The sequence below is a fragment of the Akebia trifoliata genome, chromosome 10, assembly GCF_017979445.1.
Source record: "Akebia trifoliata isolate Shusen 1 chromosome 10, ASM1797944v1, whole genome shotgun sequence".
Classification (NCBI taxonomy): Eukaryota; Viridiplantae; Streptophyta; class Magnoliopsida; order Ranunculales; family Lardizabalaceae; genus Akebia; species Akebia trifoliata.
This window is the reverse complement of record NC_141384.1, coordinates 29510687-29580737: the sequence shown is the minus strand read 5'-3', so window position 1 is coordinate 29580737 and position 70051 is coordinate 29510687. Positions and strand designations below refer to the sequence as shown.

Below are 70051 nucleotides of genomic sequence, written 5' to 3'. Positions count from 1 at the left end.
AAATTATTGATAGTTTCCTTGTGTATCTCGAAGAAACGATCTATGATTTTGTGCCCTTGCCACGTTAGCCAAGTATAGATCAAGTGAAAAAAAAATCGAGTTAGACAATCACGACTCTTTTCCAAACCAAAACTACACCCTTCTAAATCAATTAAATCGTTATGTTCCTTTTTTTGGGACCACAAATATGAGTCCAAAATAGCTATTAAGTTGTAAAATGGACAAAATAAAACATGTATCCATTTAAGTATTTATTTGTGTGTTATATTTCTACTTTTTTTTTTTTTTTGCCTTATAGTCTCAAATAAAATATTAAATTTTCAAAAAATTATTTAAAAAAAACCATATTTAATAAGAGTGTGAAGAGGTTGATTCCATATAGGATTCAAAATCAGAATCATTAATTTTTCTCGATTCTGGTTCCTATCGATTCCAATTCTAATTCTCAAATAAATGGAATCAAAATCAAAACTATCACAATCATTTTCTTTAAATGATTCTTGTTTATCAAATTTGATTCTCAATTTGTTTAGTTCCAAGACACTTTCATCCAATCGATTATAATAAAAAAGATCTATAACCATCTTATTTATTTCAATTCCAGCTAAATTGGTGCCCATTAACACCCCTATTTTTTTTATCTTAAAAAAAATAATTCATTTATATGAATTTGGGAAAAATGATATAAACCCATAAAGGTAATTTCAATTTAAAATCTATAAATAAAAAAAAAACAAACAAATAAATACTAAAAAGGCTAAATATTTCGAAAGCTCTTAATTGGATCAGTGAAATGTTTGGTCGTTTTGGTGAAACATCCATTTTCATTAGAAACAAAATAGTACATGTATGTCCATTTAGGACAAAAACGAACAACAGTCTTCCTCATTTCCCAGTAAACATCATCTAAATTACATATTTGTCCCTCTGTCTCTTCTCTCTCAAAACCAAAAAGTACATACGTGTCCTCTAAAGTCAGAAATCAACAAAATCCTCCCTCGTTTCCCAATAACCACCATGTATTTTACAGATTTGCCCCTCTTCCTTCCTTCTTTCCTTCCTTCCTTCCTCTCTTTAAGGTGTCCTTAGAAACTGAGAGAGCTGCTATTGGCACTCCAACTTTTATTTATCACATCCTAAATTTCTTGAATTATTTAGGACACCCTAATGAAATATTAAAACACACTATTCAAACGTTATAAAGATTCAGCAATACAAAATATCATAGAGAAATCTTTCAAAACGTGGTTAACTTTTGATGAAATTCTCATTCAACTCACTATTCATTTTAATTCCCAAAACATGAAAAGTGAGATCGTAAAATTTTCAAAGTGACGATGTCACAGGTAGATCATCACTGTATAAATCATCGAGATTGTCAGTTTAAAAGAAAAAAATATCAATGATCTTGTTATTTTATATCAAGGAGATCGTTGCTTCGAAAAATTTGCTATCTTACTCTTCATGTTTTGGGAATTAAAATGAATAGTGAGCTAGAATCAAAATTTTATCATATTCAACTCACGAAATAGTAATTTGCCCAATATTATAACGATCGTTCAAATACTTTCATTAATTGTTTACAATTATAATTAGGCTCGTATAAAATATTGAATCCAAAAAAATTAAAATAGATTTGATAAGTATCAATGATCTTGTTATTAAAAAATAATGATATTTTTCATTAAATTTATCAACGAGATCGTCACTTTAAATTAAAATATTCATCGATGAATTCGCTTGAAAATATATTTTGAGAATTAAAACGAACAATTTATTGGAATTGGAATTTTTTCAAAAGTTGTGCGCATTTGACTTTTTTTTTTATTGGGATGTAATAAGTAAAAAAATTGGGGTGCCAATAGCAGCTCTCAACACCGTAGAAAAAGTGCTCGCAACAGAGAGAGAGAGAGAGTGCGAAGATAGTTGAGATGTGGGGGTGCAAAGAGAGACCTTTCTTGAATCGAAAGCTAATGGGGTGGTGGGGGCCATAGTACTGTGGTTCTACTACCACGCAACATCACAAAAAGCATGAACACCATCTCTGCTTAGCTTTCCTTCTCTCTCACCTCCTCATCTCCATCTTCTTCTCTCCTTCCACTTTCGCCAGTCTTTAATGGCAGAAAAGTCTGAAATTTTTAACGAAAAAATACTGTATTTTGAAGCTTTGGTATGAAACTTGATAGAAAAAGGACTGAGCCACTAAGGAGAGCTTTTGGAGTTCTTGGTGTCATTTACCCAAAAAATATTGGATTTTGGAGATTTAGTATGAAACTTGATCGAAAAAAAGGACTAAAGAGACATTTTGGAGTTCTGGGTGTAAATTTTTTTACCCAAAAAATGTGGGTTTTGGAGCTCTGATAAGAAATTGGAGGGGGAAAAAAAACTGAAGGGGAGCTTTTGCAGTTCTGGGTGTAAATTTTTTTACCCAAAAAATGTTGGGTTTTAGAGCTCTGATATGAAATTGGAGGGGAAAGAAAAAAGACTAAAGGGGAGCTTTTGGAGTTCTGGGTGTAAATTTTTTAAACGAAAAAATATCGGGTTTTGGAGCTTTGGTATGAACTTAATGTAGAAAAAGTACTAAGGAGAGCTTTTGGAGTTCTGGGTTTGAATTGTGTTTGATCTTTAATGGCGGAAGCTTCTCATTGAAGGAGTTCCTGGTACGTCTCTGCTTGTTTCCTCCCTTTTTTGGGTTAATTCTTCGTAACTTAATGAAAAACAAAACCCCTTTTTGTTAAATTCTGCTCTCATTTTGCGAATTCTCTCTGTTTCTGCCTGAATTCTGTATGTGTAACTCGGTGAGTCGGGCGGGTTAACCCGGTACTGGACTCGCTTCACATGACTGCAGAAATAACAGTGGTCATTAGTTGGCTGTTAGTGAAAAAAACGTTATGTTAGTTCTGTAATCGTGGGTTTCTTCTTCTTGTTCTGTTCCTTTTGACATGAATTTTGTAACTCGAATATTAACTCAGTGATTCATACAAAACTCTGTATTTGACTCAGTTTCTGGTGGATATACTGATATTATAACAGGAAATTAGTACTAAAACTGTAAATGGAGTATTAAAAGATTGAAATTGGCTTTGCTTTGTATGAATTACAAGAACAAAAAAGCTTCTCACATTGAAAGAATCTTTTATGGGTTGGAATAATACATCCCAATGGATAGAATTTAGAGAATTGAGGGTCAAAACATTGAGATCATAAGTTTGGGAACCCATTTTACTCCACAATATATACCAAGTTTCAGGACAATTTACCAACCTGAGTCACCTCACGATGTCGATAAAACATGGAGGTGCTTGCAATGTCGACTGTCGACTGTCGACTCGCTCATTGAAATTTGTGAATCAGGGCTGAGTATACTTGTCTAGGCACCTTTTTCAGGTTTTTGAGGTTGGTAACAAAGTGCTTTTATCCGATTTTGGTGTTTCTTCTTGAGGCATTTGGGTTGTGTGTTCCCTTGTTTATGTGAAGGTTTCTAACAAAGTACTAAAAAAAACTCATTTTTATCTGTTTTTAAAAGCTGACGATTATGGGTTATGTTTTTTAATCTTCAATCTATGTTTCTCAGGGGTTCTATGGTTCACGATTTTCATGTCGTTGTTAAGGAAATTCTATACTTGCATATTATGTCTAGATTCATTTTTTTTTCTCACTAACAGTTAGCCATGCTCTTTATACTTCCATTCTTTTTTGAAACAAATTGATGTGCTCTTTATCTTCTATTTATGAAGTTTTCTCCTCTTTTTTTTTACCAGGTTTGATGTGGTCACATAAGTGAGATTGATTCTGATAAATATCACATTCTAGAGTTGAATTATCATCAAAACTTATGGCAAAGAAATCGCAAAGACGCAACATACGACATGAAAAAGATCATTCAGGCTGTATGTCGGGTTTGATTAGTATATTTGACTTCCGTCAGGGTCGTTCCACTCAAAAGTTTTTGTCAGATAAGAGGCATAGAAATGGCAGGCATGCTGTTGGTAAGAAATTGTTCTAATATTGTATAAAGCTAATGACACTCTCTATTTAAGCATTTTTAAAATTTGAGTGGTAATCTTGCTTGGAAATTTCAAAATTCACACTATCAGTCCTACTGAGTACCAAGGCGTATAAAAGTTTTATGTTTCTATACAGAAGGTGTTGCCTTCTGTTTTGTATGGGCTTGTCTTTGCTCTAAGAGTAGTACTTTAGAACTCTTTCGCCTCTCTTTAGAAGAAAGCTTGGACTTATCGTTACATGCAGTTTTATATCATGTTTATTTATATAATTTCACCAATTACAACACCAACCTAATCCCAAGGGGTTGGTCTAGTGGCAAGCTGAACCTTGATAAGCTCCTCAGGAAGGGTAGGTCAAGTGTTCAAAACCCCACGAAGCAATGATTTCCTTGGGGCCACCCTCTAGGGCCCAGATGACCCTCGACTCAATCAGTTGCATGTAGAACTAGGGTTATCCAATTCGTTGGTAGAGAACCGAACCAATTTGTGGTACGGTTCGCTCGCAGTTCTTCAAAAGAAGCAAATTAAAATGGAATGATTTACCTTTTGTTTTTTACAGCCCCTCTGAATATTTTATAATATTAGATATATCTTCCTAAAATTTCAAATTAATAGCATGTCCCTTTGAATATGGTCTTTCTCAATAGACTAATGAAAAATGACCAAATACCCTCATCTCCAACTAATAAGTAAAAAAACTTGAATTTTTGTTCTTCCAAAATACGCCATTTTCAATCTCTTTTGTACCATACTCATCACTTCAACCTTCAATGGCCCTCAACTCTGTCTACCCCTACGAACCAGGTTCATTCTTGAGTAGCGAACCACGAAACCGAATTCGAACTGAGCAAACCCACGAATCAGGTAACATCAAGGGGGTAGTGCGTGGGATTAGTCTCACTCGATGGGTGAGGATACCCACAATAAGCAAAAAAAAAACCCTGTAAGTAAGGGTAATCATCATTATCAGAGAGAAAGTTGAACTAACAACTAATCTATCATTAATGGTTAGAGTAAACTAAAGATCTCCTTATAATCCCATACTGATGGTATCTGTGCAATACATTTTGGTCCTTAAAAATAATTGTTCCAGATTTATTTATTTTTGATGATTTTTCTTCTGCAGGTGCTGGATATTCAAGGAGTAGAGTTAAGTTGAGCAATTCTGATGAAAAGCTTCGAAAGAATGATGTAAGTGTTGTTGACTTGTCTGTATGTTCATATTGAATTCATATCTTGAATCATGCATGTACTTTATTGAATGAATTATGTCAACACATGTAGGTTTTATCTTTCTTTTTCTGTCCATGAAAATTATTTTATTCACAAAAATAGGGAATATTGACTGTAAAATTACCAATTTTTATACAAGAATTCACTATTAACCTATTTTCATTGTGAAATAGTTAGTTCTTTTGTGGTTCTTAGTATCTGAATGAGCACTATATCCAATCCATGACTAACTCAATCCAGACAATGCGTTCATTTTGTATTATTTTATTTTTTTCTTAGTATTCAATCATCAAACATTGTTTCAGGGAGATTTATTTTGATATGGTTTACCTGTCTCGATAAACTGTATTCTTATCTTTCTTTCTTTTTGGTTTTTTAATAAGCTATGAAGATTATATTTCAGAGGAGCAAAGATATACAAACTAGAAGGAAATGGGATTCCCCGTGTACAAATATTTTCTATTTAGTCCACTTGCAGATAAGACCTATGTTACCCAATTCATTTGTACTAGTCCGAACCACATACCGGTACGAACCGAACTAGTTCGCGGCACGGTTCGAACTGGGTTCGTAAAATCAATCGAACCACCAACCCGTCAAATTTTGATTGGGTTTGGCGAAACAAACAATTTTTTAATTTGTTCGGTGAACCAAACTCATTTATTATATATTTTTTTCATTGTTTATATTTAGAAATTGGATTATTATATTAATGTGTTTCTATTTAACTTAGAATTTTTTAACATTATGATTGAACTTATAACTTGTGTAACCAAGCTAGCAAAGATCTAGGGAACCAAAGTAAACAACAAACCACAAACCCGAATTTGAATCAAGTGAACCGATGGACCAGGTAACATAGGATAAAACCCCTTGGTTTTTCTAAGAACACAATAAACACAAAGGAGATGTTATACTCTATTCAACTTATTTATCATACAAATAATGAAAGTTCTGAATTTCGATTATGGCCATTGGGTCACTCTATAACTTGGAAATGTGCGTAGTTTTTGTCATTCCGTATATGGAATTTTTTTTTTTTTGTTGTTGCTATTAGTACATATAAATTTGTAATTTAACCAAATATTTCAGGGTGGTGATGAAAGTAAAACGTTGGAGGTTGATATTGGTAAGACAAGCGTAAAGAAACTCATGGAAAAAGAAATGTCGAGTGAGCATCAAACAAAGAAGAATATTCCTAGCACGGTGGAAGAGATAAGATATAAGTATGGCCACGATTCCAAAGCTTCCGCGAGCTTGGAATCTCATGCAAACTCAATCGAACAATTTTCACATCTCGACTTAGCTTCACTAATGGAAGAGTTCTGCAGCCAAATACATTACCGTCAAGAAATACATCTACACCATGAGAATGGGGGAGGTTCAGATACTTGTGACATACAAAGAAGTACTAATTCTCTCAAACATAACCAACTTGATGAGCTTGACATGCAGTTAGTTCAAAAGCATTCTATTCTTCAACAAAAACTAAGCGAAGCGGCCGAGGCTTTTTTAAATCAGAAGTTCATTGATGCCAAACAACTCTCCCAAGATGAGGCAACCCATCAGTCAAAACAATTCATGGATGCATTAGAGATACTTAATTCAAACAAGGAACTTCTTTTGAAACTCTTACAAGATTCAAACTCATTGTTGGTGAAACATATCCAAGACTTACGGGACGCGCAATCAGAGAAAGTTGAATCTAATAAGTCGTCGGCCGGAGCAAAATTGTTAGAAGAGGAAATGGGTGATTGTAGTTTGGGTGAGGAGCTTATTTGTCGTAAAAAGGTTGAGAAACCAAGCATGCATAATTTTTTCAGGAGAAAGATCAAGTCTGAGAGTAGAAACCCATCGCAGGGAAGCGATACTTTGAATCCCAGCTTAAGGGGTGTCCGAAATTCTGCTACCGTGGCCAGTCCTAGCCTCTCAACTCAATCTCATTATGGAAGATTCAACTCCCAATTTTCTCTTAATGAAATTAAAAGGAAGTTGAAACATGCCATGGGAGAGAACAAAAAGGAGCGACATTGGATTTCAATGGATGGTATTCTACATAAAATCCCTTACAAGCACCAAGACTTGGGAAATGGTGGTAAAGGGATTGCGGGGAAGATTGTTGGAAGAGAGTCGCACGGTATAGCCCGTGTTGATATTAAAAGAAAAACTGAAACTTCTACTATCAGCGAGACGGATAAGAAAGGGAAGCCAACACACTATCGTCCTCGGACAACTGATGGACAACCCAAGCAGAGAGAAACCAACATCTACATTGAGGCCAAAAAACATCTCGCCAAAATGTTGAGCAATGGGGATGAAGATGGGGATTTGTTGATACCACAGGTCCGAGACAGGGATGACGGCTTTATATCTGCACAGATGAGATTTTTCCCTAATGGAAATTTCCGAATTGTCGACGAAGATATATGGTTGCCTAACCAAGGTATCAATGCCAACCATCTAAGTCCATCAGTGACTGACAATGACGATAACCCTGAAATCAAACATCAAGATTTTGACTCGAATCCAGATGCCTCTGAGGAGCTTCTTCCTGACACTAAAATTAACGTAACGATGCGGCAGAGCATAGTCGCTCCATCACAAAACAACAATGATGACAACTCTGGGACCGAACCTCAAGAAGTTGACTTGAATCAAGATACCTCTGAAATTCAGGATAACATTTGTTCTTCTAGTGGAAACTTAAGTCCAAAAGGTATTGTCTTCTTCATCCTCTAATCTATAGTGAAACATGTTATTGTGTCTGTATTTACGTCTCGAGTTACTGATTCATAAGATTTATGCAGGTGGTGTGGAGATTCAAGAAATAATTGGGGAGGAAGAAGGATCTTTTGAATCCTTGAAACTGGTAAAGAATTGTTCGTTAAGGAAAACATTTAGAAGCACTTCATTTTATTTTGTTTTTTCAGCTTTTTTTTTTTTTTGGGGGGGGGGGGGGGGGTTGGTGTTAACCAACCAACTACTCCAAAAGACCAATCTGTTGGAGAGGGGGAGAACTATGAATATAAGAGGGTCACGGGGCTTAACTGGGGGTATGACACACCCGAGAGTGGAGAAAAATATACACTCAACAAGGGTGGAAAGAATCAAACTCATGACCTATACGAAACTAGCACTCTGATACCATGTTAACCAACTAATTACTCCAAATGACCTATCTCTTGGAGAGGGGGAGAACTATGAATATAATAGAGTCACGGGGCTTAACTGGTATAACACCCCCGAGAGTGGAGGAAAATATACACTCAACACTCACTCCCCCTCACCCATAAGGGTGGAAAGAATCAAACCCGTGACCTATACGAACCTAGTGCTCTGGTACTATGTTAACCAACCAACCACTGCAAAAGACCGACCTGTTAGATAGGGGGAGCATTATGAATATAAGAGGGTCACAGGGCTTAACTGGGGTATGACACACCCAAGAGTGTAGGAAAATGTACATTCAAAACTAATGAACCTTTTGTTTCTATCATTTTGTCTTCTTGTGTCCCACCATCCTTTTGGTTCTTTTCCAGGACTCACCCACAGAGGATCAACCACCATCATCTTCATTACGTTCTTTCTCACCGAGCACTTTACTTGTCCCAAAAGTCAAAACTCTGGAGAGCATCAACGATGGGCTAGAACGACCAAGTCCAGTATCTGTTCTTGACCCATTCTTCTTAGAAGAAGTTATCAGCCCTGCAAGCACGGCTTCCCAACTTGGTAACCTTTCCCATGTCAACCATAGACAGTATCACATATTTTTTTAAATATTATTATTCTTTAACTTATAGAAAATCCGATCAAACATATGCAGCTGAACTGCCAATGCAACCGCGACGAATTCATTTTGAAGAACATGAGTACTCTACTTTAGTGGTAACCCCTTCATATTCAAGAACTTGCATGGAGGACAAGAAACCTACATTTGAGTATGTAAGAGCAGTGATGCAAGCCTCGGGCTTTAACTGGGACGAGTTCTTGGGGAAGTCTCATTCTTCAGACCAACCACTTGATCCATCCTTGTTTGATGAAGTAGATATCTTGTCCAGCCAACATTGCGATGATCGGAAGCCCATTTTCGATAGTATCAATGAAGTTCTTCTCGAATTATACGTACATTATTTTGGTTGCTCGCCATGGGTTGTATCTGTCAACCCCAATATTCGACCAATCCCAACAGGGAAAAAACTCGTCCGTGAGGTATGGGAAGGCATCGATTGGCATCTCAACCAAAAGTTTGTGCCACGTACATTAGACGAGATCGTTGGAAAGGACATGGAGAAAGCAAGAGCATGGATGGACCTACGATTCGATGTAGAAGGTATTTGTAGTGAGATAGAAGAAGACATTCTAGAAGAATTGATGGACGACGCTATACTTGACTTGTGTGGTTAAAGTTCAATACAAGTATGGGTCATGCTTTCGTTACAAGATGGAAACAGAAAGTGAGGATTCAGAATCTTGTGAAACGCTACAAAGATTCTGAATTCTTTTTCAAAGAAAAATCATAGTTATTTATTCATCTAATACGTGTTCATTGGGCACTCGGTGGTAACCACTAAAAGAACGACGTGGGTGACTTTTCCCTTGTAAGCGTTCCTCACAGATGCATCGAGCCATCTGTTCTTGATCTGTTTATTATGTACCAAGACAGGTATCACACTTGAATTTTACTGTAATTTGAGAGGGTGGAGGTTGACTAATTCTTATCATTATTGTAGGATTTGAGTGTTTCTTTCTATGAGTGTTGGTTGACTATGGATTGATGTAACTGGCTCTGTAATGGACAAATTTGTGTGGTAGTGTGTACTTGTGATTAGAAAACAAAGAAAAGAAATATTTCCCAAATTGGAGTTCAGCTGAACAAATCTTATTTCTTCATTCGATTCTATATATAGCCACATCTTTGGCTAATTCAGGTCTTGTTCTTCAATCTACGTTCTTTTTGGTCTTCCTTCCATTCTGATAGAACTTTCAACTTGCATATTCCTTCTAATTGGGGTCACAATCAATACCAAATTAATTTTGTTATTTTAAATTGGGATAACTAAGATTGGCATTTATGCCCCACCATTCATAAAAAAGTGCTAAGAAAATCTTAATTTCTTCTGCTTGTGATTTTAGTGAGGGCTATTATAACACCATTTTAACATTATTGTAACAGTTTTTAATCATAAAGGTTGTGTTATATCCACCGATGTATCATTACGGAATCAATAAGCACAAATTTTTCATCAGCTCAAATTTCAGTTGAACGTAAGGTAATGTTTGCACCACATTCGGAGGGCGCTTTTCACACTTCTGGCACTTGAAGCTTTTATAGGAAACGGAAAATGGGCAGAAATGGCTCGCACCCGCTTCTCGCTCCAATGTTTGTGAGAATCTAACGAAGCTTAAATGTTTTGAACAAAAATTTAATTTCTTTATCCTTAAAAATTGTTCATGATACGAATCCAATGACCAAAAATCCAAAACTTTTAATGTATATTTGTATAAACATCCCAAATACCAATGGCTCATAAGTGCTTCCACCGAATATGCATCAACTGGGCATGTGAGGGAAGAGGACAGAGGACTCCATGTGCCTGATGATTAGTGCTAGGGTGCTCTAGGAGGCCCGGATTCCTTAGTTTCCCAAAAAGAAAGTCATTATAGTTTAAACGATGAATATAGTGGCCATTGTACGGTAAATATGAGATTGAGTACAAAAGATATTAGCAGTCTTAAAATCACCCAAGATGCAGTTATGGCTCGAGACATAGTGGAATAGAATAACGTGATTCATTAGCCGACCCCAAATCTTTGGGATAAGGCTTTGATGATCATGATGGTCACCGAATGTGTTGTATCAGTTTCGAACCAAAATAACTCAACCACTTCCATGTCTTTTCTTCAAAGAATATCCTTTTAAACTCTTTGAAATCCTTACGCCACAAGAACAAAAACCCAAGGAAAACCATGCAAGTTCTCGGGTATGCCCTTCTCCAACATTGACAAACTATGATTTGCACCATATATGGTTTGGATCAAAACCTTACATTTTTTTTCTTCTTCTTAAGGATAGACTAGAAGGTAGCATGTGCAAATGCATATGTATAAGAAGGGCTTATTTATAAGTTAAATTATTAATTAAAGTTTTTTTTTAATATTATTTAGTAAATGGATCTTTTTTTCTTTTTTTTTTTGTAATTTTAAAACTAATCGACGTGATTATAAGGGTTGTGAACTTGTAATTTTCTTGATTTTTTAATCAAAATTACCATGATAATAATAGGTTCAAATGTAAAAGTGGGGGCATTTGTGAGATCTAAATTTTCGTGTCGAACCACTTCTACAATTCCTTCTCTCGTTATAATAGTAAAGATAAGGATTTATTATTAGAGAGATTTACCTGGAAGATCTATCTGCTGCAATTTTATAACAAAAACTCACTTACTTTATCAAGTTTGGTACTTGAGCAAACTTTAATTTATGAATTAGGCTAGCATGACTAACTTAGTAAGATTTCAAATTTTCTTAAGGATCTTTGGATCCTCATGGTTTATTAAATTAGCAATCTAATACCACAATCTTTTAGATTTCATGGAAAAACTCATATTCAAAAGAAGAAGAAAGAAAGAACCTGATCATAATGTTGAAAATGGATGGCTACGAAACTCCCAAATGTAAAACTAAAATTCAATTGTGAAAATTAACTTTTTTTTTCAGAGTTCTTAGAATTTAATCCTTTATGGCCTTGTGGCATCAGATCATGGTTTTGGATTCCACAAATTGAATTTGAATTTTATGACATGGATCCCGACAACAGAGTTTGCTCAATAACAAACTTGATAAAGTGAGATTTGCTGGGTAACAAACTTAATAAAGTAAAGTTCCCTTGGCCGGGTAAATCTCTCTTATCATTAAGAGAAAAGAAAATCAAGAGATCTACCTGAAATAGAGAAGCAAACTACAAAGCAAAAAGGACTCTCACCAACCTCTAGAGATCCCAACATTCGGATTCTCTTTACAAATGAGGTCCCAACTACCAAGAAAAATAAAAAATAAAAAACTTCAAATAAAACCTCCATATAGCTTAATAATTCGCAAAGGGAGTCAAGCTCCATAAAATCCTTTCTTTTAAGAAGGCGGCCAAGGATTGTGAAGTTTGAAATGCCAACGAATGTAGAATAGGAAAAGCACAAAGTCATTTTGAAGAGCGATGTATAATGGTACCAAATTGTACAAGAAAAATTATAATTGTTCTCGAGCTCCATAAAATTGTACAAGAAAAATTATAATTCGCAAAGGGAGTCAAGCTCCATAAAATCCTTTCTTTTAAGAAGGCGGCCAAAGATTGTGAAGTTTGAAATGCCAACGAATGTAGAATAGGAAAAGCACAAAGTCATTTTGAAGAGCGATGTATAATGGTACCAAATTGTACAAGAAAAATTATAATTGTTCTCGAGTGACCTCAAGATTGTACCTCATATCCTATGGTTCCTATAAACTTTCACATCACAATCTTTGGAGGTCACTTCAGCATTATTCAAAATTATAATAGAGTAGGTGAAAAACACTTTCCCTTTGACGTTACACAAGGAACAAAAGTTCGCATAAATGCTCCCCAAGAAATAAAGCAAGAGCCCAAATGAAAATATATTATATATATAATAATAAATAAATAAAAAAGATGCTTTTGAAAGTGCCTTTGCACTCCACACGAAAATTGGAATGATGGGTGGGGTAACAGGACTGATAGTATGCCTTAATAGAGAAAAGTCTATTCCATCTTTGTTCCATACCCTTCGATTCTCCACCACATGAGAGATAGAAGAAAGAGAGAGAGAGACGCGCGCGCACACACACACAAGCTTCCAAATCATTAAAAGTCCTACTCAAGGCAATTTAGAAGATTCAAGCAAGTCAAAAAAACCAATGATCTTTGAAAATTTATCCTAAAAAATAATTTAAAAAAAAAACACATAAACTTTAACCTTTAAAATGTTCATTAATCTATATAATAAAACACGACGGTGGATCTCATTCCACTAACAATTGTGGGATATAAACGTCACACTCAAACTACAGTGAAGTGGAATCCACACTATTTGACTTTATTGTCTTTTCTCTCCCCAGTCTCCTATTATTTCAATAATATCCCTCCAATTTTACTATTTTTCTAATTTTACCTTTAAACCACAAAGAAGATGTCTGTGCATATATGATTAAAGATATCATGCTTATTTGTGACAAATTTATGTTCTTACCATCTATCTCATCTTTATGTACTTGATACATAAAAAAGGAGGTCGACGACATTTTTCTGAAAATTTTCAATGTCATGGCACTACTTTCGAATAAATCTTGATTTATTCAAATATCTTGGTTTTAGCTCCCCATTGTATATTTCATAAAATAAAATATGTTAACAAAAATTATATCTCCCAACATAATTCAATAAAATGCAGACATCTCAAGTGTGCATTTAACATCGGAAGGAAAATATGATTTGCCAATTCGAAAACACTTACTAATTTCAGACCCTTCTCTAATTTCACGAATTTAGGGTACAACTTTCAATTTTGGTGGCGTCTCCATACCCATCGATAGCAATATCAACTTGTAAACTTACGTTCAAGGCAAACTATTATAACTCCAATAATCATAATAAAATAAACTAAATGGAAAACAAAAGCTGAAGCAGAAAACTACTTATCATACAAATGTTTAAAATTGCACTAAAAACATGAAAATGAAGAAGTGCCTTTGAAGAAAATGTTTCAATCTTCATGTACATGTGCTTACACACTAATTAGACTAGAAGGTGGCATGTGCAAAAGAAAATGTATCAAAAGGGGTTATCTACAATTTCAAACATTGATGAAAGGGTTTTTGAACAAAAAATAAAATAAAATACCATAATCCAGTCATCCCTAATGTGGATCTTCTGGAAAGTTAGGATGTTTAGATGTACCCATAATAAGCATATATGACATGGTGGTCAAACCGTACCATAGCGATCAGTAGTTTCAGTACAGCTCCAAGGATTCAAGCACCCTACGAGCTTGGATATGCAGAGCCATCTGCCTCTGATCTGGGTCAAGTGTGGAGCCAAACTGACTTGCTGCCCATATCAGCGAAGCAGATTTCTCGCCGAGAAGTCGCCTTGTGTCATCATGTATTCTCGCCAAGGGAGGCCTTTCCCTACCATTTAAATGACCAATGAATAGCAGCAAGAACTCTCCACATTTTAACCTAAATCAAGGAGGATTCTTTCCATATCAGTAAATTTGAAATGGTGGTACAAAAAGTAGCACAACTTAAATCACTAAACTAATGGAGGCAAAGCAAAATTCAGTAAATTATAAAGAAATCCAGGACAATTTTCCCAGCTAAGCTACCAAATAAATTAGGAAGTAAAAGATATGGTCCTTTCAACCTATTCTGGTTTGAAGAACAGAAGCTCAATACTATAGAAAAATAAATCCAATATCAACCAAAAGTTCATTTGTATTTTGTTGTACCATTATAAAAAATATAATTCAGCTTCAATGTGACTCCACCTGAACATAATACTATTCCTTTTTGTCTGGTGGGACGTTTGCCCCTATTATTTCTTTTTTATCATGAGGAGAGATCAACCTTAGGGCTATAGTCAAAGACACATAATTCTATTAAACCTTTGGAATTGTTGGCTGCGGATAAGTTGCTACATTAAAAGGAAGGAAGCAGTGGGATCGTCCAACAGAATGCAGTAACTGCGTCGATATTTATATTTTATTCTTTTATCAAGCAGAAGAAAGTTTTGATTATTTATGGTCAGTAATTAGACCTGATTATTTTATGGTCGGTAATATGCAATTGATATTTTTTACTATATTTCATAATTTACTATATCAAGCAACAAGATGTTTAAATCTTAAAAGTATATTTTGGCACACTGCCAACCAAGTAGATAACAATTTTGAAAAGTTTGCACATGGGGATAAATTGCAATAGAAACAAATCAAAGTTGACCTTTTCAGCCCACAAGAGAAACAAAAAAATGTTTTTAAATAGCTATAAAAAACATTTGCAAAACAAACAACAAAGATAACCACTTCACTCCTGAGGGGTTTCACCACCAATGAAGTAAGCATCATGCCTCACAACTCAAATAGAAAAATACAAGCTCTAGCATGACGAACAGAAAACTAAAGCCAAGGATACAAATAAAGATGATGAACCTTATATTTTCATCCACTTGTTTGTCTTTGATAAGCTCTGTTATTTTCTCAATACCATGACATGCCTCAAAATCCTGAAATAACATAGCCAAAAGATCCATATTATTTTTCATTTTCTTTTCCTTTGTGTGTGTGTGTGTGTGTGTGTGATAAGTTAAAAGATTTTATTCATAAGACGAGAGAAAATTGAAATGAAGATACTAAAGAATTAACATTTGTACATAAATTATTCAAAAGTGTCATATAAATGAAAAGGGAAGATACAAAAGAACTAATAACGAATTGTGACCACTAGGCAGGAAAACATACACCGAAAGAAATTTTCTTTGATTCCATTAAAATCACATGAACATTAACAAATCCAAATTGAAACTACATGCTTTTATAGGTATTTTTCCTAGAATGATCACAAGTTTCCTTTTGTTTGCTTTTAGCAAATATTATAATTCTCCAGAGGAAAAGAAAAAAAAATCCATTATGTTGTCTGGATACTGACTAATAGAATAGCACTGGTTGAAATCAAGCTCTAAGCAAGTATGTAGTCATGGAAAACATGTGCATGAAAATACTCATATAATGATAAAAATGTCTATACAAGTCTTGCAAGAGAGGTTCCATCATTAGAGAACAGAGGTAGGCATATGAAAACCTACAAGAAATTCTTTACAGATCACAAGGAAAAACCAGGTGGTTGCAGATCATTGAACTGGGTTCAATACTAGCATTAGACAGCTTGTTCAATTTGTTACGTTAGGCAGATTAAAAGCATGACAGTCATCATCACGTGTGACAGTGAATATAAATTAACAAACATCCTTGCAGATGGTGTTGGTTGACAAACATTTCATACTGGGAAACGCAAAAACATTTAACTTTTGGATTTTAGATCTAACTGCATAAACATCATATTTGTAACTTTCCCCAACTAAGGATGGAAAGGCATTGTGATTCATTATTCCAAGTAGTTTTACGATCAATTGAATATTTAAGGGAAAACATCGCAATAAACATACATTGAAGAACACTACTAGAATAAAAAACAGCTCAACAAACCAAGAACAGCTAATTAGAGGATATCATACCATCTGATTGGCTGAGGAATCCAACATTATAGAGATTAAAGCATCTAAGCAAGCCCCTCGCTCAAGTACTCCTCTAGTTGATAATATATCCATTACTACCTGCACACTTAAACAACTTTCAGACACCCAAAAGACATAAAAGGAATGCTAACTCTACACAATTCACAACTAAATCAGAGAACATCAATTTAGTCCAGAAACCTTGATTGCGTTGTGGCGATGGGCGAAAACCGTGCTCTCAAGATGGAGCAAACAACATCCTTCCAAAACTCTGAGAGCGAGTGCAACTTCAGTGTCTGTCGAAGGACTAGTAATCTTCATAGGTTCAACGCTAAATATATGATCCAAATTTGGTACAGATTCATCTTTTGATTGCCTCAAAGAATTCTGAAACAAAACAGGAACCACTGTTTCGAAGCATAAAATTCAATCGTCAGCCTTTTTTAAAAATCCTAATTATGTAATAATTCTCAATTAATTTCAACTAGAACCATTGTAAATTGCCAATAAATCAGATCCAACAATTAGAAACCCTAGAATCCAATATCATTTGTCAGAAACCCTAGATCCAAAGAACAAACAACATGAGAGAGAGAGAGAGAAGAAAAACGACCTTGGAGTTCTGAGATGGATTGGCTGTGGCGGAAGAGGTGAATCGTTGAGTCAGACTTGGCTACGGATTGAAGGAACTTGAGAATGTTGCGAAGAGCACGGACACGGAGGAAGGAGAACTCGGCTCGGGCGTCTCTCAACCCAGTGCGGAGGGCGAGTGTGACCTCTCTGTAGAGTCTCTGGTTCTTGAGTGAAGAGACGAGCTCTCCCACAGGCATTGATGATTGTGACTCATCGGAATTCAAACCCTCCGCCCACAACGCCTTCTTCAGGTACATCTTTGCGTTATCTGAATCGGATTTCCTCTCTCTCTCTTCCTAAAACAGAATGAAGTGAATCAAGATAAGTTGAAGAAAAAGAAGTTCAATGGAATCTTATTATAATAATAAAAACATTTTGAAATGCATAATCTGTTGCAACAAATAATTATAAATATATGTTGGGATAGGTTGAAATTCTCAAGGAGCTACATGGAGATAAGTCAGACACAAAGGCGACTATTGGTGAGGATGATCAGCTCACCATGGAGATCATCGTCTTCACAAAATCCAACCGTTTTTTAAACTTATAACACGATCAAATGAGGAGTTAAAGTAAGTCCAGAATCTTTCGACTTGTAATATCCTTTTCATAAACATAAAACTGTCAGAACAGGCCGACCTCTCTATTGTGAAGAGATCCTCCTCACCAGAAATCAGCCCTTGAGTCGTGCATATGGGCCACATTAGTTGGTATTAAAAGGAATGCGTCAACAAATCCTAAGACCAACAAATAGAACCAAGGATCCGCCAGACCACTGTGACCTAAAGGCCCAGCACCATCATCAAACAAACTTTTTTTTTTTTTTGGATATTCTTTTCTAGTAGATATGTTTTATATATAAAAGGGACACAATATCCTAGAATGAATCTTGATCCTTCATTTCATTGAATGGAGGAACAAAGTTAACTCAGCTAAACCCAGATTTTTGGGATAAGGCTTTGATGATGAACAAAGATTTGTGCCCAAGGCCCAAACGTAGTAAGAGAAAACAAACTCGTTAAATTAGATCAAGTTTGACACATAATTCTTTAATAATGGAAACAAGAAAGAAGGAACAGCTATTCTTCTATACTATGAATGGAATTGCATTTGGTATAAATAATAATTAGGATATTGAGTTGAATACATATGAATGTAAGGTCTAATACCTAATATCCCTGGTATTGGGGATTGGGGATTGGCCTGAAAGTACCAGTCAGGCTACCTGACAGGCCCATGCCCGGGTTGGGGGCAGCTCCTCAAGGCAAAAATTCCCTTGTATATCTATATATGTATTTTTGGGCTAGGATTTTTTATTTATTTATGTTTTTTGCTCTTTTGATTGCTCTTTGAGGTTCCTTGCGGATGAGAGGTTTGAGAGCTTGAAATCTTCATTGTTTATGGTGGATTGATCTCCCTAGCCAATTTGCCAAACCACAGAAATCTTGTGTGATTGTTTTTTATTTTTTTTTGCTCTTGTTACACCTCCACACAACACAAACAGAAGTATAATTTGGAGATAACGGTTAGGCATATACATATTAACCCTCGCGAATATTTCACAAGGAATACATTTATCAAATTCAAAGTGGATTCAACCAAGAAAACACTTTGATGCGATCAATTTTTCAAGAGAGTTCACCTAACTTGTGAAGGAATTAACATCTACGCAACAGAATCAAGCTTGAGCAGGAGCACTCGTTCACATATCAAACTAATTCAAGTCGAGATTTTTTTTTTCAAAATACATTTTTTTCCTATGTTGTTATTGACGAAATTACAGTATTAATTAGTCATCAAAATTAAAAAATTTCACACCTAAACATTCTAAAAAAAAAACTCTAAATGTGTTTCCATTTTAATTCCTATTTCGCTCACTTCTCTTCTTATGTGGATTAATTCCCATTATGTTCCATTCAAGAGTGTTTCCAATTGAGCTTTCTAAACATCAAAATCAGTACTTTAACATGAAAAAAAAAAAAAATTAATTTAAAATAAAAAAACAACAACCACCAAAACTTGGGATTCATGATTGATTCTGTAAAATTCAAAGAAAATTAAGGAACCAGAGAACTAGATCCATCGATCGATCAGTGAATCAAAAATAAAAAGCTTCTGACCTGAAAGGAAATCGATGGAGAAGCTCTGAAGATTTATCAGCAGAGACTCTCAAAAGGTTCTGCGAAGGAGAAACCCTAGATATTTTTCCAATACCAGAGAGAGAGAGAGAAGAGTGCATGAGAGGGAAGATAAGCTTGCGAGGGTAATCCAACCGTCCATTTTATTTCATTAGATTAAGATTGCGAAGCTAAACACAGACCAAAAATGAAATTAAAAAATCACCAATCAGATATATTTTTATGTCGATGAGTGTTGTAACTTGTAAGTTACGTGGCATGAAATGAAGATTGAGAGTACGATTGCAATCTAACTCCTGAAAGTACAGGATATTTTTATATTTTCCAAAATTATTTGATTATAATGGAAAATGCTGAAATGACAAAAAGTATTTACTGGGATTCTCACAAGTCTGACGTGGAATATGCCAATAACCATAGATGTGTTTCCTCGCGATACATGTAAAAACCATTTACAGTTATGTATACATGTCCACGTCAGAATTGTGAGAATCACTGTAAATCCTGTGTCACCCCAGCACGACTCGATTATAATTTGAGTCAGCAGGCCCTAGTTGGGTAGTTGATCGACTGTAAAAAGTGCACAGAGTCAGTGTTTTAAAAACCGGACCGGATCCGCCGGTCCGACCATGTTGGACCAAACCCGTTATCTTCTACGACTCGAGTCAACTGCGAAAACCCATTTTTTCAATCGGTTCGACCGGTGACTTGGCCGGATTTGTCAAAATGACCGATCCAACTTTTTGGTAATTTTTACATACCCCTTCACAATTTCATAAATATTTGAGATGCCCCCATATGTTTTAAAATAAATGACATTAGATCATCTCTTCAACTTAAGGGTGTCAATGGATAGCCGAAATCCGAATTCGAATTCAAATTCGAATTCGAAAATTCGGATATTATTCGAAAATTTCGGATATCGGATATCGGATTCGGATTCGGATGTCATTCTAACATTCGAATGAATTTCGGATACGAATTCGGATATTGCGATATCCGATTCGATAATATCCGCTCCGATAACACTACATGCCATGTATTTATGTTTTACAACAAAACGTTTCTATATGTATATATGTGTTATGTATTCGTTACATACAACGAAAATTTATCTTAAAACTTCGTCTTCTCAATCTAACCCACCTTAGCCGTAAAGAACCAGACGACACAGCTGGTTTCGATCGAACTTCGACCACTATCTTCTCTGGCCGGCGAGTATCAGGTACGCATTCTCTCTCTCTCTCTCTCTCTCTCTCTCTCTCTCTCTCTCTCTCCGATCTGAACGGCTGAACTGGTCGGAGTGATTTTTCGGACAAATCTGTGGGTTTCGTCGTTTCAACTATGCGAACTCCGACAAGTCTTCCCCGGCCGGCGAGCATGCAGGTACATACTCTCTCTCTCTCCGATCTGAACTGGTCGGAGTGATTTTTCGAACAAATCTGTGGGTTTCGTCGGATTTTTTATCGAATCGGATATTATCGGATTTCCGATATCTTTTTCGGATTCGAATTCAAATTCGGATAGTATTATTTATTTTCGGATTCGAATTCGGATAGAGCACTATCCGATCGGATAGCTATCCGTTGACAGCCCTACTTCAACTAATGGAAAATGATCAAACTTAGTAAGATTTTAATTGATGGGTTCGCATGCTTTGTAAGACCCCCATAAAATTCATGTCCGGACTAGATTTAAAATAAATAAATAAAAATTGGGCTTGACCCATGTTTTAAAAATGAACGACCACTAAACTTTTAAATTTCAAATTCAAATCCAATGGAAATTTTTTTCTTTTTAATTCATTTTTTCTTATAAACATTCTTAAAACCTTGTAATCTACATCACGTGACATTGGATCATGTTTTTGAAGTCGAGGTTACATGATTTTGAGAAGGATCCTAAAATATTTACTTAATATTTCCTTTTTGAAACCAAATGGTTAAACCCACTGGACCTTGTAATCTACATCACGTGACATTGGATCATGTTTTTGAAGTCGAGATTACATGATTTTGAGAAGGATCCTAAAATATTTACTTAATATTTCCTTTTTGAAACCAAATGGTTAAACCCACTGGTCAGACCGCTTTGGACCAACCCGGTCAGTCATACAGTCAACGACTGGTCCAATTTTTAAAACATTGGTTGTGATAATCTAACTCCCCCACATGGCATACTCAAAATACTCTCGTGACATTGCATGTGCTAGATCAATAGATCTTTTTGTCCCGGGATACACATGCACATCTCCCATAAATATTTGTAAATGTGTATCTCAAGTCACATAGATCTATGATTCTAGCACACGCCACATCAGGAAATTATTTTGTGTATGTCGGGTGCGAGAGTGAGAAAATCATTACTCAAAAACATATCATAGCAACTTGTCTCTTTTTTCAATAATAATATCTTTACCCACTTGCGACCCCACGTTAGTGATGGATATATAATGAGCATTGAGGTCTATCAATTTCAATAAACCGCACGCACACTAATATCTTAAAGGTGGACCAATAATCTATTGACAACTAATTATTTGATGATTGGTTGATGAGGATCTTGATCTTTCAATTTATATATTAGATGAATCTTGAACAATTGAAAAATAATAGTTCATAGAAGAAGACAACGCTTATACACTAGTGGTTGAATTATCAAGTTGGTCTGATCGAGACAACCATAGAGTACGATACACTTGATAATTTCTTTATTCTCAGTGATGAAATACTCCACATCTTTAAATTGATTATTTTGTGGACCATTTTTTATACGTCGATGATCTAACTTGGGTTCAAAACACGTTATCACCAGAGTTACTGAGCTCATTGTAATTAAACTTTAGTGGGTGGTTTAGGCAAATAAGGTGTTAGGTACCTTGTTTGACTTACCAGATCTTGGTCAAGAGTAAAGTATGGAACTATATATATTTTAAGTTTTTTAAGTTAGAGGAGATATAAGAAGTTAGGCACTAAAAGAGCTATAGTTTGATTTGTAAAATAGAGAAATGGATACAATGAATAAACTAAACATATTTCACATCTTTGAACCTCAAGCTTCCTAGATCAAACATTTATACTCCCTTTGGAGCATAATTTTGTTGGTTGAACTTTAAGAACATATCAATGAGTTAAAAAAAGTTCCTTTGGAGAGGTCCATACCTCATGCATGGAAACGTGCTCACATGGTTAAGTGTAGGTCTAGGAAGACCTCCAACATTGACTTCTAACTTTTTAAAGGAATAAGAAAAGTTGTATGTGCAAATGTGCATGCATGTAATGTTTCCTAAGGAACTTATTAATAGTCTTAGAAATGGAGATTATTTCACATTATGAAATCTTAATTTGTACCTCTTTAAACCATGAAAAATGATAAATAAGAACTAAAAATGACTAAACTAAAGATTTAAAGGTTCTTGGAATTTAAAGAGATGTAAACTTGCTACTGGCAACTATATGCTCTCTAAGAACTTATTATACACTTAAAAAATGGAGATTTCCTCACCAAAACGAGGGATTACTCTCTGCCTCCTTATACCATTAAAAAAAAAAAAAACTTCTATAATTACATTGCTAGAAATTAAAGTGCTCAAAATAAATGAAAGGGGAAGTAAAAATAGGGGGTTAGAAGGGATTTTATTACATAAAATAAAATTTTAGATCTCTCCCCACCTTAGTGTTTTCTTCTTATTATTCTCCTTTCTTATTATTTTGAGCTTCTAATATGGTGGATAACCAAATGAACAAAGTTTTAAGGTGTTGGATGGTCTCAAAAAATCAAATTATAAAAAATTTGTGATTTTAGAACTCCTCCTTCTTTTTGCCTTAAATGAGTATTCTATTTATAGGTTTTTGGGAGACCCTTGGGAATAAATATATTCAAATTCCTATAATTTTCCAATATTTTTAAGAAAATCTCAAAGAAAGACTTCAGATGACCTTTATCGAATTGTCCTTAATTGTCCTTTATACCTTTATGAGTCTTACTAATTTTGATCATAAAATGGAAGGAGATTCAAACCAACAAGATTTAAGAGAATTCTAAATGAGGGCTAGAAGTGTCTTAATCCATCGACTTTGGGTCAAACTTTAGAGACCTAGGGCAAGTGGTATGTAATTTGGTGCTTGGTTTTTTGACTTTTTACTCATTTACCTCAACATATGGGTGTTAATGGATAGTTGAAAATTTGAATTCGAAAATTTGGATATCATCCGAAAATTTTGGATATCGAATTCGAATTCAGATAGTTTTATATGTTCGAATCCTTATTGGATATTAACATTTCAAATCCGATAATATCTTATTCAAAATAATATATAATATATATTACTTTATTTGATTAATTTTTTATATAAATAATATAATATATATTATTTTATTGTATTTATTTATTTAGTATATGAATATTATAACATATAATAAGTTTTTGTATAATATTGCAAAATCAGTTGGACAAGGAAAAATTATGTTTTTTTATGTACAAATTATTCGAATTCTAATAAGATATTATCTGATATCCATTAGGATAATCATATTCAAATTCGAATTTGGAGATTAGATAAAAAAATTGGATTCAGATATTGTTATATCCAAATCGATAAGCATTCGTTGACAGTCCTATCTTAACAAAATCTCCAACAATTTGAGGATAGGGATGTCTTTGCATACAAATTCTAGATAATTCTCTTGGTGGGGTAAATGGGTCACGACCTCTTGAATTTAGTCAATTTATAAGGACTTATCTAGACTAGGCTTTGAATTACAAATTGAAGGGATGGGTTTAAGTGTAAATCTCACTAATTTTGTCTCAACCAATTGAGTACTTAAGGGTAACTGACCTTATGCGGGGATCAAAAGAGACTTAAGTCGAACTTGAAGGAATTTGAAGAATTACTAAAAAACCTTGGTGGGAGAATTATTGGCAAATTAATGCAATGGGCAGTAGAGGAAACAAAAGGATTTTCTTGAGGAACAAGGCACTTAGGAGGGGTTTAGAGGTCACGTACTTAAGCAAAACTCATGTTCACGTTGGCTTGTACCTGCCCAATAAAATGGTTACTTTCGTCCTCAGCCCACAACTTCCATTCACTAATTTGTGAAAGAAAAAAGAAAGAAAGACTTATGTTTATTTACAATATTGACATCAGTCCCCCTACCGTATAAGGTAAGGTATGTGAGAAGAGCAATGATTGTCAACTTCTAGGGTTGACTGTTTTTAATGTATTCAAACTCATTTTCAATCACACCTTAAATATATTGTAAAAAATACTTGATTTTTTTTTTTTAACAAAAACTTTCGTATCATGTTTCTTGAAATTAAGAGGTTGAAAGAAATCAAATCTTAAGGTTGACGACGAAAGTAAGATTATTCAACTTTAAGATATTAAACTCTAGATGGCATAATCACTTTTGTCTTCAATCTACCATCTTCAGTGTCTTCGATAAATCATTAATTATTCTACCAAAAATTTGTCAATTTTTCACTTTCCTAAAAAATCTTAAACTTATTCTTACAATTTGAAGAGGAGGGTAAAACTCTACCACAAGGTTGAAGATGACTAGTTTTGGGGAGAAAATCAATTAGAGATTGAACATAGTGGCATTTAGGTCGTACATGTTAGTCTCCCAAAGAAGATACAGGTCAAAGGAGGCATGTCATTAATCTGAAACGCAAGTGGTATCTCCAATATTATTTATCCCAAGACAAGCACATTTTTATAAAAATATTAAACAAAATGAAATCCAAAATACCTGTCTCTATTAATCAATGTCATGTTTAATTACCCTTCCACCTTTTTGGTGAATACTTGACATTTTTCAATGTGTTTTCAAATGATGACAACATATCCCTTAATCTCCTATTCCTCGATTAGCTAATAGGAATGACATAAATGATCTCACCTTTGACTAAGCCAAAAATTAATTTTTTGGGCATAGTTATGTTTGAGCATAGGGACCTACCTCAGCAACTGGCAGATATTATATGTAAGGATGCTTCTGGGCATGCTTACGATAGGGTGTAATCCAGTTTTTTCTGGTTGGGGGTCTGCCTAACCCCCATTAATTGAAAAAAAAAAAAAAAAATTCATTTTTTGTCCTCTCAGCAAAAACTCATAAAATTCAAACTATAAGATAACCCTATTCGACCTCATCTTTTCAAACACATCGTTAACCGGGGTAGAGCCAAGGTTTTACCCATGTGAGGGTATCTAAGATTGAATTTTTTTTTCTTTTTTTTTTTGTGGGAATCTAGAAGTGGATTTTTTTTTTGGTTTTGTGGGGGCAATAATGGTGCATTTCTTTATTTGTCGTTGCTATGTATCACAATAGGCATAAATTCTTAACTGACTTTGAAAAATGTCGTGGCGGTAAGTAGGGGTGCAACTTGGTTCGGTTCAAACTGAGAACCAAACCAAACTAATAGTTTTGGGGTGGTTTGATTCCGTTTATAATAAGTTGCGGTTCGGTTTCAAATTACAAAAATGGAAAACCGATCAATTTGGTTAGATTATCAGATTAAACTTATATAAAATTGACCCAAATTGAAAACCAAACCCTTACGCAATAAATATATATGGGAAATGCTAATGTCCAACACTTTTTTTCCCCAATAATACCCATCTTATTTTGTCATATAGTGAAAAAAGACAAGGGCATGTTAGTATTTTACACAATAAGTAAATTTATTATGCCATTAATAAATGCATTTATTATACTGGCATTGATTGCCAAAGTATTTATTACAATAAAAACTTTTAATTCAAATTACTTAAATGTTGATAGTATTTATTATGTAAACAAACATTTATTGTATAAAAGACTAACATACCTTTGTTTTTTTCATTGAAAAACAAAATGAGATGGGGTATTATTTTTTGAAAAAAAAAGTATTGGACAATTCTAAGGTCCCCATGAAGTATTGGACGTTAGAACATAGATTAATAATCTTTAACGGATAAACTAATGATTTTATATGGGTAGATTAGTGATTTATTGTATGGAATTTTATTTTTATTATATGTTTGTTTTTTCATAAAAAGATGTTGCAATTTATAGAATATTGACAACCCATAAAGTTGAATTGAACCAAATCGACTTTAGTTTGGTTTGGGTAGGTTTGATTCAATAGAATTTGGTTCGATTTTGGTTCTTATTTAGTAGAAAAATCTATGTTGATTCGATTCCAATTTGACTTCAAACCGAACGAAGTTGCACCCCAAGCGACAAGAGTCCCCCCTGTAAATCTGTCCCCCCTGATCGTCAATCTCTTGTCAAAACCCCTACTTTTTTATCCAAAAGTCCATCCTATTCAAAGAAATAGATGAAAAATATATGATATTGTGGTTGAAGATAGCAAAACCAAGGGAAATTTGGGTAGAAGTTGAAGGTGAGGCACTTGGATCATTTTTCTCAGTATCTCAGAGAAGACTAAAAGTCAAGGGGGTGTCTCTTCAATTTCTTAAAAGCGGGTATCTAAAATATTCACTAAAAAGGGTAGGAATTTGTCTAAATTCATAGTTTCAATGAATATTTATTTATTTTATAATATAATTGGTCTCTCTCTCTCTCTCTCTCTCTCTCTACTTCCTCACATCAGAAGCAACACAAAAGGCATCATCGTCATCATCGGCACCAAAAGCAAAGAGTCAAACCCAGGCTGCTTCACCTCTCTCTCTCTCTGGAACTCTTCTTCGCTCTCTGGAGGTTTCTCTCTATCTCTTTCAATAAGGTACGCCACTCTTCTGTTCTCCTTAATTTCTAGGGTTTACGAATGCATCTGTCTTTCTCTTCCCGAAAACCCTAACTTTTTTTAAGCTGAAAACTTCTTCTCAAAACGCTTAAAACCCTAGGTTTCTTTACCAATACTACAAGAAATTTAGTATTTTTTTCATGGAATCGGAGGTTTGGAAACCGTAACTATAAAGTTTTGCGCATGATCTCATTGAAAAATTATTTCTTTGGCGAAGAATTACGTTGTATGAATTATAGATTGGAACTTTGTAAGTGATCGATGGGTATTTTGTGAGTGAGAAAGAGCGAGGTATCTGTTTAAGTTCAATCGGATATTGAAGCTGATTTCTAGATTTCTTTTTTATATTCATGTTTGTCTATTTTCATATATCTGAGCTGGATTGGGCTTTCAATTGGTGAATAAAATGATTTGGGGTTACTTGGCTTACTTGATCTTTTACAAAAAAACTCTCTTAAAAAAAAAAAATAATTTGTTTCTGTGCTTCGTATGTAGCAGATCATAGTAAGTTTATTGGTTACTGTTCATATATTAGTTATTCGTTATTGATAGATGTAAAGTATCGGTTTCACGAGTCTAGAAATATTCAAAATTTATGTTGGAAGGAGTCGTCCTTTGCGCCAACAAATGTTACATTTTGATTGCAGAAGTGCTTGCATTTTGGGTTGAATCGCCGAGGAAAACAACAGAGCTATTTATTGTCAGTCATGGGTGGTTTGCTAGATACTTTATTTATTTTCAATTTTTTTTGTCTTTTGGTTTTCTAGCCCGATTGGTACTCTGTATCTCACTCACTAGCTGTGCATTTGATGGTGACTCAGAGCTAACCACGGAAGATTTGCTGAGGTAGTCCTGAATACTCGTGTTCATTGATTGAAGGCTGGTGGTTAAATCTCTATATGTAACAATTCATGTTCAGACACAACTTAATAGGGTTTTGTGACGGAATCTAGTTTCTAAAGCTTCTTAGAGTGGTACTGATGCTGGCGGCAGTATGCCAGTGATTGTGGGGAGAAATGCAAAGGTTTCCTGCTACCAGTGTTGGTGGTGGAGTTGGTAACAGTGCAATTGGTGGGACATCTGCTAGGGATTCGGCCAGAGCAGATTCACCTTTTGCACAATCGAACTTACCTCTGAATCCAAGGTAGCTTCTTTTTTTTTTTTTTTTAATTTTTAAGAAAAGATTATATCAGTTCTAACATTTGAAATCTTTTTTCATGCTTCTATTGGTACTCACATGTCTACCTTGCATGTTAAACTATTTTGTAATAAATGTGATCCAAATTTGGTGGTATTTTTTAAGATTGGGCTGTCATCATCATCATAATCTGCCATTCATCCAAATATTTGTGGTCAACAACCTTTTCCTTTCCTTGTGATGTCCTTATACTTGCCCTTTTGTCCTCCTCACGAGGGCTCATCTTTTCTCTATATCTACCTTGGTTTGATATAGTTGGTTTGTTATTACCTAAAGGCTCAACTTTCTTAGAGAAGTCTACCAACTTCTCAACTGTGGAAAGTGAAGCAGTCAAGCCTTCGACATCTCCCCAATGCAACTCTTGGGCTGCCCAACATTCTAGCCCATGTAAGGAAAAAAGAGACGATCTTTCTTGGACATTTAGAGATGTTGAAAATTGCGTTTTTGGTGAGGTATCTCGCAGCAGCCCTGGCCTTCCTCCTTGTGGTTGATAGCTTTAAAGTATTTCTTTTATGTGCTGAGGGAAATTCTCTGGCTCCTTTATGTCACGTTTACCTGTGTTACCCATATTCAGGACTTCTCAACTTGTTGACCTTTGTAGGTTGAGTTTCTCCAGTGAACATGACTCTTTCTAGTAGAATCATCTTGGCTTTAACTTCTTCAAATTCAGTTGTAAGACTTTTGAACGCCCTTACAGTCTGGTCCCAAGGGCCTTGATGAATTGCTTGATCTCGCCCTTGGGTACATCTACGGTACTACTTACATCGGTCACTAGTTACTTGATGGCTTCCTAATGCTCATCCATCGGTCTCAATAAGGGCAAGCTGCAACTTGACCACACGAATCTCCATGGACCCTGACTTAGTCTCCAAGGTAACATCCCTTATAGGCTCCATCGACGTGTCCATTCTCTAATTGCAAAACTTAATGTGCCTACACTTAGGTTTGCCCTCACGCTTCCATGGATCACATTTACTTTTAGGTTTTTAGTTTGGAACGAATGACATTTCTCCCCCGAACCACGAGTCTGATACCAGTTGTCACAGATCTAGCTTTTACCTCTCTTGACACCCGTTCTTCATGCAATCAACTTGAACAAGCCTGAGTAAGTATTTCCACGAATGACTTTGAGAATTCTCACACATACTAAGGTTCTTAAGAACATGGTAATGCCCTTAGAGTTTTTGATATGGAGTAGGCTTTGCCTTGTATAGACTTAGGAAGATACATGAACAGTTGAGATCGAGCCAAATGGTGATGATCTAATGGTAGTAGAAGTCTCTAGAATACATTACTCTATTCCAAGAGACCTAAGACTATTCTTTTGGATATGTCAAGTGCTTTCCTCTACCATATAATGCAAGATTAGGTGTAATAGTTATTTTACATTATTTGAACCGTCTAGACTTGGGTAGTTCTCTGGAGCTCTGTAGTAAATTCTGAAAAAAACTTCAAGCCTCTTTAGGCAAAGTGATACTCTTGTGACACCAAGCTTGTGTTCACTTGGGGATGGAGTGTGTAGTGGGGTGTGGGTGAAGGGTCTTTCTACTTTGGTGTTGACTCTACAAATTAGGAGAAGAATTCTTTTTTTATTCCTTGAGGTTTATTCAAACCTTTGTATGGATATATTTTATACATTATTTTTTCTGAAATTATTATAATCATTATTTGTTGAAAATATTTTTTTAATATCAAACCTTAAGATTATTCTTGATCTTGCAGGCGATCATCACAGCTAACACCGTACAAGCTGACTTGTGATAAAGAACCTCTAAATGAACGGTAATTTTAATGCTAAATAATAAAGAGAAATTTTGTTGTATTGTTATACCAGGGGAATTTAACCGTCTATGTTTTTTTTTTTTTTGCTTCATCTCCTGTGAAGGTAACGGATCTCAGAATTAAAGAAAATTTATTTTCTCTGTTTATTTACTTCTTTCTAGTTCTTCCCATTTTATTGAAGTTTTGAGTAGGATATTGGAGAAAAAATGTGTGAAAGGGATGTCTCTGGCTTCTATTCATTATTCCAAATATATGTGTCGACCACTTGACCAAGCTACTTGTCTGTAAACAGAAAAAGGAAATGAAGTGAATGTGGCTGTCCGTTCTGTATTTAGTCTGGCCATTTTTTTATGACCAAAGATAATTCATATCCCACATTGTAACTCTTTTTTGTTTCTTCCGATCAGACTCGGACCACCTGATTATTACCCCCAAACTCCAAACTGCCCGGAGGAGACACTAACCGAGGATTACGCCCAACGAGGATACAAGGAGACTATTGATGGACTCGAGGTGCACCTGAAATTAACTTTGTATTTCATTATTTATTTTTTAAATTTATATTGCTATCAGAAGTGTGGTTTTGCTTGTTGACTACATATCCTATGGTCATCGTTCTTTTAGCCTTTCCAATTGTTGAGTTTTTCATACATATCACTTCAATGGCACTCTTTCCTAGTAGCAGATGTTTAAACCACGTGTAATAATCCAGATGGTTTAATATAGGCACACCAGCAGAAATCTAATCTTTAGTTGTGAAAGTGATGTTATGTTTCTCTATGCTGTTCTGTATGTTAGCATCTGAAAACTATAAGTGTTTTCATGTAACTTACTTTTTTACATTTACATGTATGTGGTTTAACTGTTGGACTGTAAGCATAGATCAAAATATCTAATTTCCTTATCAATCGTTGTGTTATATGGTATTTATTCTGTTTTCTTACCATCACTCTTGTGTTAACATGGTGAGCCTCTCAGGAATCTAAAGAGATTACATTGACCAAGCTTGGAATTTTTATAAAGCCTGACATCATAAAGTGCAAAGAGGTAATCCATTCAGTTTATGAACATGATGGTCATATGTGGGTTTAAAGTTTTCTATTTTCTCTGAAACTGATTTTTTGAATATGGAGGACATGTTCAGATGTTTCACTCTGCACAATTATCTGATCCAGATATTTCAAAATTGTGCTAATTAACTTCACATAATCTCATCTTACATTTGTTCTCTTTTCATATCTTATATTGCTCATGTTCTTGATTTTTTAATAGATTTCAGGACCCATTGGTTGACATATTGCAATGCAACTTTGGAGGTTGTGGGTTCAAGTCAAGCTTACCCACCCATTTTTTTTTTATTTTTTTTTATTTTTATTATATAGATTTTAATCATCCCAATATACCTCTTATCCCTGTTCTCCATGCCTAGAAGTGTTGAAATGCGCATAGAAAAAAATGTCCGAGATTTTTTATGGAATGATATAGATGGAAATAGAAAATTCCACCTTTTAAAGTGGATTCAGATTTGCCTCCCTAAGAGGAATAGAGGTGTCGACTAGGGCTGTCAACGGATAGGTATCCGATCGGATAGTGCTATATCCAAATTCGAATTCGAATCCGATCGGATATCATTAACCAAGATTCGAATTTGAATTCGAAAAATATATTGGATATCCGATAATATCTGATTCGATAAAAACCCTAACAAAATTATATTCGATGTATACCAACATCTTCAATCGGCAAAAACCAAATCGATTTTCCTAATTTTTTCAACTTTAGAAGTTATAATTTTCAACGTATTTCAGTCTTAAAATCAAATAAGCTTTGATTTTTGAAAAAAAATGGTTTTAAAATCAAATAAACTTTGATTTTTGAAAAAACAAATTATGAAAAATTCGAATAAAACATAGGGTTTTACTGAGAGAGAGAGAGAGAGAGAGGAAATACTTACCTTGATGTTTGCCGGCCGGAGAAGAGTGGGGAGCTTGCACAGTCGAAACCCACCGTTGCTGGTTCAGTGTTTTTGGTTGAGAGAAGATAAACATTTCAAGTTAAATTTCGTTGTGAAACTTGAATACACGAGAATATATATATATAAGTTTTGCTGTGTAACATGAATACGTAACACATGTATTTATAATCGGAGTGGATATTATCGAATCGGATTTCGTAACATCCGAATTCGTATCTGAAACTCATTCGAATGTTAAAATAACATCCGAATCCAACTCCGATATCTGAAAATTTCGAATTCAAATTCGAATTCGGATTTTAGCTATCCATTGACACCCCTAGTGTCGACATTATGAAGATTGGAGCGATGAATCAGGCATTTCTTGGAAAATGGTTATGTAGGTTTAGTAGCGAAAGATATAGTTTATGGAATGAGGTCATCAAAGCGAAATATGGTGTGGATTGATTAGAGGCTCAATATTATCAGCTTACAGGTGTGGTCTTTTGAGAGAAATTCAAAAGATGTTTCCGGATTTTTGAAAAATGATTGCTTTTAATGTGAGGAAGGGGGATAGTGTTAGATTATAGGAAGATCGTGGGTGTGGAGTTCTGCCCCTAAGGTCTCAGTTTCCGAATCTTTTCTCTTTATCTCAAAGAAAAAAATCCAGTTAAGGAATTCGTGATTCATTTTGGAGATCAGATCTCATGGGAACTTTGGTTTCAAAAGAAATTTTAATCATTGAGAGATTCAAGAGGTTGCTAGTCTTATCGATGGTGTTTCTTTTACTGTTAAATTTTTTTTCCATGATCTAAACTCACCTCATTTCCTTTTGGTCATAGCCATTTGGGTTCAATAGTTCTATCCAAGATTTCATTCTTTATTTGGTCAACGGCCCTTGGAAAAATTCTTACCATGGATAACATTATGCCAAGGGGAGTCCCTTCTGTTAACTTTTGTTTTTTTTACAAGTTAATTTTAATTTTTTTTTTTTTTTTTTTGATAAGTCTGTTAACTTTTGTTTTCTATGTAAATATAGTGGGGATTCAGTTGACCCACCTTCTGATTCATTGCTCTTTTGTAAGAGAAGTGTGGTCATTTTCTATTGTTATTTTGGATTCATTGGGGTTTCCTGTCATCAGTCTTAGCCTTATTTCAAAGTTGGCATATTAAAGCGAAGTCAGTAAAAAATAAATTCCTATAGTCTCTAACCACTTTTGCTATTTGCTGGGGTATTTGGATGGAGCAGAACGGTAGGATCTTTGTAGGGAAGGAGCATCCCACGCTTGAAGTTCTTTTGTTCATTGTAGGGCTAATTTTCTCTAGGCGCAGGCTCTTAGAAGAACATCGAGGAGTTTTTTTGTTTAAATAAGATCTGTTATGCGATTCTTGAGTTTTGTCTAGCTTGGTTGCCCTTTATTTTCCTTTTTATTTCATTGTCGGGTGACTGTCTTGGGATCATTTTTCTTCTTAATAAAATCTTTATCTATAAAAAAATCCTACCAAATATCTGCTTTTCCCTTCTAATGATCTGTTTTTTCCCCTCTAGTGTTTCTTTAATTATTATTGCCTGTTGGTGATAAGGAAAATTTTATGTTCTGTTGCCTGATTTTTATTCCTAGGGTATAGGGTATAGGGTATATGGAGTCGATCATTCCTCATCCATCTGGATTAAAATTATTATTTTTAACTCACTGATGTTCTATTCATCATTGATTTTACACAATACCTCACCCTCCTATCTTCCTGTCATTGGTTCTTTCAGGCAATCCGGAAACGTCTAAGGGCTATTAATGAGTCTCGTGCTCAGAAGCGTAAGGTACCATATGGAATCACTTTCTTTAGCTAATTTTTTTATTCCTTTGATTCTGACTAGTTGCATTTATCCAAATAATACTTCTTTTTTCCATATTTTTTGAATGTATGTATGTCTACGTCCATGTTTAAATATACATTGGATTACTGCTTTCATGTTGGAAGCTGGAAGCTGAAGCTGGATATATTTTCCTGATATGCAACAGGCCGGTCAGGTTTATGGAGTGCCTCTTTCTGGTTCACTACTAAGCAAACCTTGTGTTTTTCCTGAACAAAGGACATCTAGTGAAGACTTCCGAAAGAAATGGATTGAGGTCTGTCCTGATGCATTCTTCGTATTTTAGTATGCATTTAACTACTGTGGCCAAATGGAGCCATTCCGTTTGTACTCTCTGTTTCATTTATTTTCTATTCTACTGACTTATTTCGATTAAGCCACTAATCTGATGATCAGTGCAATCTCATACTGATGGCTTATTATAGCTTTGCTTTTCTTGTTTTCCTTGTATGGAAATCTCTAGACAAACACATTAATATTATTACCCACGTCTTTAGGAAAATAAGAACACGAAGTATGTTGTAAAACAGATTAATTTGCAGTGGATCAGGGGGAAAACAGAAATGATAGGGAGAAAAAAAAAAACAATTTTTAGATAAAATGCAAGGCATTTGCTGCTTGAGGCATTATCCTCCCCTTCAATGATTCTACTGTTTCTCTCCTTCTTGATTCCCAGACATACAACGAATGGAGTTAAAAATCATAAAATTCTTTTCCAATGAGAGAAAGCTGTAATCTTCTAACTTTGAAACAATGCTAAGGCTGAAGATGGTAAACACCAAGAAATTCCAATAAGGATAAAAAGTGCATCCATACCTCTCAAGGACAGTGAATCAGCAAATGATTTTCAGACTCCCAATTCTCTTTAAAAAGGAAGCAAAAGTTGATGGATATCATTCCTCTAGCTATGATATAATCTTTAGTGAGATTTTTTCAAGGCCCCTAAATAACACTTTCAGAGGACAAGGAGGGCAAACTATGGATTTATTGAAGAACCATTCAGAAAAATTCTTGTGCCTGCTACATTTCCAAATCTGTTGATTCTCTGGCGATGCATCGATATTGATGAGATTTTACTATGTCTGAGCAAATTTTCTCAAATGATGAGATTCTTTTCCCAGTTTTCTGCTTAGTTTTCAACTCATTGATTTTCTAGAAAAGGAGGAATTATTTTCTACTGCTAGAATGGTTAAACTGTTAAAATTTTGGAACAGTTTTACATACTCAGTTATTTCATTTCTTTTTCTGCTGCTTTTCTTTTTGAAAATTTCCACGATAAGATGGAAGTGATGACTCACTAAAGTGCTGGATTTTTTGTTTTTTTGCTTTTCTTTGGGCAGGGTTTATCGCAGCATCATAAACGACTATGTTTTTTGGCCGACCATGTCCCTCATGGCTATAGGAGGAAAACTCTTTTTGAAGTTCTTATTAGGCACAATGTTCCATTGCTGAGGGCTACATGGTTTATCAAAGTGACCTATCTTAATCAGGTTAAAACTGTCTGAAGCCCTTAAACATATTTTAGCTCTTTTTTTTGTTACTGGCTCAGCTCTGCTGTACTTTCTTGCATACTTAACTGTGCCCGATTGAGGCTGTTGCAATTGCAGGTTCGATCCGTCTCCTCTAGTGTTTCTTCTGTTTCCCCAGACAAAACACAGTTAGCTCGCTCTGAGCTTTGGACAAAGGATATTATTGAATACTTGCAGATCCTCCTGGATGAATTCATCTCTAAAGATGGTTCTCTTTCTACCCCACAAGGCAGGGATCAATTACCTCAAATGCCATTGGTTGGTTCAGGTCATCCTAAAGGTGATTCATCACCAGCCCTTCCCGATGGAGAAGAGCCTTCCTTTCATTTTAAGTGGTGGTATATGGTGCGTATCTTACAGTGGCACCATGGAGAAGGGCTGCTTATTCCTTCTCATATCATTGACTGGGTTCTCAGTCAACTACAGGTTATGAGTCGTTCTGCCTAATTTTCATAGTATTTTAATTAATCGATTCATGAGAATTCTGTAGTGGTCTTAACTTTACATATTTATGCCAAATTTCAGGAGAAAGTTTCACTTGGGACTTTAGAGATATTACTGCCAATTGTATTTGGTGTAATAGAGACCATGGCACTTTCACAATTGCATGTACGTTACCTTGTGGAAATAGCTGTTCGTTCCATACAAGAACCTTCTCCCGGTGGTTTTCGTTTAGTAGATAATTCTCGGAGGGCTTACACGGTTTCTGCTTTGGTTGAGATGATCCGGTATCTGATACTGGCTGTGCCCGATACATTTGTTGCTTTGGATTGCTTTCCTCTACCACTTTGTGTACTATCTGACACAGTAAACGGTAGAAGTTTCTTATCAAAAGTATCTGAGGATGCAGAGCCCGATGTTCATCATAAGTTCCTGTCCTTGGACTCTTTTGTTTCATCTATTCAAAAACGTGCTGGAAATCTTGCTAGGGCTGTGAACTATGGAGTTGAAGGTCATGGTATCGCTAAAGCAGTACTAGCCTTGGATAAAGCTGTGATACTGGGAAATGTGAGAGAGGCTTATAATCTTCTATTTGAGGATCTTTGTGATGGAAGTGTTGGGGAAGTTTGGATTTCCGAAGTCAGTCCATGCTTACGAGCATCACTGAAGTGGATTGGGACTGTCAGTTTGTCATTGACTTGCTCAGTGTTTTTCCTCTGTGAGTGGGCAACATGTGACTTTAGAGACAGTAGGACTTCCCTCCTTCCTGGCCTGAAATTCACAGGTAGGAAAGATTTTTCACAAGTGTACATGGGGGTCCAGCTTTTGAAGTTGCAGATGGAGGAGATGCGTGGTTCAGTTCAATGCAAGAGTGGGACAGCTGTAGAAGATGGAACTGTAAATAAAAATAAATTGAAACTTTTGGGTCAAAACATAGGCACAAAAGATATTTTTCAAAGCCCAGGTCCTGTGCATGATATTTTGGTTTGTTGGATAGATCGACATGAAGTGGGCAAAGGTGAAGGTTTGAAGCGCCTACAACTGCTTATTGTGGAACTGATTCGTTCTGGCATCTTTTATCCTCATACCTATGTAAGACAGCTGATTGTTAGTGGGGTTATGGACAGGAATGGAATTCCACTTGAAATAGACCGATGGAAGAGACATTATCGGATTTTGAAGCTGTTGCCAGGTCCCTATCTGCTTGGTGCTTTGGAGGAAGCTCAGATTGCTGAGTTTCCACTACTGTCAGAAGCCATGAGTGTGTACTCAAATGAACGCCGCCTTTTACTTACCAATGTTCATACCAGAACTAGAAGAAATGGTACAAGTTTTGTCTCCCAGAAACAAAGGGATGGTGTTTCTACCGCATCTGATCACCTGAAAAACCTTCACTTAGCATCTAGTCTTTTGTCTAGTAGAAATGTCCAAACCAAGTCTCAGCTTTCAGAATTGAAGGCTGCCATCGCAATATTATTGCATATTCCAAACTCTTATTTGGCTTCCACAGATATGCGATTTGAGGAATCTCAAGGGAGCCTTAAGGGGTCTACTGGATCCACTGGCAACAAGATTGAGACAACGGAAGGTGCAGATGGTTGTGAAGAATGTAGAAGGGCAAAAAGGCAAAAACTAAGTGAGGAAAGGAGCTCGTACCAGCAAGGGTTTCCGTCAAATGCATCAGATGATGAAGACACGTGGTGGGTGAGGAAGGGCCCCAAATCCCTGGAGTCTTTCAAGGTTGACCCACCTCTTAAGTTAACTAAAAATGCTTCCAGAGGTAGGCAAAAGATTGTTCGTAAAACACAAAGTTTAGCTCATTTGGCAACCGCTAGGATTGAGAATAGTCAGGGAGCGTCTACAAGTCATGTATGTGATGATAAAATAAGCTGCCCTCACCATAGAATGTCCATAGAAGGGGAAACTCCCAAGTTGATGGATGGGATCAGAACTGCACATCTTGGTGATATTGTTAAAATTGGAAAAGCTTTAAAACAGCTGCGGTTGCTTGAGAAGATGACTATTACAGTCTGGCTGATAAATTCAATCAAGCGGCTTATTGAAGGGACTGAAAAAACTGCTGCCAAGGTAGGCCAATATTCTGGGTCGTTTCCTCCAGTTGATGACGGGAGCACTTTACATTGGAAGTTTGGTGAAGAGGAGTTATCTGCTGTTCTCTATTTGATGGATGTTTCTTTTGACTTGGTTTCTGCAATAAAGTTTCTGCTATGGTTGTTACCAAAGGTTCCAAATAATGTGAACTCTACTGTTCTTGGTGGGAGAAACATTCCAGGTCTGCCGAAGAACACAGAAAACCATGCGTGTGAAGTGGGGGAGGCATTTCTCTTAGCAGCTATCCGAAGGTATGCCTTATCATTTTTTTAAACTATTTTCATTGTTTTGGGTGTAATGGTTACTAGTCAACTACAAGCCGTGTTCTACCTACGACTTTTTGTTGTTGTTTCCGAGGGTGCCCTGTGTCATTCAGTTGTTCCAATATATCTATATATCTTCTTTGTTCATGTTTATCAGTAGTGATGATGGGTTCAAGACAATATGGTCGTCCTTGTATGTCAATTGCATTTTAGCTTTATTGATATGGCTAACATTTGGGCTGGTTCAGGTATGAGAACATACTTGTAGCAACAGATCTTCTTCCAGAAGCTCTATCATCTACAATGCATCGAGTTGCAGCAGTCATCGCCTCTAATGGACGGGCTTCTGGTTCATTAGCCTTTGTTTATGCTCGAAACTTGTTGAAGAAATATGGGAATGTGGCTAGTGTGTCCAAATGGGAGAAGAATTTCAAGGCAACATGTGATCAAAGACTTCTTGCTGAACTTGAATCTACACGATCACTGGATGGCGAGTTCGGATTTTCACCTGGAGTTCCCCCAGGAGTTGAAGATCTTGATGGTCATTTCCGTCAAAAAATAAGTGGGAGGCTATCTAGAGCATCTCCAAGCATGAAAGAGATGGTGCAAAGACATGTTGATGAAGCCGTGCACTATCTCTATAACAAAGAGAGAAAGCTTTTGGCTGCTGGTACTCCAAAAAGTCCTGGCATAGAAAAATGGGATGCTGGGTATCAAGTAGCTCAACAAATAGTTTTGTCTCTGATGGACTGCATTAGGCAGAATGGTGGGGCAACTCAAGACGGGGATCCCTCCTTGGTGGCTTCTGCAATTGCTGCTATTGTTGGTAATGTAGGGTTAGCTGTAGCAAAAATGCCAGATTTTACTGGTAGTGGTAACTATGGAAAATTTCCATCCCCTATAAGCTTTTTGAACTGCGCTCGGCACATTGTCCGCATTCACATAACCTGCCTCTGCTTACTTAAAGAAGCTCTTGGAGAGCGTCAGTCCCGTGTATTTGAGATAGCTCTTGCAACAGAAGCTTCTTCTGTTGTTGCTGGAACCTTTGCTCCTGGAAAGTCTTCTCGCATCCATTTTCCCGAACCTCACGACTTAAATACAAATATGTCAAATGAAATTTTGAACAATTCTACAAAAGTAGTACCTGCAAGGACTACGAAAGTGGCAGCGGCTGTGTCTGCACTTGTAATTGGGACAGTTGTTCATGGAGTTACTAGTCTGGAGAGAATGGTAACAGTTTTCAGATTAAAGGAAGGTTTAGATATCCTTCAGTTTATGAGGAGTTCGAGATCCAATTCGAATGGGATTTCTCGTTCTATTGGTGCTTTCAAGGTTGAGATCGATGTATATGTGCATTGGTTTAGGTTGCTTATTGGAAACTGCAGAACTGTATCTGATGGATTAATTGCAGAATTCCTTGGTGAACCATATATGTTAGCTCTTTCAAGAATGCAGCGAATGCTTCCCCTTGGCCTTGTCTTCCCTCCCGCATATTCAATCTTTGCAATGGTGATTTGGAGGCCGTACATTTTGAATGGTAACATTGCTACCCGTGAAGATGTCCAAGTGTATCAATCTTTATCATTGGCCATAGATGATGCCATCAAGCACCAGACTTTTCGGGATGTGTGTTTACGAGACACCCGTGCTTTCTATGACAATCTGGCTTCGGATTTAGGGGATTCCGAGTTTGCATCCATGATAGAATTGCATGGTTCGGATAAACATTTGAAAACTATGGCACTTTTTCCTCTTCGTGCGAGGCTTTTCTTAAATGCCATCCTTGATTGTAAAATGCCGCAATCTATCTTCACTCAAAGTGATGGGACTTTGATCCCTGGGCATGTAGAAAATGAGATGAAGCTTATGGATCAGCTTGTGAATGTTTTGGATACCCTTCAACCGGCAAAATTTCATTGGCAATGGGTTGAGCTGAGGCTTCTGTTGAATGAGCAAGTTCTGATTGAAAAAATGAAGGGTCCTTATAATATGTCCTTATCGGAGGCTATTCGTTCTCTTTCACCTACTTCTGACAATATTACTCCTTCTGAGTGTGAGAGCAACTTTACTGAGATTGTTCTCACGAGATTACTGGTCAGACCCGACGCTGCTCCCCTTTATTCAGAAGTTCTGCATCTACTTGGGAAATCACTAGAGGAGTCTCTGTTACTGCATGCTAAATGGTTCTTGGGTGGCAATGATGTTCTTTTTGGACGCAAGTCTATCAGACAACGCCTTATTAATATTGCTCATCCCAGAAATCTTTCAACCAAAGTTAAATTTTGGAAGCCATGGGGTTGGTCTAATTCTTCTGTAGATGCAACAGCAGGTAGAGGGGACAAGACGTTCGAAGTTACCTCTATTGAAGAAGGAGAAGTTGTTGAAGAAGGTGGCATGGACTTCAAAAAGTCAGGAAAGGTTTCCTCGCAAATATCTGATGCTGAAGTCTACATATCCAACCAACAATATGTAACCGAGAGAGCTCTTGTGGAATTAGTTCTTCCTTGTATGGACCGGAGTTCCAATGATGCTCGCAATACATTTGCAAGCGAATTGATCAAGCAAATGAATAATATTGAACAGCTAATAAGTTTAGTCACGGGTGGGGCTAGTAAGCAGGTTGGAGCAGTTCCACTTGGAGTCGAAGGTGCTTCAAACAAAGGTAATGGTCGGAAAGGTATTAGAGGTGGCAGCCCTGGATTGGGTAGGCGGCTAGTGGGAGCAGCAGCTGATTCTTCACCGCCACCCTCTTCCGCAGCCTTGCGAGCTTCCTTATGGTTGCGGTTACAGTTTCTCCTGAGATTGCTTCCTATTATTTTTGCAGACAGGTAATCACTCCGACTCTAACGTTAACTTTGAACACATTTTCTTTTATCTCTATGTCTATTGGCCTTATTGGCTTTGGATCATCATCCATCGGGGGGTCAGGTGAACGATTCTGTCTCAAGTCATGGCCCCCCCCCCCCCCCCCCCAAGTTAGAATCTGTGCATCATGAATTTGTTCAATTGACATCTTACTTACTATGGTTTATTTTTTAAAGCTAACATCAATATTAGATCAGTGATTAAATGGAGACCAAGAAGGCCGTCCAGATACAACACAAAAAAAGAAAAGATATAGCCATTAAAAATACTCATACAGAGCATAATAGCTCCCACTTAAATATGGAATCCTCAAAAAAGGTTTCTAGAAATTCCTCAAAATTTCCACTCCAGTAGAAAATTAACCCTGTGATGGCCAAAACTATCTATTGCAAGAGTGCTCTTTCCCTTTAAAACTCCTATTGTTCCACTCCATTCATATTTTCCAGCATCCGGCGAACAGGATTAGAGACCAGGAGATCCTTTTTCTTAGAAGGATTGCTATTAATTGCCAGCTTAGAAAGAGAAATAATAAATACGACGGAAAACACCCTTGATGGCAAGTGTGTTCATTCTGCCATCACATACATATGCATGCCATGGGATATGTTCCCGATGGTCAAAATTTGTCTGTTGGATAAAAACTTTTTTTTATAGATACCTCAGTATCACCACCTCCCATTCCTATAACACTCTTTAACCTATTCCTATTCTCATTCTAACTCACTTCTACTCTCGTTTTAGCTTCCTTCTAACTTAAAATAAAATAAAATAAAATAATGTAACTATATTTTCTACATCTTTTACTCCTTGAATCATCTGCATCAGGCTCAAATAGCAAGGATTAATTTAATAAGCATGATTGAAGGATTTTGCAATATTCAAGAATCAATAATTCATCATCCATGAAGCAAGATTTCTCCCCCCCACCCCAATTTTGTGTGTGCATTCTTACATGAGTTACATCATTGTTAAAGAACAATGAACAAGTTAATGGATCCATAACTCCATAGCAAAAGTAGAGTAGTGGACACATACCTCCAACTTCCATTTGCTTTATTCATCTTTTGGGCAGAAAGATCTGACAAAGCTGAGAAGTGGGTTTCCCTTTGTGTGTTGTACGGAATCTCATGTCTGTTGAATTTTTCAGGGAGCCGTCTGGCCGGAATATGAGGCACATGCTTGCCTCAGTCGTACTTCGTTTACTTGGAAGTCGGGTTGTTTATGAGGATGCGGAGTTGCCTCTATATCTCATGCAAAGAAGTTCTTCATGTAAGAGGGAGTTGGAGTCATTGATGGAGCCATCGGTTGCCACATCATTGGATCTCTCTGGAGAGAGTCTCTTTGACCAATTTTTGTCTATTCTCTATGGACTGCTGAGCAGTTGCAAGCCTAGTTGGTTTAAGCCCAAGTTTGTCTCCAAGTCAACTGATAAATCTCCAAAGGATTTTCCAGTCTTTGATCGTGAGGTAGCAGAGAATTTACAGGTTCGTGCTGGTTAATTTCTTCTTTTAAAATTTTGAGTCCAACTAGCCTTACTAAGTTAGTAAGGATTTCACCCTTAGTAAGGGTCCTTGGGCTCACCTCGTGGCATCCAAAAACATGATCCAATGCTTCTGAGTTGTAGAGGACAAAATTCTATGAACTTAGGGAAAAAAAAAAAAAGTTATTTTTCACTGTTGAATTTTAATTTTTAGTTTGGGAGTTTGGTGGAATTTCGGTAGCCGTCCATTTTCAAAGCTTTGGATCAAGCTCAAAATATATTTATATTTTTTGGATCTGAGTTTTTCGATGGAACTTATAGAAGGCTGTGGTGTTGGATTGTTGATGTGGTAATCCATTTGACCAGAACGACCCTTAGTAAGGCTTAAAATGTTACTTATGTTAGTAAGGAATGTGTTTCGCTAAAATTTTGGTCGTTGGTTGACAAACAAACGGCTAGCAAAAATGAAAACTACGGGATGATATTTGTCTGATTTCTTTCTCATTTCTGCAGAATGACTTGGATCGCATGCAATTGCCCGAGAATATCCGATGGCGTATCCAAGCTGCGATGCCCATGTTTCCGCGTTCCCCACCGTGCTCCATTTCTTGCCAGCCACCGACAGTATCAACTAGAGCTCTTGCTTCTCTTCAATCTGGCATGTCAGCTATCGGTTCCCAACATGGAAATTCAAATCTCTCCCAGAGAAACTCCATTCCTTTGGCCCGTGTGGTCACAAACACGACTGGAAAATCCAAGCCATCACCATTTCAGGACCAGGACATGGAAATTGACCCTTGGACACTACTTGAAGATGGGACGGGGACCTGTGCGACTTTCAACAATAGCAATGTGGCTGTTGGTGGTGACGCCACTAATCTAAAGGCCTGTAATTGGCTCAAAGGAGCTGTAAGAGTAAGAAGAACCGACCTTACATACATTGGAGCTGTGGATGATGACAGCTGATTTTCCATGGTTTTGTTGGCCTAATTATTCATGATCTTATGCATCATTTGCATCGAGATTACCATCCTTCACGGGTCCTTTGTGATTGGTGGTGAGGAGAGCTGTTGGGGGAGAGGGGGGTAAAAGAGAAATTCATGGTGATATATTCTCTACGGCAAGACGGATCCATGCCAGGTCAGCATCAAACCCTTTGATTACCCCCTCTGTCATGCCCCCCCTGCAGGAGCAGCTCGGAGGCTGTTGTATATATGGAGATACTATTTTTTTTTTCACTTTTCACAAAATTGAGATGAGTAATATATCAAAGATGATATGTAACTGTTCGTGAGCTCATCAGTGTCTTATAACAATGATTCATCTCTCATATGCTCGAGGGGCCGTGCATCTGCATATATTTGCAGGCAAATTATGTGATAATCTATTGTTCATTTACTTGCCATTCATCTGCATATATTTGCAGGCAAACTATGTGATAATCTATTGGTCATTTACTTTTATATTTTAGGTCATTGTGAATATCCAGATCACTAGCAAAGTAAATAAAATGCAGTCCAGTTTAAATACTGAAAATTGGCCATTGGAGAAATCTTGTAAATATGCATTTCCTTATATATTTTACTGCAAAAGCTAATGATAATCAGCTTTTTGCCTTATCATCATCGAAGACTTTCACTGTCTCACCCACGTTCTTTCGGTACTGTATTATCGTCAGCTCTCGATCATCTTTATTAATAGATAACTACATCTTATACTTTTTAATAACAAAATTTACTTTGATGGCAAACCATGCCATCTAAAGATTGAAACTAAACTGTGTACATGAGATGCCAATTGAATACAAACTCAAAAAAAACGACCTATTTTTTTTGTTGCTTGGTGGGGCTAGTGGTTAGTATAAGAAGGGCTTCAAGGGGTTTGAACCAAAGACCTTGGGAACAACCTCCACAAGGTCTTACCACAAAAAACAGTAACCCTAACCTACATCATATCTTCAACCTCATGAGATCTGTAAGGATCTTTCCATTAAGTTTATTACTAAAAAGGAGCTTGATGTAATCATCAAAACTTAAACTCATGTAATTCTCATCTTCTCCTTCTTTGATCAAGTCTGCAAGAGGCCCTATTTTCACTTTCCTCCAATTCACGAAATGCAGCTACTGATAGACGTTCTTTATCCTTATTTATAGCAACTCTATGTTCGATGCTTTTATATTTCCCATCGCTTAGTATCTGCAAATTCTAAATCACAAATTATAATAATTAATTATTTATTTATTAAATTGAGATTTAGAAGAATTACCTCGATGACATCCCCGATGTTTACTAGCGTCAGAAAATAATTTACCGGGCACCCAATGCTCGTGACACCTTATTTGTAATCCTTGAACATGATTAATTTGAAGTAGAATTGTAATGGCTGTGGCATCAGAGTGAGGAGAGATGCCTAAAACCTTGTCTGGTTCATTGCATGGTGGGTAGTAATTAAACCTCATGCTTTGCATCCCAGACTTAAACATGCTTGTAAATTTCACTTGATGGATCCCCAAGTTCTTTGCCATCAGACCCAACAAACAAACTTTTATTCTTTGCAGCTCGGATGAGTATTCATCGATTGTTTCCCTACCAACAGTAAAGAATGTAGTGCATGCGCAATGTACATAGAAGCATGGGTTTTGTTCTCATTGTTCAAGAGTCGCGATAATCTGACCCCCCTTTTGCCGTACTCCCCCATGCTCTCTTGACGTGGCATGTGCATAGAACCCTAGATTTTTCTTCTTCTTTGGGATAAACAATTGCACATCCCCAAAAATATGTGCAGTTGTGTACCCCGAGGAAAATCTATGGTTCTATGCACATGCCACGTCAGGAGAGTAGAGGGGCGGAGAAAATCATTATTCAGTGTTCAATGGTATTTTTATAAAGAATAATGATTTCTGACGCCCCCTTTAACATACGCTCACATCACCAAATCATAGATCATTTCCTCACGATACACAAAACCATAAATCTTTTTTGTATATCCTGAGGTAAATGATCTACGATTTTGTGATGGGGGTGTCAAATTATCACGACTCTTTTATAAATAACTTTTTGAGACTTTGTGATCTTTACAAAAATACCATTGAAAAATAATAACAAATTCTTGTGTTTTGCCTTAGAAAGCAAAAAATGGATGCTTTTGAAGTATTTATTTGTGAAATAAATGTAGCAATTATAGGTTACTACTAATATACAATTGAAATCTTGGACATTAGTATTTTTCTTATATATAAATGTCAGCAACATTCAAAATAAAGGTCTCTCGTTGTTTAAAAAGATGTTGCCCATTTTACCCTTTCATTTGAAAATATTTACCTGAATGTAATGGGGTAGGTAGGCCAGACTTTCATGTTTCTTGTAGGGATAGGTTGGGTAGAAAGGTATTACATATCTCCCCAATCAAGCTTTTGGTCCTCAGAAAATACAAAGGCTTGGCCATAGCCTTCAAGCTGGCCTGACTCCTGAGAGAATTCCTTCTTTTCCTCTAATGGCATTTTGAAGAATTCATTTACATCCATTTTGATGTTTACTGTTACATCCTTTGGAACTCCATGGTTTATTAACTGAAAAATAATAATCATAATTTCCTAATGTTGATATTAATTTGCGGAAAAGTATTTTTCTAGAAAATTCAATTTATCATACCGTTGATTTGCCCTCCTTCACAAACAAATCATTTTTCCAAGAACACATTTTTGTGGGTCAAATCAAATTTTGTGATAAAGCTGGTTTGGTTCCGAAAATTTAGAACAACTGTTGGATTGTTGATTTTTTTAAAAATCAATTTTAAAATACAAAGTTTTGAAATATTGTCTTCCCAAGGATTTTTTTTTTTTGGAAAATACTAGACCCAAACGAAGTTCGAGAAAGAAGATTAAACATACGGCTGAGATGGGAAGGCATTTCTTGGAAAATGAATGATGTTTACATTGTGTTTGGATTGAGAGAAATGGAGAGAAGAGAAGAGAAAATAAATGAGTTTCTCTGTAGTTTTATTTATTTGGATTGTTAAGTGGGGGTGGGGGTGGGGGTGGGGGGGGGGGTGGGGAGGAGAAGAAAAAATGGCGAGTTTTCTTTCTCTCCAAAAGTGAAGAGAAATTCTTTTAAAATATTTTATAATTCTAACTCTGCCCTTAAATCTCTTTTAAAACATTCTAAAATTTCAAAGTTATCCTAATTTCTCTCCCGTCAGTCGAAACATGGTGGAGAGAAAGTGAATTTCTCTTTTCTTCTTTTCTCTTAATGGGTTTCTTTTCTCTCCACTTCTCCCCAACTCAAACAAAGTGGTAGTGTCATCTTTTTATAAAAATTAAAAACATCAAGTACTTTTCTAACCTCAAACAACTCACTACGAAAGAAAATGTAAATAAAACCAACCAAATTGAGTCTTGGTGGTTGACCATCGTCCAATCAATTTGACAAATTTTTTATTGAATCATCGATTGGGTTCTTAAAACATTAATGGTCCAAACACCTCCATCGTTTTAATATTTTTTTTCTCATTCATTAAAGATACCGAGATGAAACAAGAAGACTATCTTACTTATCTCGAACAAGATGAAGTCTCGTCTTGTTTCATCTCATTCATGAATGATATCGAGATAACTCAGGCAAGTCATATTGATCTTGGACAATTTTTGAAACCATGAACACCTTTACACACAATTGTGAGCCATACATTGATACCCGCATTAAGATGGCCCGTTTTATTCGACGGTGGATAATAAATTTTCTAAGTAATCCTATGCAACATATAATAATAAATAAATAAATAAAAACAATAATAATCAAATTAATTCACCTGAAAGAAGCACCACTCTTGGCAAGCCAAATGAAGTTTTCTCATTTCATCTTGAGAGAATTGCTCATCACTTAGTCTACTAAGATCGATAATCGAAATTTTCGATCCCTCGTTGTCATCTACGATCACGTCGGCTATAAGTTCAAGTCGGATGTATCTGTTCGGGATCATGTCCAAGTTCTTGGAAGCAAGAGCTTGAAAGTTGTCAACCCATAGAGACCCATGATGATGAAACTCACTCTCCACCTCCATGCTTTGTTCTAAGTCTAATATGTGTTGAGTTCACATCTCATTCTGCCTTCTCATATTAATAGATTTTTTTTTTAGCATCACCTCCTTGTAAAATGTTGTATATTAAGTATTATCCCTCTTTTGGATCAAAATGTCAAATTCGTTGATTTGAATAAAATTACTAAAATCCGGGTAAGAAGAATTGATTGGATAATGGGCCCAAATATTAATGGGTCGAAAATTTGAAAGAGTGCCACGTGGTGCAAAATAGAGGCTTGGAGATTCTGCCACCATATTATAAGACAAAAACTTGTGCAACAATATCTATATGCATGGGAAAATTGCTTCTCTTGGACGATTCTCGCAGTCCAGTCTTCGACAATAAGTTTCTCCCAATCACTCTTACTTTTTAATATTAGTGGTGCAGAGTTTTTTCATTTAGAATTGTAGAAATAACTTTTTAAATCTTTAATCCCACATCGAATAAAAATAATATTTGTGCTTAATTAATAAGGTTCTCTCTCTCCTACTTGCATCGTAGGATTCCAGAAAACTTTAATATTGCACGTTGGGTTGGGTTGGGTTAGGTCTTATTGAAATTCTTTTTATGTAAAGATCCATTAGTTCTTATGCCAATCTTAACGATCAAGAGTTGATGCGAATTTGATTTTACAGAAGATGACTTCTCCGTGCCTCAACCACTCAATTAAATCGATAAATTCATTTTCACCATTGTGTTTGGGGCCAATCCGTAAGAAAACTTTAATGTGTGCACGCAATAACAAACATACATACACACAGAGTGCCGGGCTAGGTTGGGTCTTGAAGGATAATGACTTCTTTGTGTCTAGTCAGTTAATCAATCAAATCGATAAATTCATTCTAATTAATTTTAATGTCTAATTTACATAGTTTATTTTTGATTCAGATCTATATATTAGTTCCAATAAGATCGACTTACAATCAAAACTTCTCAAGCCCACCTATTACCCAGTATGTGTGGTTGGTGGGGTATTGCATGTGCTTGGGGGGATTCAGACAGGATGTTCTAAGAGGCCAATTGTTTCAATCTTGCTAGTTGGGCCTATAGGTCCGGACACCCATGTCATAAAAAAAAGATCAAATTACGATCTAACAGTTTTCAATCCAACTTGATTAATTATTATATTGTGTATATATATATTATATACAATTAAATGCATAATTTTATTAGAATTTAAATTTAAAATAAAAAATTAAAATGAATCAAAGAGGGGACATAATAAGGATTTAAATATTTCATTATCATTATATTATGGTATTTATTTCCAAAGTATAAAATCCATATGAAATTAAGAGGTCAAACGACAACGTGCCCATCATAAGAAGTTTGATCATTATCCTACTCTCGTTTTGTAATATCCGTCAGATTTGATTTCTTAAAGAAAAAGAAAAATCCCCACCGCGGGATTTGCCATAAACTGAAGATTGTTCTACACATTGATGGTTGTTTATGCTTCTCTTGTTCTTGTTCGACACATTCTCCTTCTTCTATTTGCACTTCCACCTACAATTTATGCTTGGTATCAATAGTTGACATTACAAGATGTTAGTAATGTTCAAAACTTTAATGAAACCTTAACACCCTCCAAAATCATATGTTTTCATAAATGTTCTTAAAATATAATCGTGCTAGAGTGACATCAGCAGTGGACACCTTGACGTGGTGGCACGTGCATGTCCGTAGATGCGTTTTACTCGTATCTCAGAGAAAACGCATCTATGGGCATGCGTGCACCACCACATCAAGATGTACCCTGTGTGTCCCCCAAGGAGGTCACTCTAGCATTAAACGAAAATTTTTAGTTTGGAGGGTTGCTAATGTCCCATTAAAATCTTTGATGTTAGTTTTCGCCAACACTTATATATGTTACATACATGCATACAACATACGTACGTTTGAAATGAATTTAAGCCCGATTTTGATCTCTCCCTTATATGTGTCATCTTCGAGCACCACGTTATATGGAGTTGGTTTCAATTCTATGAACCTTGTCTCATCATTCTCTTCCGTCGTTATTCCTCCGAGGTGAATTCTGAATAATACAAATAAGAAAGTTAGACCAAATTTTTTAATACTTCGTATCATTTAAATTAAGGATAGTCCGATATATGACAATATAGTTCGATTTTAAATTAAGGAGATCAATACATGGTTTCACCGACGAAATTATCCTCTGAGAATGTTTCCTTATCCATGATTTTGAACTTAAGATGGGTGAAATTTCGCCAATCGTAAAATGGGTACTTGAATGTGAATTTCTCATTCCAAAAGACTTTATTTCCTTCACCTGCACCATGGAGAACTTCATTACTAGAAAATGAATCAAATTATTGTAAAAATAAAGTTGCATCACTTTGCCTGTTTTATAAACAAACCTGAAGTAGTTTTGCTTTTATTTGTTTGGTGACCACATTGGATGATCACATAATAGCCTGATTTTCCTAACAAAATATCAAATTAAAAAATAATAATAATAATTAGTAATCACTCCAACACCCCAAAAAAAAAAAAAAAGGAAAATTTTTGCCAAGTGGAAAATTTCCCAATCAATATTTAGAACTATAGTTGAATCCCTAGACCCTTGACTTTAACTAAGTATGACAAAAAAATGATGAAATTGTGCATCTTTCTAAGGCATTGTTTGGGAATGTGGTGTGTCTAGTGGAATTGTGGTTACACAATGGATTATTTGATAATGTTTTTAGAAAGTGCTTCTAGGGAAATAATTTTTTGGACATTTTGATAATTGCGTTAAAAGTTTTAGGCGTTTTGATCATAGGTTTCATATCTTATAAATAATATAAAAGTATTTTGGTCATTTATTAAAAAAGAAACGGCACTCATTCGACAAAGATATAACTTTAAGTTCTGTCAGATTCTCGGAAGTATTGAGAATCAGAAGTGATCTCGAGCTTTGTTTCTTGTTTTTGTGCCCATTTTCAGCTTTTGCTTTTTTAGGAAGTGTTTCTTAGATCTGTTATCAAATGTAAATTTGAACCCTAAAATGTGGGAGAAACGCTTTTCAAATGCTTTCCTAAACGCTACCTAAAATTTTAATGGTTGAGGGTCTGGGCTTGTTAAAAAACTCTTTCCTTACTAATATAGTGAGGAAAAAGACCTTCCTAAATCATATCCACCATCAAATAGACTTCGAGATTTGTTATAAATCTCGAGGTCTATTTGACGGTGAATAAGACTGTAAAGCCTTCCCCCGGCCCCCCCCATGTTAGTAAGGCTTGTCGGAGTCATTTTTTAATAGGCCCAATCCAACATCGACACTCCTAAGGCCTCCATAAATCTTATAAAATAGAGTGATAATTCCATATTTTCTCATAAGATTTCATCAAAATCAAGGAAAAAAATTCTAATATTTTGATCCCAAGGTGTCAAATGTAAATATCATATATATAACTTTTGATAAAATAGAGACAATTAAATTATTTTGTGAAAATAAGGATGAGAGAGAGAGAGAGAGAGAGAGATACCAAATATATTTGGCTTTCTAATGCCCTCTGCACTAACAAGAAGAACTTCAAGGATTCCTCCCTTCATCTCCCTCATCTCTAGAGAGAGAAAACAGTGTATAATAGAATGTATAAGAGAAGATGGTGTGATATTGATAAATTAAGACAAGTTAATAATGGCGGGAGTTTCAAAAGTTCGTTTTAATTCATTAGTTATTTGCATGGGAACGTTCCCTCCCTCCTCCCTAAACCACTGCTTGGTCCTCGGGATACGTGTATAATTTGAATCTCAAAGAAGAATCAGTGAGTGGTACAATATTGTTACATTGAGATTTAATTAACAATTTAATTTGATAAAAAAAAAAAAACACCCTTAACTTGGGCCCACAATGGATTGGATCAGACCCAAAATGTGGTCCGTTACAATCTGATTAGTGTTAACTTGGGATTTGGATTCCAATAAAAATCCGATTCGAGAACCAATTGGATCAATTTTGGATTTATGAAGTATATAATTGAATTATATATTTTGTTTAAATTTATGAAGTTTATTCTAATATATTGTATAACAATTGGATTTGATCTGATTCGAACCCGATCTGATTATTATTAAATTGTACTTGGATTCTAAGTCCCAATCCAATTCTTATAATATTGGTTTAAGGTGCCAATCCAAATCCTTATAGGATTTGGTCTCAGATCGACCGACCTCAATTCAATTTGAACTTGATCCATTAACAACCCTAATTAAAAGTCAGCATAATTAAAACCCATTTCTAATTTTTAGTTTTATATCTATTAATTTTTTATAATTTTTTTATTTATACTTTTTAACAAAATTATGATATTTATTCTAATTTTTTTTTCTTATTTTAGATATTCTAATCATTGTTATCGAAATGTTGTTTTTTTTAAATTGTTAATTATTTACCATCTTGGGAATGTTTGGTTATCGTTGATTGATTCTGATTCTAGATTTTTTTTTGCTTTTTTTCATTAATGGTGACGGAATAGAATGAAATCTATGGAATTGGAAACAAGACTGACAATAGGTCGAATAATACCCATTACCTGAGTCAACCAACACGAATAAATCAGATATAAGTAAGGTTTTTTTATTTGAATAATAATTCGGGTAAAATTACCTGATACTAAATACACGTCATATCCTACCCATTTAGCCGAGGTCAAAATTATAATTTCATATTCTATATGTAAATATATGTAAATAGTTAGGATTGTTATTATATAATTTTTATTATTAAAGTAAACAAAAAAAATCTCAAATGAGTTTTTTAAAATTACAAAAATATATTTTTTTTTATCGTGTTATCTACAAAATCACCTTATGTTTAAAATTAATTATAAAAAAATACCTTTATGATATTGCTAATTATTTTATGACTCGAAAATTTTCACTCAGTTTGTATTCAACTGACGTGACAAAGACACAGAACTGTTGACCATTTTCCTTGTTTATCTCGAAGAAAAAATTTGTTGTTCTGTGTCCTTGCCACGTCAGCTGCGTATACATCGAGTAAAATTTGTTGAGTCAGAAAATCAAGACTTATAATATATCAAATGACAAGAAATAAATTCCTAAAATACATCAATTTTAATTTTACTTCATTCCTAATTTAAATTTAAATTATGTGATAATTATTTTTATAATAAGAATCAAATATAAATTTGGATTGTAAAATCAGTTTATGGGCAAAGTTAGATTGTAGAATCGGAACCAAACTTCCCTTTTTTTTTTTTTTGTGAGAATTTTCCCATAAAAGGATTTTCGTTTCTAAATAAATTAAGAGTAGAAATTACAACCCATTTTTGTTTTAAAATAGAGAGTTTAGAAAATTATTTTTTGTAAAAAATATTTTTTACAAAAAATAATTTTCGTACAAATTAGGTCGTTAGGGCACTTGAGAGTTGAGAGTACCTCGACGAAACTTTCCCCAAATATAAAGGATTTTTCCCGCCAACCTAAAACCCTAGATTCGTTCGTTAGATTCTTATTCTCTCTTTCACGCTTTCTCTCTCAACCAACCAAGTTGACGAGAAGAGAAGAGAAGAAGAAGGACCAGAAACCCTAGAAATGGATCCCCAAACCGTAAAATCGAGTCTCGTTCTCATCCTCGACTTCGGTTCACAGTACACCCACCTCATCACTCGCCGAATCCGAAAGCTTTCCATATTCTCTCTCACCATCTCTGGAACTTCTCCTCTCAAATCCATAACCGATCTCAACCCCCGCGTTATAATCCTCTCTGGTGGTCCTCATTCGGTTCACTCTGATGACGCACCGAGCTTTCCAGATGGATTCGTCGATTATGTCGAATCCAATGGTGTATTTGTACTGGGTATTTGTTATGGTCTGCAACTAATTGTGCAGAAACTTGGTGGAGAAGTTAGGGTTGGAGAGAAACAAGAGTATGGGAGGATGGAAATTGAGGTGGAGAGGACTTGTGGGATGTTTGGTTCGAAGACTGTTGGAGATAAGCAGAGTGTTTGGATGAGTCATGGAGATGAGGTGGCCAAATTGCCGGATGGGTTTTCGGTTGTGGCGCGGAGTCAGCAGGGTTTAGTTGCGGCCATTGAGAATCCTTTGAGAAGGTTTTATGGGCTTCAGTACCATCCAGAGGTACTTTGATTTTTTTATATTTTAAGTTTGGATATTTTTTTTCCTGCTCTTAATTAATGGGTTTCATGGGTTCTTTACAAATTTGTGATTTTGTGGAGAGTTCCTTAGTTGTTTGTGTAAATTTGAAGCCTTTTCCGTGTTTGTGTGTGTGCAAGCCCGCATGAGTGAGTGATATAGAGAGATACAAGAGACCAAAAAAAACAAAGAAGAAAGAACAGAAAAAAGACAAAGGTGATCAGGGAGACCACCCAAAGTCTAAAGAGCAACAAATCAAGACGTAGAAACAAGAAAACACAAACAAAAAATGGACACAATTGGTACATTCCCGCACATACGGAGATGGGAGTATTTAGTTAACATGCATTTAATGTATAATATCATTTCTTCAAAGTGGGTTCAGTGAATGGGTGGTTTTGGGTAGTTTTTCAATGTTTTAGAAGTTACTGGGTAGTTTGTACTAGGACTCTTCTATTTAAACTATCTATCTAATTAATTGAGGGTTATCCATAGAGAAATATTAAGTCTTAGTTGGATTTGGAGACTGACCATCTCGAATCGGTTTTGGAGGTCCGACCTCCCTCGAATGAGATCACCTTTCTTATCTTCATCAATTTTCACTTCTTTTCTATTTGATTGTCGAGGTACACATTGGGTACATATTAACAATAAACCTTTTCTACATTTGTTTGTGTTTCGATGACATTTTGCTGTAGAAAGGACGCACTTGCTTCATTACTATGGCTTTGTTTAATGGGTTAAAAATGGTGACTTGGGCACCCATATCAATTCCATCATTGTTGGTGATGTGAGAAAAGTGGATAAGTGTGTTTGGTTTTTGTAGATGTTTTGATTAATAAGTCACTTACGTTATGCTGTTGTATTGAAAACATGGTAGAATGAAGTATTCGAAACTCCCCACCCAATCTCAAATTGTAATGTTTCAGAACGTTTAACTAGCATTGTAATCCATTATTTTTAATTGATTCCGTATATGTGGGGTATTTTTTTGTGTAGGTGACACATTCACCAGAAGGAATGGAGACACTGCGCCATTTCCTTTTTAATGTTTGTGAAATATCCGCTGATTGGAAGATGGAAGATGTACTAGAAGAAGAAATTAAAGTGATCAAGAAAATGGTTGGCCTCAAAGACCATGTCATATGTGCATTATCTGGGGGTGTTGATTCCACCGTTGCAGCTACTCTTGTTCATAAGGCAATTGGAGATAGACTTCACTGTGTTTTTGTTGACAATGGATTGTTGAGGTGAGATTGCCCAAAAAAAAAAAACCCTTTTACAATTAAGTTAAGAATATAAATTTTATCTTTGTTTGTTGATGAGAGACATTTCATGCAAAGAGTTGGCCTTTATTTGAGTGTTCATGAAAATATGAACTTTTGTACAATCTCTCTTGGTGTCTCTTTTATTTCAACTTTGATGAGTGTACCTTTTATAGGTATAAGGAGAGGGAGCGTGTGCTGGAAACCTTTGAAAGGGACCTTCATTTACCAGTTACATGTGTTGACGCAACAGAACAATTTCTTGGTAAGCTGAAAGGTGTCACAGAGCCTGAGACTAAAAGGAAAATAATTGGAAAGGAGTTTATCTGCATCTTTGATGATTTTGCCCAAGATTTGGAGCACAAATTAGGACGGAGACCTGTTTTCTTGGTACAAGGAACCTTGTACCCAGATGTTATTGAATCATGCCCACCACCCGGAAGTGGAAGAACCCATTCCCACACGATTAAGAGCCATCATAATGTTGGGGGCCTCCCAAAGGACATGAAATTGAAACTCATTGAACCACTTAAGCTTCTTTTCAAAGATGAGGTTTGACATCTAATGAAATTTGTTATGCTTCAATTCTTTTAGTACTTTATGTATTTGTCTTTTGTGCCACAATTCTTTATAAGCATTGGTGTGTTCTTGGAAGGTAAGGGAATTGGGTAAGATCTTGAATGTTCCCGAGGCATTTCTTAAGCGCCATCCATTCCCCGGGCCTGGCCTTGCAGTACGAGTCTTAGGTGATGTCACACAAGGAAATGCATTGGATATTCTACGTCAGGTATGCTCAGTGATAATATAAACCATTTGGTCTTCAGAGACTGCTCTCAATATTTACATGTGTTGAATGTGTTTCCAGGTTGATGAGATATTTATTCAGTCAATCAAGGATGCAGGACTTTATGATTCCATCTGGCAAGCTTTTGCAGTGTTTTTGCCGATAAGATCAGTTGGTGTGCAAGGCGATCAAAGAACACATTCTCATGTTGTTGCTCTTAGAGCTGTCACAAGCCAGGATGGAATGACAGCAGACTGGTGAGTTTGTTTGTTTTTATTATCGATTCTAGATTTATTCCCTCAGGATAGACATATTTGATATGCCTAGAAAGGGTTTGAGTTGTTTGATGTTTGATTCTTTGCTAGGAATTTATCATTGTATTTATTGCCCACTAAAGGATTTGTTGCATTTCTGTGAGTGTCTGGGTTGTCTTTATTTGAATTGAATTACTGGATTTGTTTGGCATTGTAAGTGTAAGTGAGTTTCTAACATAGGGGGTCTACCGAGGGTATGTTTGCCATGACATTGGTTTGAAAAGGAAGTCAATTGTCATTTAGTTTAAATGCCTAAAGTCATATTTGTTGTCATAAGTTGCGTCATAACCTGAGGTTAGTTCTTTAAGAAGCCCTAGACTTGTTTATGTGTCTCTGATGTGCATCTGTCATCTGATTTTTGTGATAGTTTATTGGTTCTCAGTACTTTTATGATTTTTGTGGAATTTTGAGCACTATCTTCTGTATCAGTCTTGCAATTTTATGTGTTCATATGTACTTTTGCATTTTATATGTTTGGTATTCATGTCGCTAAGTACACTAATATGTACTTGTGCTATAATGCAATTTGTTAACAACGAGGAAAAGACGGCGGTCGAGACCATTACAAGAAGAGAGCCTTAATCATTTAGGTTTCAAATGGAATCCTGTCTAAATAAGAAGTCTTCGAAAAAATAACCTCTAAAATCCTGAAACTGTCTATACCAAAAAAACAATAACTAACCAATGACAGAAATAATCACTTATTTACCGTGAAGAGGATGTAAACTAGCCCTTGATATCAAATCTAACTTACTGTGAGAATATTTTTTTTTCTTGTATGTGTAGTAACACATGGACACGATATACAACTCTGATTTTGGAATGTAAAGTTAGAAGGACCCGAACTAGCCCTTCATAGAAGTCTTTCAATTCTAAATCAAAGTAAAAGCTAGCATGCATCCCTCTCCCAAGCACTAGGTATTCATCATCAAGATTCCTAAGAAGTTAGCTTCACGATGAAATGTGTAGATTAGCTTTAATAATGAAAATTATTAAAGAGAAAAAAGAATTACGAGCAAAATTATTGTTCTAATGACTGTTTAATGCTCAACTGCTATATTCTTAGTTGTTTTGTGGACTTAATGGGCCATCTTGCGGCATATTATTGCCATCTAACACATGTATGATTTCATAGATCTTCAAAAGGTAATCTATGTAACACTTAAAACTACAAAATGGCGCTTACACAATTGTACTCTGTTTCAATATATACTAATTTAATTAATACTCCTTACCCTAACTTCCTCAACGTACAATGAGTTTGTGGGATTTGTGTAGCTCTTCTTTCATTCCCTTAAGTTTACTTCAATTATATTGATACACAATATGCATTACGGCTCCCATGTATCCTTTTTTTCATTTCTCTAAAACAACCCACTTTTCAGGTACTATTTTGAGCACAAGTTTCTTGACGACGTGGCCCGAAAGATTTGCAATAGTGTGAGGGGTGTGAACCGAGTTGTTCAAGATATTACATCAAAGCCTCCATCTACTATTGAGTGGGAATGATGCCGTCCGTGTTGTGTGCTGCTTTTTTGATGGTGAGTTTGTAAGAACTAGATAGGTTTTATGGCCAAACGTAAAAGGTTGCAAGAAGATAAATAGGAATTAAAAATGGTCAGCTTCTGCTTCTGGCTCTTATAGGTAGCTTTGATCAGGTATAATTCTTTGTATGAACAATACCATAAAGTTCCCTTTGAACACTTGTTAATTTATAGATTATTCTTCTACATTTCAAGCCAATTTTTTTTTTTTTTTTAAAGTGGTTCAGATGTTTGGTTCCATTTGCATTTGAAAATATGTGCATTCAGCTACACACTAATGCAAATGTTTTGAAAGGAAATGTATATATGGAGATTGGGTTGGTTGCATGATCGGGCACCCGAAAACTGAAGGACAGCCCTGTTTACTCCTAAAAGTAAATTTCAAAAAATCGATTGTTTATTAGGAAATTTGCATATTGACATAAATAATCTAAAACATCGCTGGAACGTTTCCAGGATCAATTATGATTTTGCCCTCTATTCTCATTCACCCTCTTCGGTTACAATCAATTCATGGAGGTACCCACGATTTTTCTCCTCACAACCCTACCCTAGGGGTGTATGCATGTGACATGTTGCATGGCATGGAACATCCACATTCTTGAGGAAGCTTGTCAGCTCATTTAGGGCTGACTTGGAAGAAGAGTTCTTTGAATTTATGAAATTATGTTATTACCTTATAAATATGGATTCAATATCTACAAATATGGAAGGATAATGATGATAAAGGGGAGACAACGTTTAGATCAGGAGGATTTGGTTGCTTCAAATGGTGAAAAAAAAATACTGCATTTTTCTCTTCCACGTTTTGGGATTAGCTTTGTTGCACCATTTGGCCAAAATCTTCGACCTCTTATCGAAATCCTGTAATTTTTCTTCCCAATAATCTATTGTCTTTAGCTTCCTAAATATCCTCTTGAGATTTGAAGGAAATAAATCTTGGGTTGACGGTGAAAATAAAAGAATCTTACCTTAGAGATTCAAGTAGACAGGTTTTTTGGGGGGAAAAAAAATCAAGGACTTCTACAAGGAGTTGAGGACAGGGGTATTTAGGTCATTTTCTGCTAGTCTCTCAGAGAAGATCCACGTCAAAGGGACAAATCATCCCTTTGAAAACATGGGAGGGATACCTCAACCTCCACCCATTAATATAATAATCCGATACAGATCAAATAAACTGAGCAAACTGATTGGTTTACTGAATTAGGAGTAAACATTGGAAACAAATTAATACATGAACTACATAAACAGTAAAGTAATTAATACTCTACATCTATCTCATTTTCAAAATCTACCTATCTATCATTTGAGTGCTTCGAGATTTCGACAAGTCATTAGGTGACACGGCTCTTTTGACACTTACCTATAACGTCAACCATGACCCCAAGACCAATTTTTGAAGATTTCAAATCAACCCACTACATCATGTCACCAACATCACAAGACAAAAAGAAAAATGTCTCGAGCAAGTGATATCACCTGCCCCACTTCAACAAGAAGTACTAGCTTAGGTAGTTATGTCTGCAAAATATAACAAAGATTGAAACGACTTCGAGTTGTGCCCATAGTAATTCTAAAAACACTCAAAATAATCCTACAAATATCGTTGACGCTCACCAAGAACTCTCTGAATTGCTTATTTGATTTTCCCCGCCAATGCAAATCCCACTCCCCTAAACTGCAAACAAGTTATAATTAACATAGCAAGTGGGTTAATTATGAGGAGAAAGATTAAAACGACTTCGAGTTGTACCCATAATTCTAAAAAACATTCAAAATAATCCTACAAATATCCTTGACACTTACCAAGAACTCTCTGAATTGCTTGTTTGATTTTCCCTGCCGATGCAAATCCCGCTCCCCTAAACTGCAGACAAGTTATAATTAACATAGTAAGTGGGTTAATTATGAGGAGAAATGCTACCAATACTTATAAGTTCAAACCTTAGACGTGAGAGATAGAGTGAGAATGTCATCGATGGTGGAAGATTGAATTGAGTGAGCATCCAAGTTTAGATTGCTCATTGCACCCATGATTTCAAGAAGCAAACTCTCTCTCGATGGACAACGTATCTCTATCAAAACCTCCTTGTCGGTCATGCAAACAGTCAGATATACTGCAAAATCATTCTTGGGTAAAACCCAATTGGGTTCGGGGTCCATCTCATCAATATCGCAAGCCTTTCTCTTGTTCATCGGAGACTTCTTGACACTAGCAATGTCATCGTTGCCATAGTTGTCAGATGTTCTCTCTATTATATCTGGGTGTTTCCTTCTTCCCTTTGTTTGCAACTCTACTGATTCCCTACAAGATTCCAACTCTTCTACTCTTCTCTCAAGGTCTTTCAAGTACTTAATTGTGTCACTAAGGATCGACGCTTCGTCAAACTGCACAAATATTTTAAACGATGAATGTCAACCAATTTAATTACCAAATTTTTTTAATTTTCAACCACATTTTTCCTTAACTAACATAAGTGGCCAAGGAACAAAACCTATGTACCTTGCTTATAGAAGGAACCATTGATCTGAGAATCTTAAACTGTTTTTTCAGTTTCTCTCTTCTCTCCAACAAGAAATAAGACACATCTGCATTCCCAAGACCATCCTTGCCATCATTTCCCTTTCGGGGCTTCAACGAGCAACCACTATGCATCCAAGAAACTTCAAACAAAATCTTCTTTAACATTTTCTGTGGGGTGTGAATCCGTGACTTTTGTGCATCCGCCACACTTCCTTTCGTCCAACTTGCAAAGCTAGATTTGTGATCACCACTTTGAGCACATAGACTCACATCTATTCGGTTGGAGTTTGGTTTCCCAAGGCCATTGTTTCTGTTATTTTCCTTATGGGACTTCAATGAACAACCACTATGCATCCGAGCAACTTCGAACAAAATCTTCTTTAACATTTTTTGTGGGGCACCGATCTTTGGCTTCCGAGCATCCACCAAACCTCCTTTCACCCAACTCACAAAGCTGGATTTTTGGTTGCGAGCACATGAAGCCATAATCAGTCGGTTGGAGTTTTTTAAAATGGCGGAAAGCATCCTTGTATAGTGCCAATTATCGGTTACAAAATCCGACGAGCCAAGTTTTGTATCATTGCATTCCCGAAGATTTTGCCCATAAACATTAGTTATTTTTTCCCTTTTCGGAGAAGAGACAGCCTTCTCGGGATTAAGAAATGTATGAGATATACTATCACTTGAATTCATGGAACCATGAACACAATTGCTAAATTCGTCATCCATGAATTGCCAGCTTTGAACTGGAGAAGCCCCACTATTTACTTCTTCGATCATGAAGGAATCCTCGGTTTCTTGATTGGTTGAACTTGCATGCAATTCTTCGCAGATATTTGCATGAGATTCCTTGATCCCATCTTGATCAAATTCATTTTCTTCCTTAGGCGTGTATGAAGGGACAATGAATGGGACGATTGCATTAAGTTTCTTTAAATCCATAGTGTCAACTACATCACGATCAAGCTCGGTGCACTCATGGTCTTCATCGTCGTCTGTGTCCCATGGGCTTGAAGTAGATTTCTCAGAGCAAATAGGCATCGGAAACTCCAAGAAGACAGTTTTAATGTGTTGAAGCAGAGCGGGATCCTCCGAGACCTTGTGATAGAAAATTAAAATAGAAGCAAAATCACTTATGTGCTAGCAATGGTACAAGACTCAACTTAAGTTGAAAATCTGAAACAAAGAAGTTACCATTTCGGTCACTCCCATCTCGATCATACCACCTAAGAAGGGAAAGCATAAAACAGTCTGCAAATAAAAAACATGGGTACCCATGGGAGACTTTTAGGATTTGGGTTACGTTAGATCCCATACAGAGTAGTTGACTAGCATGGGTTGACCAAGTCAATAAGAGCATGCATAAACACCAAACAATGACCCCTTCTATGAATGTCGATAATTATAGCTAGTTTAAGGTTTTGTTGGAAGAGAGATGAATTTACCTGAATAGCTGCGCTCTAAGGTCGACGAATGATTTTAATCAAGTAATTCAATGGGAACCGTATAAGAAAAAATAACAAAAAAGCGAGTCAGTTTTCAGCAGTTTTTTCATATTAATGTTGGATTTTAATTCAAAGTGCGACTTGGATTAAAGTTGAAGTGGTTGTCATCCGAGGAACACCAACCTTTGCTAGCAGAGAACGTGAGAAGACTTTACTATCTGCATACTGAGCATCGCATAGCCAAATGTGTTGATTGTTCGCTAATGCTCTTCCTGGCAATCTGAAAATGTGAAAATCTATAAGAGATGTAGCTTCGTTTAGACAAGAACATAGTGAAAATATGAGCTTCGATCCAAAACAACGTATTAGTGAAACGTTAGCTTTATTCTGATTATATTATTTATATCGTAAGGAAAAAAAATGGTTTTTTGTCCATGACTAACATGTGACACCTTGACATAAGCATTCATGAGTTGCCCGACCTGGGAGGTCAGGACAAGTCATTCCTGAGCTAAAATATGAAAAGAGAAAGAAATTGACTCTGATCCCAAAAATCACAGAATCGTTAGTTTGGTAGAGAAAAATCAAAGGTTGGATAGTTCTAACAAATGTAAATAAACGATTAGCAACCAAGATTAGAGAGCAAAATTATGCTAAAAAACCAAGTTGAGACCCCCATGGAAGAGAGACAAGTACCCTTGGTTAGGATTGAATGTGAAGGACATGCAAACCAAGTAGTACCACTCTGCGTCCGTGAGATCTTCGGGAGACAACGCCACTGAAGGCCTTCTTGCTTGTTGGTTTGTGTCGCCTTCTGAGAGAGACCCATACAGCTCCCTCAATTGCTCGCTTCTCTTCAAACCCAATTTCTCGACATTGAGTTCCAGGGGTTGCACTGTCTTTCGTGTCTTTATGTCTCCGTTGTAGTAACCGTTGCCCCATTCCAACAGCCTATACATCCCATCCCACACGAACAAGGAACCAAAAATAAAATAAAATTAGAACTTTAGAACAAACATAAAACTTCCCATGAACTCGAGCAATGTATCGTGAACATGAAGATGCATCAATATGAACGTATCAAAATCAAAACTCATCTACACTAGATACCATTTTCTTCAAATTCACAAAAATACAAATTATGTTACAGATATGAACTAATTCACTGCTATAAACCAAATCTAAACAATATGAAAAAGAGAAGGAAAAAAGGGATTCCAAGTAACAAAAATCCATCTCCAAACATCCAAGCTCAAACTAAATTTCTTCTTCAAACCCATTTACTGATATCTACCAAACAATTACCACATTAAACTACAAATAAAGCAACACAGATCATACCAATTTTACACCAATTTTTGTGAACATAAACAGATACCAATCAAAGAAAATTAAGAAACCCAGAGTTGAAAAAGATTCCAAGACAAAGATTATGTAAAACAGATCTGAAATATTTAAAGAAAATTTGTACCCTTGTTGTCTAGTTGAGATTGACCAGAAGATTGCATAGCTCCACTGAATGCTCCTAACAGCTACAGCAAGTTGTTTCCTTAGGTGGCTTTCTGGTATACCCTCTTTGTTTTGGAGCCCAAAAGCCATTGCCCACCACAAAACACTAAGATTTCACTTAAAAAATCTAGAACTCCACCACTTAATCCTACTAGAGAAGCATCCCTAAAGCAATTTTCAACATAAATTTGCTATTTCACAAGTGTTTTTCAGCTCAAAAACAATAACCCAGATCAATTTATGGTCTTGATTGAAGAAACAAGAAAGCATTAGTGATTTACTAGCAAGAACTACTGGTTTAAAACAAGAAACTAGAACTTAGAACTTAGTTTGGCTGAGAAAGCTAAAAGTCTAAATCTACACTAAACAATTTCTATTATGGATTGAGATAGAAAAACAGAAATCTAAGAAAAATAGAGGAATCTGTTTCTGGGTTTTCTTCTTTGAGATGGATTCTTGCTATTTATTCTCAAAAAGATAACCTTTTCTATGAGAGAGAGAACCTGGTCTTTAGTTCATAAAACTGGAACACCTGGGCCTTGTAATCAGAACCACAGAAATCCACCATTTATTTTCTTTAATTTTTAACTTGGGTATCTGTTATTTCTCAAGAACAGCAAGGATCTTACCAAAAAAAAAACAAAAAAGTTACCGATTTAAGTTCAAGCCAAACCGATCTTTAATGGCTTAAAACAACAAACTTTCTCAAGAGGATTTTATGAAAATGAAAGAGTATTCATAAATATTTGTTTTTTTACTTCATAAAACTAGAACACCTGGGCCCCGTAATCAGAGCCACACATGTTTACATTTTCTTTTCTTGAATTTTTAACTTGGGGTCAGTAAGTCTGAGGCAAGGAGATATAACCATCGTTTGAAAACTCGTTTTGATGTCTCGTATCATCCATCAACAAAACCAAGTCGTCTCGGACGAATTTCCCGATACGTTTGAGTTGTCTCATTCAACAAGAAAAATGAACTCTGATTTGGTAGACAATACTGAGAAGTATCACATGAGTCGTCTCCATCTTGAACAAAATTTAAAACCATGTGTATGATATTAAAAAAAAATTGAAAAATTTCTTGATGGATCTTGACAGAGGTTTTTTTTTTTTTTTCTTCTTCTAGATAGTCCTTGAATTTTGAGTGGTAGCTTGATAGTCTATTTAGTAAACTTTTTTTTCCTTTAATATTTCTTTGTTATTGTCGATGTCAATATCTTTTATTGTCGAGTTCGACGTTTTTTATTGTTAATTTTAACAATATTTAAAATTTTCAAAATCAATAAAAAATGTCGTACTCAATGTTGTAAAATCCACTTGATTTCATTTTTTTAATTTTTTTAATTTTTTTTTACTAAAATACATGAAAAGATTTACTTAAAACTTGACATAATGATTTTTTTAGATGATTTCAAATCAAAAGAATAATATTTGATCGATTTTCATCCAAAAACGAAAGAAATTTTTTGAAAATCCTATATTGGAATGTCAAACATCCAATTTTTTACATCAGAATAGAGTCTTCTAAACTCAATTGGGATGTCAAAAGTCAAATTTTTTGGATGAAAATGGTTTGTGTGAATGATTGGGCACATTCAATGTTTGAATTGTGAGAAATGTGAGGAGTGGATTCTAGGACTAATTAAAGAAAAAAAATGAAGTTTTACTAAATGGACTATTAAGACAAGTCCTAAAAGTTAAGGACTAATTAGACACCAAAGACTTCTTAAGTAATTTTCCCTAAAAATAAATACTAAATTGTGTACTCCTTTGTGGTCCCACTTTGGGGTCTATTGATTCATAATTCACTAATGATTTGTTTACTCGGTAGATAGGAATCATAAATGCTTTTTCATTCGTATCTGCACGATTCTATATCTTTGTGAAAAATGGATTTACACGTAAGAGTTTGAATGCTTAACCTAGGGCAATTCCATAATTTTAAAATGGATGCACAAAGAAAAAGATCTACAGTTCAATGCCCTTGCCATCGATCGAGTGAAAATTCTCGAATAAAAAAATCACATCTCTTCATGATTATTTGGTTTACTTCTTGATCAATTTGTGAGTAAAAATAAAATAACAAATTATGCAATAAAAAAAACAAAGATCAAATAGAATTTGTATTTGATCATTTCACTATACTCTTGAAAAAGATTACAATCCTAGAGATCCCTTATTGTCGTACAAAAAGTCCTAATCACCTCACCCAAGAGAATCCGTATGAGAAATATACAAAATACTCTTATTCAATCAAGTAGAAGTTTCATATAGTTCCCCCATTAATCTATAGAATACGCCTATCACCAATTTCAATCATTAACATATTCAACGAGACATCCTAAATATATCAAATGATCTTGAGATCTCTCGCAATCGAAGCTTCCCACCGAAAAATGCAGACATAGATCAATATCTTTTATGAAAAAATGACAAGAAACATATCCCCTCAAAAAATCATATAAATATCATGTAGGTTGTTAGATAAGAATTCCAAATTAAAATGTATGTGAGTTATAGAATAGTGTGCGACATCATTCTAACACATGGCAAGCATACAGAATAATTTGCAGACAAAATTTGCAATTTTGCAATTGATACAGAAAGAAATGATATATGATATTAAAACTAAAATTCTACTAAACATGCAACTAATTTGATCATCTCTGTGGAGGATATTTATCACTAGGAACTGAGGGGGTGACACGTGACATCTAGGGATTCGAGTTTAGCATGGATATACGAGAGTAAGCTCGGTAGAAAGTACAAAATATGTATGAGATACGTCCCAAAATTCCCTTCTAAGTTGGAGAAGGGTAAAATCGGTAGTGGGATCCAATTAAATTCTAAAGTCTCATTTCTATATATATAGATGGACAAATGAGTTAAAAGGTATGATTTTCTCTTCTCTCCAAACTTCACTTATTTTTGTACTATTTTTGTACTAAATCTCTGACTTGAGCATCGGAGTGGTGTTGTTGTAGGCACACCTAGGAGAACGAGGAGAAGGGATCGCAAGGTGACATCACATATCTCAAAGTAGAACGAAAATCCGCATCTACAATCACATACACAAAAATAAAGTAAGATAAAAAGAACTCATAATTAGGACCTGATTCTAGAATCGTATATCACGTTTCCTTCCAAATCAAAATAAGATTTTGATTCTAAGCTAACTTCTAGTATTTGTGCGGTCAATAAATTCTAAATTCTAAAAATATATTTTTATAATTCTGATTCTTAAAAAATCAAAATCTAACAATCTAAGCTGACTTTCGATTTGTGGTGGACTCAACAAAAAAAATTTCAAAGACAACCCACGTGGTGCTCAGAAAATAAGGAGTAGGATTGCAAATCAACGACTGAGGTAATGACAAATAGCCATTTGTCCTTCTTGCATGCAATTAATCATTGAAGCCAATAAAGTACGTCCGATAAGTCGTCTTGACTCTTTGTCAGCTTCATTGCTTCATTTCTCTCAAGTTACTTTCACCCCCTGTAATTTGTCATAATTCTATGTCGACCCCTTAATGTTTTCACAATTATACATACCTCCCCTGACCTACTGCCATCCACCATTAAACAGTAAAAAAATGAATTCTAACCGATCATTTTACCCTTTTAAAAATGTTATTAATTCTGATAAATAATAAGAGTCATGATGAATCCACATGGTTTAAGTACGTAGTTGACATGGTAAGGGCACATAATCATAGATCGTTTTCATTGAGATACACAAGAAAAAGACGTGCGATTTTGTGTCATTGTCATGTCAATCACATATCAAGATCGCGTGCATTCATCATTATTCAAAGAATAAATAAAGAATATTGCTGAAGTAACTTCAAGCTGGAATCTCATATCGCACGTCTTCACGCAAAAGTAGATAGGAATCATAAATGCTTTTTCATTCGTATCTGCATGACTCTCTATCTTTGTAAAAAATGGATTTACACGTAAGAGTTTGAATGCTTAGCTTGGGGCACTTCTATATATATATTTAGGGGCGGAGCTTTCCCCCCTTTGCCTTTTGACCGACCTTCTCATATATTAATTGGAAATGATCTAAATATCTTTTTTTTAACTTCTAATAAAAAATCTTTGAATTTCTCCCTAAAATCATTCATCTTTAAGTTCTTCAATTATACAATTAAGCCTCCACTACAAGAAAATCGTGTCTCCGCTCCGTATAAATGATAAAATGAGATGGTAAAATAACACTTAAATTTAACACTACATGTGAAAGGGGAGGCAAGTACAATTATCCAAATATTAGGAGGTCAATTTGGAATTAGGCCAAATCATAGGGGTTAAACTGTAATTTATCCATTTATAAATGTTTATTATTAATATAAGAAGATAATCAAGATTACTCGGTTTGGATTGGCTTAAGACATGAATATCCTTATAATTATTATTTTATTATAATGGAAGAAAAATGACAACTAATTTTTGGAAATATGTGAAATGGCTAATTTTTGAAGTATTTTTTATTTATAAAATACCCTTTCATGAAAAAACAAATTGCATTTCAATGTGGTCCCTTTGATAATGATGAGGATGATAATGAGAATTTGGAATTATATATATATATATATATAATTTTTAAAGATGTTTTGAAGGGTACTTGTGTTTAAGGAAGAATCATAATTAATTGACTTTAAAAAGAGAGCTATTATTGGCACCTCAACTTTTACTTATTACACTCTAATTTTTTAAATTATTTATCACACCCCAATTAAAGATCAAAACACACTATTCAAACATTACAAAGATTTGACTATAATCTCGACAGTACAAAAATGGCACCCCAACTTTACTCGATCATTCACTTATTTCCTTTATTTCTAATTGAGGTGTAACAAGCAAAAGTTGGGGTGCCAATAGTATCTCTAAAAAAAAAATACTCAAGTGATGTAGCATTGAATAGATCTATAGAATTTTCCTCGAGATGTACAAGAAAAAAAATCTATGATTCTGTGCACATTCCACGTTAATTGAGTATATATATTTGAATATGAGTTAGAGGATTATTATTCTTAATGAAATAATGCTTCAAAAATACTTGCCTAGAGAGGGACCCAAATGCCTTGACTCTGACCCTGGTTCTTTCGGTCCCTCTAATTGGATGTAAGTTCTAACACCCCCATCATAAATAAATAAATAAAATACTTCAAAAATAAATTTATAAGGATAATATTCTAAAAAGTGGGTCTCAGAAGTGGATTCAACCAAAATGAACCATGGTCTAACAAATTTGATAATCTAATCAATCTCCCGATTTTTCAAACATTGATTTCAATTGATGCGAAATAATACAATTTTAGTACCATGTACTTTTTACAATTACAATATTTGTTCTACTTGTAATTGTGATAATCATCACAAAGAATTTATATATTATAATGTCATTTTTAATGTAAACTAGAATAATATTCCAATTTTACCAATAATTTTGTAATAACTAAGCATAATAATATTTCCTTATGTCATCAATCAAGAGAAAGAAAGAATAATTGACAAATTACAACAACAACAACCAAAAAAAAAAAAAAAAATAACAAACAAAGAGAATCCTCTCTATTTTGAGAATTGAGATTACAACATTGGGACAACCAGGTTTAGAAGGGTACTTATCCTATGAAACATCCCATCAAACCAGATTTCAAGTTGGAAGTCACATCCAACTAATACTAGAACCACCATTATGTTGGTCTAATTAGATCATTATTATGTATTAATGAAGAAAATTTGAAGGATTTGAGATTAGTGGGAGAGAATCTTATGATGATGATGATGACAAATTATCTGTTAGTAAGGATTTGATAACTGTCAAAGAGATTTTTACATTTAAGTCAGATTTATTGATTTTCTTTTGATGAGAATTACTTAATAAATTTTTTTATAAAACTTTACGTCCATTTCTATCTCTCCATTGATTTTTTATGACGTGATCATTATTTCTCAAAGAGATTGTGTGCTAATGTAACGTTGCCATTCCATTTCTATTTCACCATCTCGAAGTCCATGACAAAGACCTCTTAGGGTGAAAGGTATATATATATATATATGGGAAATGTTCAGCACCCTAAGTTTTACCACACACTTTAACAAACGTTTTTTGTCCTACATGGGTTAGAAGTTTTGGAATGAGCTGATTTTTGGTGAGGATGATCTCTATGATTAGAAGATCATCCTCCCCAAAAATCAGCCCATTCCGAAATGTTTAGCCCCATGTTTACACGTTGAAAAATCGTGGACCGTCCATTTTTTGTAAATCAATTTTGATGGGGTTAGAAGTTTTGGAATGAGCTGATTTTTGGTGAGGATGATCTCCTCACCATAGAGATCATCCTCACCAAAAATCAGCTCATTCCGAAACTTCTAACCCATGTAAGACAAAACGCGTTTGTTAAAGTGTGTGGTAAAACTAAGGGTGGCGAACGGGACCCATATATATATATATATATATATATATATATATATATATATATATATATAAGTGGTGTTCGGAGGCCCTAGAATGAGCCAAACAAATTTTCAGTGTATGAGTTAGAAATTTTGGAATTGGCTGATTTTTTTTGTGAGGATGATCTTTATGACGAGGAGATCATCCTCACCAAAAATTAGCTAATTCTGAAACTTTTAACCCCATTAAAAGTTGTTTAAAAAAATCGAATGATCTACGATTCTTCAACTTGTAAATTAGAGTTAGAAATTTCGGAATGAACTAATTTTTGGTGAGGATGATCTATTCACCATAGAGATCATCCTCACAAAACATCATCTTATTCTAAAACTTCAAATCCCTATTTTGAAAAATGTTTGACTCTCTTTAGGGCTTCTAAACACTTCCCTATATATATATATATATGAGTAGCGTTCAATGGCCAACAGTTTGGCAAA

At 35.4% G+C, this 70051-nt stretch overlaps 7 protein-coding genes across 17 annotated transcripts; 3 read left to right on the top strand and 4 right to left on the bottom strand.

Annotated features, from left to right (window-relative positions):
• The first annotated feature begins 1921 nt into the window (after window positions 1-1921).
• On the top strand, window positions 1922-9988 carry LOC147393713 (uncharacterized). Its single transcript, XM_086455900.1, has 7 exons — window positions 1922-2660; window positions 3762-3989; window positions 5134-5198; window positions 6333-7956; window positions 8048-8109; window positions 8780-8969; window positions 9064-9988. Exons 2-7 carry the CDS (start codon window positions 3836-3838, stop codon window positions 9642-9644), a joined length of 2676 nt encoding a protein of 891 aa, XP_086312026.1. The 5' UTR covers window positions 1922-2660; window positions 3762-3835; the 3' UTR covers window positions 9645-9988.
• Window positions 9989-13913: 3925 nt separating this feature from the next.
• ISI1 (binding protein) lies at window positions 13914-19491 on the bottom strand. The gene is made up of 6 exons (XM_086456735.1): window positions 19293-19491; window positions 17153-17468; window positions 16741-16946; window positions 16540-16638; window positions 15458-15531; window positions 13914-14486 (listed from the first exon to the last, which is right to left on the bottom strand). The coding sequence occupies exons 2-6, from the start codon at window positions 17427-17429 to the stop codon at window positions 14261-14263; spliced, it is 882 nt and encodes a 293-aa protein (XP_086312861.1). The 5' UTR covers window positions 17430-17468; window positions 19293-19491; the 3' UTR covers window positions 13914-14260.
• A 7389-nt stretch (window positions 19492-26880) lies between these two features.
• Window positions 26881-44025, top strand: CCT (RNA polymerase II transcription mediator). 5 transcript variants are annotated; one of them, XM_086456058.1, is made up of 15 exons: window positions 26881-27039; window positions 27708-27760; window positions 27882-27906; window positions 28007-28204; window positions 29981-30040; window positions 30448-30553; window positions 31019-31087; window positions 33760-33813; window positions 34016-34123; window positions 35208-35357; window positions 35475-35822; window positions 35922-38200; window positions 38461-41040; window positions 42225-42561; window positions 43071-44025. In XM_086456058.1, exons 4-15 carry the CDS (start codon window positions 28077-28079, stop codon window positions 43521-43523), a joined length of 6672 nt encoding a protein of 2223 aa, XP_086312184.1. In that variant the 5' UTR covers window positions 26881-27039; window positions 27708-27760; window positions 27882-27906; window positions 28007-28076; the 3' UTR covers window positions 43524-44025. The 5 variants fall into 5 exon arrangements, with proteins under 5 accessions (XP_086312184.1, XP_086312186.1, XP_086312182.1 ...); XM_086456060.1 differs by having other exon boundaries at window positions 27708-27771; XM_086456056.1 differs by having other exon boundaries at window positions 27882-28204.
• A 581-nt stretch (window positions 44026-44606) lies between these two features.
• LOC147393710 (S-norcoclaurine synthase 1-like) lies at window positions 44607-47616 on the bottom strand. Its single transcript, XM_086455139.1, has 4 exons — window positions 47365-47616; window positions 45951-46126; window positions 44975-45143; window positions 44607-44753 (listed from the first exon to the last, which is right to left on the bottom strand). Exons 1-4 carry the CDS (start codon window positions 47614-47616, stop codon window positions 44607-44609), a joined length of 744 nt encoding a protein of 247 aa, XP_086311265.1.
• Window positions 47617-48863: 1247 nt separating this feature from the next.
• LOC147393709 (Calcium-dependent lipid-binding (CaLB domain) family protein) lies at window positions 48864-51236 on the bottom strand. The gene is made up of 5 exons (XM_086457142.1): window positions 51124-51236; window positions 50014-50079; window positions 49787-49925; window positions 49532-49670; window positions 48864-49141 (listed from the first exon to the last, which is right to left on the bottom strand). The coding sequence occupies exons 1-5, from the start codon at window positions 51197-51199 to the stop codon at window positions 48977-48979; spliced, it is 585 nt and encodes a 194-aa protein (XP_086313268.1). The 5' UTR covers window positions 51200-51236; the 3' UTR covers window positions 48864-48976.
• Window positions 51237-53027: 1791 nt separating this feature from the next.
• LOC147393708 (GMP synthase (glutamine-hydrolyzing), putative / glutamine amidotransferase) lies at window positions 53028-57853 on the top strand. Its single transcript, XM_086454972.1, has 6 exons — window positions 53028-53743; window positions 54758-55008; window positions 55200-55575; window positions 55679-55810; window positions 55889-56064; window positions 57507-57853. The coding sequence occupies exons 1-6, from the start codon at window positions 53198-53200 to the stop codon at window positions 57628-57630; spliced, it is 1605 nt and encodes a 534-aa protein (XP_086311098.1). The 5' UTR covers window positions 53028-53197; the 3' UTR covers window positions 57631-57853.
• Window positions 57854-58859: 1006 nt separating this feature from the next.
• On the bottom strand, window positions 58860-63942 carry LOC147393707 (transcription factor EGL1-like). 7 transcript variants are annotated; one of them, XR_015181927.1, is made up of 10 exons: window positions 63106-63939; window positions 62331-62585; window positions 61818-61914; window positions 61635-61649; window positions 61384-61440; window positions 60169-61287; window positions 59610-60053; window positions 59472-59532; window positions 59283-59343; window positions 58860-59186 (listed from the first exon to the last, which is right to left on the bottom strand). XR_015181927.1 is itself a non-coding variant. In XM_086454967.1 (10 exons), the coding sequence occupies exons 1-10, from the start codon at window positions 63231-63233 to the stop codon at window positions 59181-59183; spliced, it is 2244 nt and encodes a 747-aa protein (XP_086311093.1). In that variant the 5' UTR covers window positions 63234-63940; the 3' UTR covers window positions 58860-59180. The 7 variants fall into 7 exon arrangements, 6 of the variants coding, with proteins under 6 accessions (XP_086311093.1, XP_086311091.1, XP_086311095.1 ...); XM_086454967.1 differs by having other exon boundaries at window positions 59283-59338; window positions 59466-59532; window positions 63106-63940; XM_086454965.1 differs by having other exon boundaries at window positions 58860-59338; window positions 59466-59532; window positions 63106-63938.
• Between the last annotated feature and the right edge of the window lie 6109 nt (window positions 63943-70051).

Excerpts from the sequence above, each read along its gene's own strand:
- CCT (XM_086456058.1), top strand. The coding sequence starts at position 28,077 with ATGCAAAGGTTTCCTGCTACCAGTGTTGGTGGTGGAGTTGGTAACAGT. Across the intron at positions 30,041-30,447 it reads AAAGAACCTCTAAATGAACG|ACTCGGACCACCTGATTATT; the intron begins GTAATTTTAATG and ends TCTTCCGATCAG. Across the intron at positions 42,562-43,070 it reads AGGTAGCAGAGAATTTACAG|AATGACTTGGATCGCATGCA; the intron begins GTTCGTGCTGGT and ends TCATTTCTGCAG.
- LOC147393710 (XM_086455139.1), bottom strand. The coding sequence starts at position 47,616 with ATGGAGGTGGAGAGTGAGTTTCATCATCATGGGTCTCTATGGGTTGAC. Across the intron at positions 46,127-47,364 it reads AAGAGTGGTGCTTCTTTCAG|TTAATAAACCATGGAGTTCC; the intron begins GTGAATTAATTT and ends ATTATTTTTCAG. Across the intron at positions 45,144-45,950 it reads AAGCTTGATTGGGGAGATAT|GGAAACAATCGATGAATACT; the intron begins GTAATACCTTTC and ends TACTGTTGGTAG.
- ISI1 (XM_086456735.1), bottom strand. The coding sequence starts at position 17,429 with ATGTACCTGAAGAAGGCGTTGTGGGCGGAGGGTTTGAATTCCGATGAG. Across the intron at positions 16,947-17,152 it reads ATCCATCTCAGAACTCCAAG|TGGTTCCTGTTTTGTTTCAG; the intron begins GTCGTTTTTCTT and ends GCTTCGAAACAG. Across the intron at positions 15,532-16,539 it reads ATTCCTCAGCCAATCAGATG|GATTTTGAGGCATGTCATGG; the intron begins GTATGATATCCT and ends ATGTTATTTCAG.
- LOC147393709 (XM_086457142.1), bottom strand. The coding sequence starts at position 51,199 with ATGAGGGAGATGAAGGGAGGAATCCTTGAAGTTCTTCTTGTTAGTGCA. Across the intron at positions 50,080-51,123 it reads TAGAAAGCCAAATATATTTG|GAAAATCAGGCTATTATGTG; the intron begins GTATCTCTCTCT and ends ATATTTTGTTAG. Across the intron at positions 49,926-50,013 it reads TAAAAGCAAAACTACTTCAG|GTGAAGGAAATAAAGTCTTT; the intron begins GTTTGTTTATAA and ends TCCATGGTGCAG.
- LOC147393713 (XM_086455900.1), top strand. The coding sequence starts at position 3,836 with ATGGCAAAGAAATCGCAAAGACGCAACATACGACATGAAAAAGATCAT. Across the intron at positions 3,990-5,133 it reads AAATGGCAGGCATGCTGTTG|GTGCTGGATATTCAAGGAGT; the intron begins GTAAGAAATTGT and ends TTTCTTCTGCAG. Across the intron at positions 5,199-6,332 it reads AAAAGCTTCGAAAGAATGAT|GGTGGTGATGAAAGTAAAAC; the intron begins GTAAGTGTTGTT and ends CAAATATTTCAG.
- LOC147393708 (XM_086454972.1), top strand. The coding sequence starts at position 53,198 with ATGGATCCCCAAACCGTAAAATCGAGTCTCGTTCTCATCCTCGACTTC. Across the intron at positions 55,576-55,678 it reads AGCTTCTTTTCAAAGATGAG|GTAAGGGAATTGGGTAAGAT; the intron begins GTTTGACATCTA and ends TGTTCTTGGAAG. Across the intron at positions 55,811-55,888 it reads CATTGGATATTCTACGTCAG|GTTGATGAGATATTTATTCA; the intron begins GTATGCTCAGTG and ends ATGTGTTTCCAG.
- LOC147393707 (XM_086454965.1), bottom strand. The coding sequence starts at position 63,233 with ATGGCTTTTGGGCTCCAAAACAAAGAGGGTATACCAGAAAGCCACCTA. Across the intron at positions 59,533-59,609 it reads CTCTATCTCTCACGTCTAAG|TTTAGGGGAGCGGGATTTGC; the intron begins GTTTGAACTTAT and ends ACTTGTCTGCAG. Across the intron at positions 59,339-59,465 it reads TCAGAGAGTTCTTGGTAAGT|GGGAGTGGGATTTGCATTGG; the intron begins GTCAAGGATATT and ends TTTGCAGTTTAG.